A 72,089-nucleotide genomic window follows, 5' to 3' on the forward strand; every position below is an offset into this window, starting at 1 on the left:
GCAACTTTCAAAATATTTTTTAGTGAAGAAAAGTACATTTTACATGATGGTCTTCACCATGTAATCAGCTGTTTTGGAGTAAAGTTCCAGCAAACATTTCAGAAACACAGGCTTAGATCAAACGTTATGTGTAGCTTTTGTCTGTGAGTCGTACAGCTTTCTGTTGTTTTCATACTACTAAATGATGCCTCTCAGGGCTGTCAGCGTCTCAAGCAGAGGATGTCATTACAGCAGCCTTTTCCCTCTGATCTTCCCCTGTCTTTACTTGTTATCCAATAGCTCCTTTATCACTTAAACAGCACCATCAACACTGTATGGAGTGGCTGCAGAGGAGCGCAGCAGGCCATGAAGACTGGGCTTATGTCTCTAATGTTGTGTGTTATGACGTTGTGGTGCTTATAGGGCGCGGTATGTACACTTCATCAATGGTCATGGTGAAAATGCAGCTCCTGCTTACAGAGGGTGACTAACTGGCCAGTAGGGACGATGATGTGATTACAGTGTGTGTGCATGCACAGCCGATCTGTTGTCATTAACATTTTACACTCCTCTTTGTAACATCAGTGTACCACAGTATTATTGCCTGTGGCCTTGGCCTGCCTGCAACCCTGCCAGCCTGGTTCAGGATCACTGCTGATGAGCATGTGGATGTTGGAAAACTCTGTTAATGGGCACAACGAGGAGGAAGCGTTTCATTTTCCCACAGCAGCTGTCTGCTTGACTTTGTAGGCTACACCATAACACATACACATACACATAGACATACACACACCTTTATAGTCTCTCCCCCACTAATTAAAGTTGGCGTTTACCTGCTGTCCTTGAAGATAAATTAATTCACAATCTGCGGTTCTTGATTTTCAAATGGTTTATTCTTCGTCTATTCAAAACAACAAATGGTTGCATAAGTATTGAAACATCATCATTATATCATTATATACGATGAGGATTTATTTATCCTCAGAGGGGAGATTCAGGTGCTAAAGAAGCGCAAAGACAGAAATAGTACAGTTAAATTTCAAAGTCTTAAGAAATAAATAAATAATAAATGAAATAAGAGGTATACACAACAAGTGTAGAATAGAAGTAAAAATATAAAAGTTACAAGGTAAAGTGAAACTTGGTTGCCAACACTGGTTAATATCAGCAAGTCTAATTTATTTGTAAACAATGTACACCGGAATAACGTAATACTATGATTAAGCAATTATACTTAGTGTTGTATTAATACAGCAAAATAGAAGTTTTATATAGTGTATACTGTGGTAAGACAGTATAACATATTAACATAGTGCAGTGTGATACAGTACATTATAGCACATAGCATATAAAATGTTATGGTGATATTAGAGTTTAATAAGGAGACTGTGCTATAGCCTATTATACCATATACACGTCACCATTTTTATATCATACATACCCAGAATACACACAACAGCGTGGGCTGGTATTGCTTTCACCTTGTTTGTTTGAGTGCGTGTGTGTGTGGGTGTTTGTGTGTGTTATCATCGTGAAATGTTGTCCTGGAGAAACCTATTATAGTTGCAACTAGTACAAAAGCTATTTTGAGTATTTTGCCAGGTATTTATGTCTAGATTTTGTTAATTTGATAACGTCACAGCTTTGCTCTCTTTTTGACTTTTTATGTTTCTAGCCAGCTTTTTCCTTTTTGCCCTTATGTATCTGATCAAGATTCTGGTAAATAAATACTGTTTTCCTTAAGTTCCCATTGCAGTTCCTATTCATGACAACAGGCAGACATTTCAGCAATCAGGTCCCAGAATACATCACAATCTCTCAAATTATATCTGATTAATAATTACGGGAAGACAAGACAAGAAGAAAAGTGTTGGGGTTAAACACACATTAGTAGTCAAGTGGGCTCTTACAGTCGCTTCATTGCAATTTGCAATAGAAAGACAGCCAAGAGATCTTTATCAGATGACTGTGTGTCTGTGGGAGCCACACTGGAGGGGCAAACTGAAATTCCTACAAACACATGGCTGGAACAAAGCAGAAATTAACATTAACACAGAGATCACCTCATTTCTTTAATCTGCCTTCAAATGGGAAGTTGAGAGATAGAGTGAGGGAGAAATGATCAGAAGAAATGACACATTTTGTCTCAAAATGAAGTGACTTCACCACATAACTTTGTGGTTATTGGATTGACATTGGACTCTCTAAACCAGAGGGCCTGCTGTCAGATCAAACTTTCTGCTCATGTTTATCCTCACATTGTTTAAGGGATTTGGGAAAGAGCGTGATAGATTAATCCCTCTTGAGCTGCACTTTTTGTATACTTGAATGAATTGCAAGAATTTGGTTTTACCAGGAGAAAGTGGATTTTTAAGTAGTGACGACAAACTGAAAGGATAGGGCTTGACCTGGTGTTTGATTTCACAGAGAAAATGTGGAATATGTGAGGCGGTATGTAGAGTGGGCCGCACCTGACAAAGGCTAATTGAGTTTTTATCCCCCTCATCTCGGATTGGCTCATGTACAGAGGGGTAACCGGAGAGATCCTAATTGCCCAAAGCGTTGGCTTGTGGATGGTAATAGAGGTATCGTCAAGTACTATCTGATATCTACATATGAAGCTCATGTTACACAGCACTTTAAGAATATTGCATTTCATCTGTCGGGAGGCTGTCTGAGCCTCCGCTGTCTCTGAAGCCTATTTCATTATTCTCCAGAGCTGCTGCCAGACTGCTTTGCTGGCGTGGAGACTCATCTCATTTCATACGGAGAATAGAAAATGACAAGATGGAACGCAAAGGGGCGGAACGACGTACTTGACAACTGGGGGCCGAGATTGTAACTGGAGAAATGTGAATGTAAGTATTTTCACATTCACTGGAGCTCCCAGGAGAGAGGGCTTTATTTGAGGTCTTGGATATTATGCACACATACAGAAAGCTGACAAACTGCAGAGCCCTGAAAGTGACAAAATGTTGTAGAAATATATCAGACAATCCACAGTATAACCGAATACATGAATAAATAACACTGTTGGATAAATAATTAAAATGGAGTGTAAAAATAAATATAAAGCTTTATCTAATATATAAAATGATTTTATTATTTTTCTTATCATCAAGCCGATGTCATTATTTTACCTCATTAGTTTTCCAGTTTTGGGGTCTATGTTTTTTTGGGAGGGGGTCACATTTAATCATTTATCTACTCCTAATTTCCCATTTTTGTTATCACATCTCAATTCATCTCCTCTTAATTGTATATATTATTTTATGTCGTCGAACAAAATGTGAAAGTCTCTTAAGCTACTGTTAACCACAGACCTTATTTCTAACCAAAAACCCATTCTAAAAAACTATTGACTTTGAGCGAGGAAACCGGAGGTGCTGAAGTGCTAATGGATTTCCAGGTTTTTGGTCTCTTTACTATAAAACTAAACAAACCAGTGCACATAATGTTAATCATCCAGTTTTGGCTATTGCATCCGCAGCATCACACATAGTTTTGCCAGCAAGCTAACCTGTATACGGTTATGGTTGGTTTTTATTTCAAAGTGCATGCCTCTCTTGTCTTCAGTGGTCTTGGATTTATGTTGTCCACAGAATTTAATACATGTGTATGATTATTGTCTTATTTCACTAAATTCAATAGTTTACTTGTAGCCAGTTATCGGGCTAAGTTTGTTATTGGTAGCTTAAACCATAGCTAAATAGATGATAGATGGGTTGGTTGCTTTTCATTCACTCCTATAATTGTGTTTATGTTAGAGATTCTACCAAGCAGCAAATGAAAGGTTACGGTCTCAGCTATAAATAAATAGGCTATGTTTAATGTACACAAATATTTTCTAAAATTAGGTGATACATGATTAAAATCATGGCGTCCTTTAATGCTAACGAGCCCCAACAAATTTGGTTTGCATACATTATGGGGTTAGTTGGCACAATGTTAAAACACTGTAGTTATTCAACAAAAATAAAGCAACCAGCACAAACAATTTTATTGAAACAAGATCCAGAAAACATAATCATTTGATAGAATATTTAGCAGTTCTTAAAACCAAACAACATTTTAAGCAATTCATCAGTAGAAATGCGTAATTGCTTTTGCCATTGTCAATACAAAGTAGTATTGTACTGACAATATAAAAATAAAACTGTTCATATTAGTTTTCATCTTTCAAAATACAGTCACATTTACAACTCTTACCTTTACTATGCACTCATCACAGACTTTCAAATCTTGTATCAAAATGTAGCTTATGCCCATGTCTATTAACTAGAAGTATTACATTTCCATTATCTCTATTAATCTTTTCTTTTTCTTTTTTCTTTAAATTTTCAATCATAAAACTGACTGTGACCCTCACCAAAAAGTCAGTGACTATTTTAACATAGAAGATGAGTGCAGATCAACATTTTGATGTTTGACCTTCATAGGACCAGAAAATATCTATGTTCCAATCAACCTGGTCTCCCCTGCACAGAATACTGACATCAAGAAAAAAAATTGGTGACACTGTGGGAAATGTTGGTAATGGAAAACATAGAATGGGATAAATGACTAAATGTTTGCAAAGTCCAAAGAAAAGTTTAAATTCAGAGTCAAAAAAATTATGAACCTAAAGAAGAAAAAAAACAGCTAGATTAAGGAAAAAAACATTTCTTACCAGCTATTTGGAGGTTGAAGGAAAAGCATCTTCATTTCTCTTCACACACCATTTAAACTGTTGAACAGCGGCCTATTTATTATGTATTAGTATTTGTTGATGTATTCAGATAACTTTAGACGCTACGTACATACTATATTTTGTCCATTGGGTACAGAGGCAACTACATTTTGTCATTTGGGGGGCCCCATAACAAAGTGGGCTTATGTTGAACCGTGCCTGTGAATAGCATAGCATATAGAATAAATCATGTAAGATCAGCTGTAATGTGAAGAGAAGAAATTGTTTTCATTTACTAAACATACATGTACAAGACCAGAGGTTTTCTGATCTGGCTGCCTTATGTAAAGAGCTGTGGAAAAATTGGATCATTTTAGGCAACACAACAAATTCTCATTTCCTCTGTAAGCGTTGTAGCCCGAGGAGTTGAACCAGTGTCCACTTTAACATTTCTTGTACCAACAGATTAATGGCAGGAACACAGTTTTCATATTCGGTGTGAACCATGTTACATTTCTCCAAGGCCTGCTGAGCATTCTTATTTGGTGTGGAAAAAAAGGAAATGTTTTTAAATAGGAGTTTTGCACCACATGACCTTGTAAAAGCATCGCAGGATGGCGTGATCGAGCTCCTCCTGGCTGTCTCTGCTCCCGGTGCCTTGCTGCTGTGTTGCCGAGGTCATTACTCACTGTGACACCCTCCGCTGATCTACATCATATTACCAAGTGTTTAATGTTGTTCCCCGCTGACCGCACGGCCTCGCAAAACAAACACCAAGAGGACTACCAGGCTGCACTAAATGCATCATCACGATTGTTAAAGTGCCTTCCTCAGCAGATCCCTTACACTGCTACTTCTTTTGAGAAACTTTTTAATTTTTGCTTTGCAACTTTGTTTGACATTCCAGTTGATTAATTATCGATCATGTCCTCTGAAGTACTTGGAGAAAATGCACACGCTATGCAAACAAAATCTTTTTATATCTCACCTCCTGAGGTGTAAAGTGCTCAGAACTCAGTGTGACAAACATTACTGGGTACAGTGTAGTCTTCAATTATTCTTTAGACCACACACAACAAAACTGTAACGACACTGCACATTAAGAACAGAAGCAGCCAAGATTATTTTCTGCACAGTCGTGAGGCTACTGTATTTTCCTACAGTTGTTCTCCTCTCTAAAATCAGTTTAATTTCTCTCTCTACAAAACCTGATTACTTAAGAACCACTTTAGCTTCACAAGATGGCCAAAATCTGTCATTATATGTCAGGATTTATTTGGACATGTGAGCAGGAGAAATTTATATGCTGTGATGGTCCTGCTGAAATGTTGAAAAAGTGGAGAAGACAGACACACATAGACACTTTAAGTGGTGTTTAGGTTTGAGTGTGTCCACATGGAAATCTCAACATATTAGAGTGTAAGCACCTGTTGCAAAGAAGCTTTTATTTTTAGCACGTTAGCTTGTGAAGTCTTCCTTAAAAGGAGACATAATGAAGAGTGCAGCATAAACACTAACATGAAAGGAACATTTTGACATTTTGGGGGAATAAGCCAGTTTGCTCTAAACAGTGAGCTTTCTCAGCTACAGTTCGGAGACCATTAGCTTGGCTTAACATAAAGACTGGAAACAAGACGGAAACAGCTAGCCTGTCTGTGAAAGAATCCATCTACCAGCACCTAAAGCTCATTAATGAATGTATTTCATCTTTAATCCGCACAAATACATGTGGTTTTACAGGCATGTGTATGTTGGACTCATGGATATTTAAAGAGACCTGGAAACAGTGTTGGAGGCAGGCCCCCATTCATTCCTACAACAGTTATTCAATGTTTCACAAAGCTAAAAAAACATGAAAACAAAGTATGAAATTGTAGGGCACTTGGAGCCAGCGCACTAGAGACTTAAAGAAGCTAACTTCCACCAGCTGAACCACTAACTTCTGCCAGTTACCGCCGGTTTAGCACTCTGCTAACTTAAATGGAGATAAAACAATTTAATTGTGCAGCTCTTGTTGACTTTTAAAATGTTATGGGACCAAATTAATAAAATTCCTATAGTCAAATGAATCATGTTGTGGGGGACTGTGATGTTTTAAAAAAATCCATCAACTGATTTACAGATACCTCAATGTAAGTCTACGTGAAAAAGTCTTTTTGGGCCCCATGCCGGCCAGTTTTTGAACAAGTAGTAGAATTGGCTTTAAAGCTGTTTCTGCACATTTGTTTGGGGTCATGGGGTCACCATGGTTGACAGTGAGCCAGCAGGGGGATCATTCCTTTTAAGAATTCAATCAACAACATACAATTGTAGCAACACATTCAAAGTCACCTTAAAGAAAGAATGAAGTTGAATAATTGAGAAAACAATCTCTCCAAGTCCATTTAGTAGCCATTCTGGTTTAAATGAGCTGTCATGGAACAGTAGCCGAGATGTTAAAATTTCTTATCACTGTAAGACCTTTACATCTATGTGGACTTAAAACCTGATCATGTGATTGAAAGCTCCAAAACACTTATTAAGTTGACTGAGTGTTGAGATTTTTTCCTTGACTGCTATTTCTAAAGAAAAAAAAAAGAAAAAAAATGAAGTGATAGTTGGCAAAAATGCCCCAAAGAAAGGCCCAAAATAGGACAAATCATTCAATGTCAAATTTCATTCTTCACACCAGGGACATTTCTCACTTTACCCAAAGTTGAAATAAACTCAATTTTACATTTCTCAGTTGAGACACTAGAGACAAGAAATAGACTAAATTCACTTAGTGAATAAGGCCTACACAATGCCAAAGAAACTTACATGCATAACTGTATATTCCTTTATATACATTTATACTTATAATACACGCATTACTTGTAAAGATAGTGAGTATGTAGCTCACTGAAGGGCTGTGCGCATCCTGGCTTCACAAGTTGAGTGTAAAAATGATAAAGTAATCTGTGCTCAGACACTGTAAACACCTGTTCAGTCAGGGCTGTTTGGATTGGATCAGTATGAGATGGTGTAACTGAGCAGTACAGTAACGTACGTCCATGAGCTGAAAAATATGGCCAAATCCAGATAGTAGCTATTTTAATGATTCAAATTTAGCTTCCTTTCTCCTTTACTTCATTGTTATGCACAATCAGTGAACTATTCTTCTTAATTGGCAGCCTATGATTCTGAGGACCAAGGGGTTGTTTGATCATTAACACTTCTCATTAGCCGTCAGTCTGTGAGGGTTATAAACACTAGACAGTCATCCTGAGAGTCTTCTGATCTTTTATTTCATAGTTACAGAATATTTTTGAAATAAACCACTGAGGCCAAAGACAAAGTGGGGAACAAAGACTGGCTGGCTGTAAAAGCTTAAGGCCAGCAATCTATTCAGCACATCTGTCAGGATATCAGCTCATTTATGCAACAAATGAGTGTAAAAACACCTCTCACTCTCTTTAAGAGCACTTGACGCATGAGCCAGGCATCACATGTACATGTCCACACATTAATCAGTCTCAAGTGGTTTTAAAATGCAATGGAAACACCACTCTCGTCCCTCACGTAACAGACATTACCAGAAGGGTTTCAAGTTTGAGTTCACAGAAAATGTGGTGAGGGAAAACAGGGGCTCCTGTTGAGACTGGCCCATTGATCAGTGATGCTATCGAGTGCTGAGAAATCAACACAAAAATCACCCATGTGTGTCTGATAGATTTGTAGCTGCAGCACTCAGGGGTAACATTTTCAACATTTGCTATGCTGAGTGAAGACTGACTCTTAAGACATGAAAGGTTGCAGGAGATGTATGGCACAGTCTGACCTCTACATGCATAAAACTGAAATATCATTAACTGTGTGTGCCTTTTTTTAGCTGGTGACTTTTAGCTCTAAACAGCTGAGATTATGTGTTATTTCAGATTAAATTTTATGCATTTTTTGTTTTTACAAATTAAAAAGATTTACTTTTTTTTTCAAATCTGTAATTTACAAATTACAAATCTCTTCTGAAACCTGGAGCAACGTCACTTTTCTGCATTCAAATGCCTTTTAAAGAAATTTAAATCCATGAACCCAACCCTGGGCTAATTGGTTTAATTTCTCTCAAAAGCATGGGGTAAAAAGGCAATAGGCAACATGGCAAGAAATGTCCTGTAAATTGCAAGAAATTAGTAGATGTTGATTTTTTTTTAAAGCTAGTGGGAAAAAACGGTATTCATAATTCTGATTTTTTTTTTTTTTTTTTTACAAAATTACTATAATTTCCAGGTAATTTCCTTGTTTTTTTGTTTGTTGTTTCATCTGTTTGTTTTTGTACTAATTTTCAGTTAATTTTCTTGTACTTTTTACTAATATCTTGACATCTTGATGTCTGGGTCATTACATCTTGAATTGCTCATTGCCTTCTAGCCATGTTTTGAAAGAAATCAGGGCAATTAGCCCAAGTTTGAAAGGATTAAAAAAATTTTCTTTTTTTTTCTTTACTAATCCCTTTACAAATGTAACTTTTTTATTATTCTTATTATGTTTAATATATGCAAAAAATCATTTTCTGATTTAGGTTTTAAGCTGCATTGGGCCAACATTTTCATTCTGTCAGTATAATGATTCTTGTCTACATCCAACACAAAGCATGTGATGGACCAGAAATAAAAAGATTTTAGTGGCTATCATTTAGATATGTTGATTATAACGACATACATTTTTATTCGTAGTGAAATCTTGTGCAAATCTTGTACCACAAAAAAAGAATCTTTTTGAAACAATTAAATCTATTCCCTCGTGTCTTCTAAGTATAAAGGTCACCCAGGAAAGGTCAGTATATTATTAACATTTTACATCCTCAGCTATCATGCAGTTACTCTACATTCTGTAAAAACAAACTAGGAGCCTCATCTGACCCATAGAGCTGACAATTTTACATGTAAAGGTCATTCTCAGTGTGTATTTTGACATTTTACCTGCATCAAATTGACTTCCGCCTTTGTAAAAGCCACCAGATATCTTAGATCCACAATGCTGCATTCGCCTCCTGATCTCCCCCATCCCTGCGTCTGTCCCTCAAGATGGCAGATGCTGCGCGGCAGAGCTGGCTCTGAGAGGCCGCAACGCTGTCAGCTCAGATCCGTCTTCGTTTAGGAGGCCACTTGTTCATTAAGCTCAACATGGCTCAACAGGAGGCAGGCTTTCACAACACACTCATGTGCGCCATCATAAATCCACATTAGAGAAGCAGAGGCATCTCATGTGGAGGGAGGTTACAGAGGTGGCAGCCGAGGGGGTTTATGACAAGTAGTCTCGGCCGTCAATGCACAAGGATCAGGAGCAATGGTGGCGCATCAGAGAGGGGATTTCTGTTGCTTTTGTTCACAAATCTTTATCATAACTTCAGTCTACTATGAGTGCCCCATATGACTGCCATTTACATAGCCTGTTGTTTTTTTTCTTCTTCGGGAAAGGTCAGTGGCTGGGGCAACTTGCCAGGTGTTTGTGGAGCAGCAGACCAGTGCGGTGCAGTGAATGTAATTACGGCACTCTGGCAATCTGATAACCTGCCAGTCTGTCTCTCAACACTGGGAAAGTGCACTGGCATATTAAATGTGGCTCAACAAACACAGTTGTAAGTGCAGGACAGTGTCTGTGAGTGAAGTGTTATGGTGTAGGGATATAGCGGTTGGACTGATAATCAGATTTTGAAGGACAGTATGTTTTTCAGCTGCAGGTGTGCAACTAATTGGTACTTTTGAATTTCACAAATTTGTACTGACAGTTTCAAACATTCAGTTTTGCTTGGAGGGGTCAGACCACTAAATGTCTTTATTAAAGAAGGGGTTCAGATTTCTAGCTAAATGTGATTCTGCCTCGCCATTATCATTAAAAGAACTATTTGCTGTGATTAAGAGTGAGCAACACCAGTGTATATACCATGTATAACAGTAGAAATGTAGATATTTGGGGCAGGCTGTTGCTGTATTCCATTTACCTCAGAAATCAGAGGTTGGAGATACAAACACTTGAGCATCATTGCCACAGATAGAAGTCGGACAGTACAGTGTATACTATTGTTTTAATGAAACACAAATAAGAGAGACGAGCAAATAAACAGTACCTTACTTCAGCTTTAACTACTGTTGATGCGCAGAGTAGCTGTTTTGGATCTTGAGGTCGGGGTTGATGAGGTTCCTCTGACTCTCCTAATGGGAAATCATATTTAAGGGGGCTTAGGACTTGAAATTTTCTGACTGGCAAAGCAGAAATTCTGAACCTAAATGTAGCAAATAAGGGCTTAGGCATGATCTTGTGAATCCAGCTTCCTCACTAGGTATCGTGATTTGGGAGGACATGAAGGAGGAGAGTAAAAGTGGTAAATACTGAAACCTGCAACACTTCAAATTATTGTTCTCAGGAACCTTAAAGCTTACATTCTGGACGAATTTTACTTTTACCGTTTTGAGTCTTGTTTTTAACTCAACCCATACAAAAATCTGATATGGCCATGTATGCATATATATTTTAAATACTGGGACAGTATTAAAATAACTTCATATATGTGGACATATTTGATTTTTATATATTTGTTTAATTTTCACATATATTTTAACTTGTATGCACACACATGCCTTAAAAATATTTAAAGTTTCTCAGATAAGGTGGCATGTATGTGCATATTTTAGATTTCATTGTTAGTTTTCCAGATATTGTAGAACTTTTAAGGGTGAATATATGGCAGAAATATTTGTTTTGCACCTATATGATGTAATGTATGTAAAGATATATGCATTTTATATCAATGATTAAAATAAGCTTTGCAATATATAGTCAATATTTAACTCAGAAATATGTAGTTTACATGCTGATGCAATATGTTGGGTTTTTTTTTTTACAACAAAAACTTTTTTTACACCTAAGTTGTTTCATGTGAGGCAGTTGTCTCTTTTTTTCTATGGAAGTTCCAGATATAAGTAGAAAATGATCAAATGTGATGAAGTATGGTATGATTTTTAACCATTTTTTAAATTGAATTTACAGAACAATTAGTGTGTTTCAAGAAATACCGTTCCTGTGATATAAAATTACATATACCATGAGATTTTGTCTGTATTGCTTACCGTTAGCTGTAATTATTCCTTCTGTTTGTACTGGCTGTTAAGTGATCCCTTTTGCAGTGTGATTCCAAAATATGAACCACAGTCCTTGCTCTTGGCTGTTATTGGTGTCGTTGTTGCATTTTTTCCTTCATGACTGAGTTTAATAACGCCTTTTGGTATATTTGCCTCATAGCTGTGGTATTGTTTTAACTACACTCATCGATTTCTTACCCCCGCACAAGGTCTGCAGGTCATGAAACAGCAGCAAGGGATGAGACTTTTGTTCTTCAAGTTCATCCTGAAAACAAGCTTCTCCTTAGGGAGTATGCCCATTGTCTGGCCCAAGGTACCGCCTTCAAGTCTATATCCTATGCGCAGTTAAAGTGTGCAGTTAAAGCCACAGATTACATGAAAGATTTTAACATAATTGGCCGCAGCCTTGCTCTGCAAGAGATTCCTATCTGGCTGGAGCCAAAATGAGGCTCTGGAAATGCAAGTTTCCAAAATCACAGTTTAAAGCTTTTTTTTGTATTAAATTCCCCTCAAGTGTTTCGACAGTGTTTGCTTGTTGAGCTGCAGGGAAGGATTGTAACAAAGGATTTAACTTTGCCCTTACATTAGCATTGCACAAGGAAGAGCTTACTTCTCAGATATTCAATAAATATGGGCATGTGAGTATTGTGTAAGATGGAATCGAAAAAACTCCTATCCTTTAAACCCAAGGTAAATAATGAAAAAGCGTGATTCAATTATTAGCGCCTCCAATTCACACCTACTGTAATATTTATCAGTTATGCAACAAAGACCTAAAGGTGAATGACAACCATTTAACACCCACACCAAGGTGACGCACTGTTCAAACAAAAGGGCAGCTGTGGGATAAAAGTAATGTTTCTGTCTGCAATCATGTCATAGTCGGGGCCTCTGTAGGCCAGATAAACAGCAAAGTGCAGCAGACCAAACATGGCTGACTGTGGTGTCTGAGACTTGGCCTGTGTTTAGTGACAAGAACAAACAGCAGACCTCCCCCTGCCCTAACAGACAGCTGAGAGAGTCCAGGGAGCTGCCCGAGACACACTGCTACTTCTCTGGATCTCCGTTGACACCATAAGTCAATGACCGGCTATTTAGACGTCAAAGCTGTTTGGAGACCTGTGTTAACAAGCACAAAGGGGCCACTGAGCGAGCCAGGGAAGGTATCGCTGGCTTTTAGAACAAAGAGCACTTTCAACACTCATCTGTTTCACTCTTCTTCCCCTTCAACCATTCACTGTCTCGCTTGCTTGCTTTTTTTCCTCGCTGTAATTACACCTGCTCTGCCAAGCGTAGCACAAGGTGTGGCTGGGCAGAATCACTCGTTAATATGAATCTGTGGAGTGTGTGAGGAGGAGGACTGCTCACCGACAGTCTCTGTGGAAACATTAGGTTATAAGCAGCCTGCACCTGTACGTCCCTCCTGGGACAGAGAGGTAGGGAAGCCTCACTTTGGGGAATTGTGTGTGTGTGTGTGTGTGTGTGTGTGTGTGTGTGTGTGTGTGTGTGATTAAGAGACTATCCATCTCCATGATGAACCTGCAACAATTACAAATCTGTAGTGAGAATACAATTGCTTCTAACTACCAACCTTTGGGCTTTGGATTCAAGGGCACAGGTATTGTTTTAACAGTGGGGGGACACATATAAAACCAGGGGTTTGTGTTCCTCCCTCAGGATGTTTCGAGTGCCTTCCCTTATTTTTCTACGTTCTGGTAATTTTTTTGTACTTTTTTTTTTTGTCTTTCAGTAAAGTTTTGCTTTATTTACATCAGTTTTTGGTGAAAATGTCTTTAATTTCATCATAATAAAAGTCCTCTGCTAAAATTATTTTTACTGAAGGGCAAAAATGCACATTCTAAATATTCTACCCCAAATCTACATCTATGTTAGGATTGTTTGACCAACTTAAATCAACTTACAAAGTCCAGTTGTCCCCCAAAGGGGGGCTTTGACCCTCAACTCCCAGTGAAAATAATTGGATGCCATGTTAGTCTTTTAGGCCCCTTTACAACTGCACAAAAAACAGCAACAACAACAAAGCTAACATCTGCAAACATCTAGCTTTTTTTAAATTGTATAGCTTACATTTGGCATTCATACCTAAGTCAAATGAATCTGCAATAGTAAAAAGTATTTAGCAGCTTCAGCTGCAATCAGCAGTGATGGAAACACAAGATCCAGGTGGACGCGCTAATTTAAGCTCCTTTGTCTGAGCAATGACTGGATGCCACAGAATACCATCCATCTCCGTCCAAGCACCGCTCAAAACAACGTACACAATTTAGTTGGCACCAGGTTTGAGAGGGAGAGACAGTAAGAGATATATCTAAAAAAAAATGTCACATTTTTATTGGCCTTCATGCTGTTTTCTACTGTTTAGACTACTAACAAGTTTTTCAGCCTGTTGATGACATTGAATGTGACACACCATAGAGAAAACACACACACACTCGCACAAAAAGGCACTCTGGTCTACTGGCAACTTTTAGTGGGTTTTTACTGTGTTTAAAAAACCCACATACACACACTTATTTTGGTGGGTAAGAGGTTGGGTAAGAGCCTGTGATGCTCTAAATTTTTTCAAGCCAGCCAGTGGTATCTTGTGAAGCTAGACAACCAACAGCATCCATTTGTACCAACCATGTTGCCATAGGTTGTCGGGGAAGGGGCTAAGTAACGCTCTGAAATTAGGCTAAATTTTGGTGAGGGAAAAACAGGTGTGGCTAATTTCAAAGGGGTCCCTTGAACTCTCATCTCAAGATATCTGAATAAAAATGGGTTCTATGGGTACCCACAATTCTCCCCTAAACTAAAGGCTTGTTCCTGGTGAATGTTTTGGTCCTTATAATAAATGTACTCCTTCAAATTAAAGCTGTATATTTGTCTTCTTTAAGGAAAAGGACAACCAGCCAACTGAAGAACAATAAATTGCAGACATTAGACTATGCAAATCAGATAATTAGTAATGTTGACTGTAAAATGAGAAACCAAAGTATATCAGTATGCAACTCCTTAGTAACATAGTATTCGGTAGAGTATATACTTCAACAGCATAAAAGAATTCCTAAAATTTAGTTTAGCCCTACCAGCCACCTCTATGAAAAAATTCTAGGGGTTCCACCATCAAAATCATGATTGTACAAAATTGATAAAAACAAGAAATGAAGGTGTGATCATGAGAATCTAACAATCACACCTCAAAACCAATGGAGAATAATAATCCTATTACAAGAAATCTTGCAGCATATTGCATGCAGCTACACACTCATTCTCATCTCTAAGATTGGCAATGCTGCTTTTGAACAAAAGTCTCCCAGAAAAAGAAATTTCGAGGCAGGAAGTGTGAAGCTGAAGGTGTGTCAACACGTCTCCAGCCCACAGAGACAGTTGGAGTGGCTGCCGTGTTTGTCAGGAGACATATAGAGCAGTAACACCAGCCAGAGCAGCAGACCAGACAGATAGTGTTACACAGGCGTTGCTTCCCATCTTTGTGTTGAACAAACGTAATCAGACACATCCAGAGACATTCATAATTATTGCTGCTGCTGATGACAAAATGTTTTACATAATGAAACACAAATATGACGACACACGTTGCTGCTGCGACATTGAGGCTGGGGAATCTGCGCAAGCCATGCTGTTTTACCACAAATAATGACATATAGCTGCAGGCTATGTAAGGCCCAGTTGTTAGAGAGGATGTGTGTTTGTGCACGGAGGAGTGAGAGATAGGGGGGAGAGGGAAGTTATTATCTATCCAGGTGCTCTTCAAAAGGGCCAAGGAAGGTCATTCCTGTGTGCAGACACAACAAACATCTTCATTAATTTAGACTGCTAGACAGCAACATGCATGCTATACCCTTCAAACAAATACCACTCATTAAATATTCATCCATACTATACTGGCCGGCAAAAAAATAGCAATCGACAGTCGGGTATAAACGCTAATAGAGAGCACTTTTTCCAAGGATGCTAGTTCCCTTAAAACAGGGTTACATGAAAAGCCGCTTGAGCTCATTTCCATAATACCTCTGTGTGCCCCATGAGAATCTCGGGTTCAGTTTGCCTTCATTTGCATGTGCCACGAAACAGCATATACCATTTTTCCCCTGGTTTTTGCATCTGGAGTACATTGAAATGCTTTCAGCCAACAGGTACGGGCTGTTGGATGTAAAATGTGTCCACTGGCTGCAGCTCACACACATTATTTTGGGGAATTTGCAGCAGAGCCAGGGATCTTTATCAGATTCACAGCAGGAAGCAAATTGGATGGGAGATAAAAGTTTGCTCCTCTCATCACCTATAGACCTACAGATAGAAGCTCATTGAAATTCAGACAGCATGTGTCCTCTATTCAACTTCTTAATTTGACTTTATTCCCTTTTGCTGCAACTCACTTGTTAACGCAAAGAGCACTTAAAGTGAAAGTCCACCCAAATTAAAAAAAAAAAAAAAAAAAACCAACAGCACGTTTCCTCTTACCTGTAGTGCTATTTATAAATCTAGATTGTTTTGGTGTAAGTTGCTGAGTGTTCATGATGTCAGCCATAGAGATGTCTGCCTTCTCATAATATAATGGAACTAGATGGCACTTGGCTTGTGGTGTTTAAAGTGCCAAAATAATACATTTGATAAACTGAACAGCAATGTCTGTTTTTAGAAATCATGACCCTGTTACTCAAGATAATCCACAAATCTTGTGAGAAGTTTCATGTAAGGCTTGTGTTCGTGGCAGTGTGAGATGTAAGCATGTTTACATGCTTGGCTGAGCTTTAACATTAGCTAGCTCAGCTAGGTGAACTAGCAGTAGATGCACACTTCCTTCTGCAGTTGTCAGGCCGACCTCTTAAGTTTCATGTTGGGACCATTTTCTTTCTATCAAACTACACCCAGCAACCGCATCACTGTGCAGAAGAAAGTGTGCACCTACTGCTAACTCACCTAGCACCACTGAACTAATATTTCAGTTCAGCCAAGGAGAACACTGTTAATGTTTAGGTCTTACACCGTCACAAGCACTAGCCATGAGCAGATGCTCTCTTCCTTCTGCATGGTCATATGCTTGGCGGGTGTAGTTAGGTAGAGAGAAAATAGGTCCCACATGAAATTGCTCACTACAAAATCTGTGGATTGTCTTCAGTAACAGGGTTGTGATTTCTAGACAAACACTGCTGTTGAGTTTTTCCAAAGTTGTTGTTTTTTGGGGGTTTTTGGCACTTTGAGCATCACAAGCCGAATGCAATCTAGTTCCATTATATGCAAGAGAAGGCAGACATATCTACGACTGATATCTCCAGCACTTAGAAACTCATAATTAATTAATCTACACTGATAAATAGCACTACAGGTAAGAGGAACAATATACATTTTGATTTGGGGGTGAACTGTCCCTTTAAACTGTTGCAGCAGACATACTTCGGTATATATAAATTGAAACATTCTTCAACTGGTTGACAAATGTTTAAAATTTTGCATTTGTCATGCTTTTATGCTAGCTGTGGCACTGCCTGAGGAATGAGAGTCTCCCCTGTGGATCACACTCTGAGTCTAAAGATTAAAAAGGGTCCTTAGTCAAGACAGATACCAGCAATCCAGAGGCATTTTATTTTGCCGAATATCTTCACAGAATAAAAGAGCAATTACATCCACCTACTAAAATCCAAAAATCTATGCAATGTGCACTAGTCATTCAAGAGGCATACTGTATATCACAAAATTCACATGGTAAAAAGAACAAACTCATAAACAAGCAGCAGAGGCATAATGAGAAGGATGCAATGACCAGTATGTTTTCTTTCACTTAAAAGTCACTCCGTACATTTATCCTTTAGGAAAAGTAAAAATAGAATATAGCACTCTTTGCAACTCTCCAGAATAAAAAAAAAAAAACCTTCGCCACAATTCATTGTCCATGCAATGTTACACGGAGGAAATGCAGTTGACATCACAGCTGCCAGGTACTTGTATAGGACATGCGGCAGTGCTTGAATGGAGGTCGTGAGGGGGGTTAATTAGGAGCTATGACAGATCTGAATAGCATCATGTGGGGAAAGGAGGGAAGGGGAGGAAGACTTTCATGCAAATTTTAACAGTACAAGTCATTTCATATCTCACTATGGGGTCCCCAGACAGTGTCCCGTCTTCGCTCACACATCCGAATTGATGCTCAGGTTGGCCAAACGTGGGTCAGAGTTTATCTCGTACCTGTAATGGTACCCCTCCATGTGGTCCCTACAAGCATCCCGGATGTTGTACATCCATCGCTTGATGCCTTTTCTGTTTAGGTAAAGCACCAGCAGGAATATGACGCCAATGAGGGCCAGCACCAGCCCCAGAAAGACATAAGAAGTCTCCAGCACGCCCTCCATATTGCCTGCACACTTCAGCTGTGACTGCTCTAACTGCAGCAGCGGCTGGCGTCTCAGGGCCTTGGGGTCCGCGCAGGTTAGGTTCTGCATGTCAATGACCTGAGTGGAGTTTTTCAGCCACAGCAGCATTTCGTCGATGAAGCAGTTGCAGTGCCAGGGGTTCCCCGACAGTCGAATCTGGAGAGCGGGCTTGAGGCTGAACTCTGCCAGCGTGGTGGTGGGCAGGTCCCTAAAGCTGTTGTCTCTCAGGTCAAGGTCACGCAGCGGTGGCACCCTCAGCGTCCCGTTCTGAATGGAGATGATGGAGCTGTTCTGCAGGCTGAGGTTCACCAGGTTGGAGAGGCTGACGAATACATTGTCTGAGAGAATCACAAGGTCATTGTTGGACAAGTCCAAGGCTGTGAGCTGGAGGAGGTTTCCACTCTGTAGAAAGCTTAGAACCTCATCAGCATAGGAATAATTGTGCAAAGACCTACTGAGATTCAAGAACTGCACTTTATTATCAGCAGGGAAAGCTCTTTCACTAAAATTCTGGATGCTGTTGTTGCTCAGGTCCAGCCGCACAAGGTTTGGCAAGTTATCAAATACCATTGCATCCACCGACTCCATCTCATTCCCACTGAGATAGAGATCTGTTAACTGTTCCAGGCGGGTTGGGAAAGAGTCCATACTGATCCGGGAAATGTTGTTTCCAGTGACGAACAAGAATTTGGTATCGGCCGGTAAAGAATGCGGAATCGCGTCCAAGTTCTTGTTTTGGCATTTCACAGTTTGTGAGTCGCACTTACACATGTCCGGACAGCCCTGACAGGACAGCACGGCCGCGAGGACAAAAAGCAAATGAATCATTCCGGTCATGTGTGTTCCCTCTCGGTCACATCCGCGCGACGTGCTCAACAGGCGCATCTTGCACTATACAAATCTGTCTGCGCAGAGCGTGCGTAAAGATTACTTTACAACAATCCAACCCACTCACCGCCGTGACTCACCGGGGGAAAGTTTTTCGACTGTGTCTCCCGCCTTTGTCCTTTCCAAAACTGCTACTAGTCCCCACTCAGACTCCATATAACTACCCCCAAACCATCCTGGCGTAGGGTAGCCTAAGTCTACGTTTCCATGAGGATGAAGGTGATGCGGGCGGAGCTCGCAAACTTACAGGCTTTCTCCTTCGTTTGTCTTCCAAACCTCAGGTTTTTATGGTATCTTTCCAATCGTGGCAAAACAATAAAGTCCGATGTAAAAATGTCAAATAACTCACTCGGGCTGCTGGTTTCGAAACAAACAATGCTCCCTGTCTCCTAATGGTGCCATGTATTACTACATGCGTACTTCAGGCTCGCTGCTTTCCTAAACGTTGTGAGTCTAGAGGGAGAGACTAAACACAGCAGCACAGTGCAGACCATTGGAAGGAGGGAGCGTACCATTTTCCAGCAACAAGGGGGTGAATAGAAAAGTCTGACAAGTTTCATTCACATTTTTATTAAAATTTTGCACTTGTGATGAAGCCACACGTTATTTTTAATTGGCTTTTAACACGACAGCAAAACATCTAATTATGAAAATCACGACCAGTTTTTCTAAAATAACGTGTAGCTTTCTAGTGCTGCTACTGAAATTGAGCCCTGTGTCTTGGGGTCCAGGGACCTCTAGGGGTTCCTGAGGGAGCTCCAGTGACGTCCCAAGCCATGTGAAAACAGTGCGAAGAACAATTCTGCTTCACTGTTACACTCTAGGATGAGGCTGCAGTCCATATAAAACAATATGGTCAAATTCATAAGGGACCGTTCGTTATTTAATATATTGGAGGGGGTGGTACAAAAAAGGAGGAAGCACGTCAAAAAACAATTTACGCACTTGGGAGGCACTAACTAACCCGTATGCATGACAAGAGTGGATTTTTTTTTTTAAATCAGGGCTTTTGTCTACAACGTTTCAAGGTACATTTTTAAAATATAGCAATTAATTTATGGTGGAAGGAAGGTCATGCATTTACAGGGAGGGAAGCTCAAGTGAAAATATTTGTAATTTAAGGACAGTTCAAAAGAAAAGAAAACAAAACAAAAAAGTCATATCCCAGGCACCTGTCTGCATAGATATTTAAAAAAAAAAATATCCATAATACAATGTAGTTAAATATATATGCCTGATTATCTGATCCAAATTTTAGCCTACACAAAAAATGCTAATTTTTTTTGCAATCCCATACTAAATCATTGCCAAACACAAACATATGTTCAGATGGCATTTTTGGAATACATTATCTTTACATAATGCTGTATTAAATAGGCAATGACTCCACATACAGGGGAAAAATAAACTTTTTGATTCAGGAAAGCCAGTTTGATCCATTAGGCATATCATAATATCTGCGAATCCAGTTCAATACAAAGCCCATTTAATAAGTTATAGTCTCCGTGGGAAACAGCCTGAAGGTATTGAGAAGCAGAAAGAAAAGTGATAAAGGAAATATATGAATCATTTGATCCACTGACAATGTCACATTACTCCTGTTCATCATAGTAAGTCTCCTTTTAGGATCCATGAGGATTATTTTGGCATCTAGACCCAATGAAGGCAGGGGATAAACATTGTCAAGATATGCGAACTTAATACAGAACCACATATAACAAATCCCAATTAAGAGCAAAGACAAGATGACTTGTAATGATTTGGATGAAGGTGCCTTCGTCTTGACGTCTTTTTGAAGTTTTGCGGTAAAGTTTTAAACAAATTCTTAAAAAAAATGTTTAAATATCATCATGCTTCAATTCAAATGGTCATTTGAAACACCACATTTTGGTGAAATAAACGCTCCTATTTCCAGGGGGAAAAAAAATCTCTCCACTGTGACGTCTGATCCATGGAATGGGATAAAAGTTTAGATTGGGCTCCAGTTCAATCATATTTGATCTGAGTGTTAGTGACGCAAAGAGCTCTTGGATCTTACAAATGTGAGAGGAATGCAAGATTTCCTCAATGCTGTATATAAAACAGCTTTTTGGAAGTGGTTTAATTTCCCTCAACCAAACGATGATGGAAAAAGTCAAACATCTGACTGCATCACAGGTTCAAAAAAGTGATATTATTCTAGAAATTAATTGAAAGCTGTTGAGCTATTGAGCTAATTTATTTCTTTCTTCTTGCACTACCATATACATTTGCACTACTACAACTTTGCCTTGTCTATTTTTTTAATGTGTCATTGTTTGTATTGTACAGTTTTTATTTATCTCTTTTTAAATATATATATATTTATGTCTACTCTCTGTCACAGAGAGTTGAGAGTAACGCAATTTCAATCCTCTGTTTGTCTTGTACATACTGCAGAATTGACAATAAAGCTGACTTTGACTTTGACTTTGACTTTGAAAGGTCAATTTCTTTATCTCTTTATGTGGTCTTTATCTCCAGATCTCCTTCTGGGAAGTGACTCGAGTAGTGACCTTGTAGTTGTCTGCTCAATTGTGCAAGATTGTACTGCTGAAAAGCGAAACTGAAGTGTCCATGCATGAATTGTGGGGGAGGGCTTGCTCATCAATATGATATTTGGAAGCCCCTGTGTTGATCCTGGTGTAACCTTAGCTTTACCCTCCTTTGACCCCTTCCTATTCTTAGCCTGGTCAGTGTGACCAATTATCCGAGTACTTCGATGACACCTGGATCAAGGCTGAAAGTAATACTCCACCTGAAGTCTATCTGTCAACTATGAAACTATTGTTACTAATATGATGTTATTGTGGAGGATCTACAAGCTACTTACATCCTGTCATGTCTCCTAAAGGTGTGGTGCTCAAAAGATAGTTGTGGTGTGGAACTCAAAATTATCTTTATTCTCTGTTAAAGGACCAAACCATTATTTTGTCACATTATGTACAGAAATAATTCTAAACCAACCTTCAAACATTTTCTCTGCTTCTCTTGCTCCTAATTGCATCCAGTTGGAAGTATAGGCAAATTTAGTGAGAAATTAAAAAATTCATTGTTGCTCAGTGGATAGAGCAGCACCCCATATACAGGGGTTGTATACTCACCACAGCGGCCACGGGCTTGCTGCATGTCGCCCCCCGCCCCCAACTCCTTTCACACTTAAACTGTCCTGTCCATTAAAGGCAATAAAAGCCCCCCCCAAAAATAATCTTTAAAATAAAAAATAAAAAACAGAAAAAAAAAAATCATTAAAGAGTCATTATCACAAACACTTTGTAAACTAATTGTAACTAAATCTTAAATGAAACAAAAACTGTCTTCTTGTATCATTTAAAATACATTTACAAAGTAGCCTATATACTAATTTTGAGGTATGCTTTTTTAAGTAAATGTAATTTTATCACGTTTTTTCACATATATTTTTATTTCTGTATATATGTTTTGAAATAAACCCTAAAAATAAAAAAGTCAAATTTCCTATGACATCATCGATGCAGCAACAGCACATTTTGAGCACGACTAACGCCCCCAAAAATCAATCAATAGCATTCTGGGATGTACACGCCCTGACCAATCAGAAGTCTCGACACTGGCGAGGTTTTTACATACCCTGCAGGGTTCAGGCATCCAGTCCTGTCAACATTTGCACCAGTGAAAGAGCCACCAGCGTCTCTGTCTTAGTAGTTATGACACAGTGGATTTACGCCGTTGACGCTACTTTCGCCATGTCTTCTTTTTTCTTTATCTAGCGGAAGGTAAGAAATGATACGACGTTAGCAAACCAACTCGCTAACGCTAAGCTAGGGGATGATGTGTCAGTTAAGCTAAGTTAGCTGCTAAGGTAGCATCAGCTAAATATAGCTAACAGTGCTTGACAAACCTCTTCTTTCATGGCTGTTTTTGAAAAGTCTTTAATTAGTTGTCAGTTTTGAAAATACATAACAAATTATACTGTGGCTTGAAGTAACGTTATCCGGTTTGGGCACTATGACCTAATACTTGTGTGGGCTAACGTTGACGGTTAGTTAGTTGCTGGTGCTTTTGCACAACTTGCTAGGAAGTTGGTTAGCTATGTGAGAAACATTATAGGTTTGTCTTATCTTAGTAAAGAAATATGTGCCCAGTTGCTTCAACAAAACAGGGCTATTACACAGAATTCATCGGAGTTTAATGGGGGGCAGCCAACATGGAAAATTAACAACCTAATGGAATTCGGCTAACTTAGCATGTTACATAATCCTGCTGTTTTGTCAATATTAAGAACCACTTTACCAACGCTCGTGCACTATCTTCACTATCACTATCACAAAAACATTATCCGTAATGCAGACTTAATTAACTTTAATCTTATTTGCACAACGTTGTCAAATAGCTTTCTTGCAAACCTGCCGGCTCAGCTGATTTGTGCTCTGTGGGTCTGTTATTAGGCTAGACTTGCTCTGACCTTTGAACTAGCAGGTTTGGATCCCATTTCACTTCTCCATCTTGCACTCAAAGCTGTTGTTGCAGTTTGCAAGTACACAAAGTGTGAATGTACGCCATTGTTTTTCATTAATTCTCACATTTTCTTCTTTAGGTGCACTCTACAATTATGGAGTTGTGAAAAGGAAAGAGAGAATTTTGGGGGGAAAGGGGGCCTTTCCCCTCAAGTTTGATGGTTGGACTGCTTGGCGAGAAGGTCAGAGGGTTGTTGAGATTTTTGCCTTTTGTAAATTATTAAAAGAATATATAGAGGATATACTATTTTTGCAAACACTGATGTACAATTTTGTATGAAACGCACAAGAGGTTTTGTATGTATTGAATTCTTGATGCCATTTCATGCTGCAAGCACCTTAGTTTGTGTTCAATTCTTGGTTGAAATGGTCGACTGAAGCAAGTCACAGAAACCCTCTGGGGTTGCTAGGGTGCGGTGGAACCTCAACACAAGCACAATTCTAGCACTCCAAACCATCTCGACCTTTTGTTGACACATTTTTCCTTTTTGTAATTTTTCTTCTTTGAGAGCAGCTTTGTTTTTGAGCAAAATTTTGGTGACAGTCTTTTTGATTTGTTACCTTGCATTGTATTGTTTTTAATTTTTTTTCTGCCATTGTGGGTGGTGGGCTGTCAAGGAATTTTATACACAAGGGAGGTGGGTTCACTGTGAAGATTTGGCTGAGGTCAGGATGAGTCTGGCAGTGCCGGACTGCGGCCCCAAATGCCGCTCAGAGCAGCATGCAGATGAGGTGATAGCGGCACTAACAAGCGGCTCTGAGGGGCAGCTGCGGGCTTTCTTGACCTCGCACTGTCACAATGCGTGCACCTTGCGGGATGCCTTTGGTCGCACAGCCCTGCACCTGGCATCCTCACTGGGGAAGAAGGCCATAATGGAGTGGCTGCTGGAAAATAAGAGTGCTGACATGATGGTGAAAGATAAGGAGTCCAGCTGGACCGCTCTGCATCGCAGCGCTTTCTATGGACATATCCACTGTCTCATATCACTGGTCAAGGTATGAATTTAAAGTAAATCACCCAACTGGTCAGATAATATAACATTTAAAAGAACCTGTGGTGCCATAAAAGTAGAAAATAAAATGATCCCTTGCTAATTTTCAAGATTTTTTTCAGTCATTTTCTTTCTTGGCATTGTTTCAGCATGGAGGACTTCTCTCCACTCTAGACAAGGAGGGCCTCTCTGTCCTGGACCTTACAATGAAGGACCGACCAGTGCATGTTGTGTTCAAAAACACAGGTACGAAAAGCTTCTGTGCTTAAATTAAGTTGCATTTTCTGGCACAGTGTCACCTGCTTCCTAGGTGCATGAAGACAGGAAAAAGTCTAAAGAGGTCAAAATTTCAGTCACACTCACAATGAAAACGAACAGCATTATTGTGAGACTTGTGGCCTTCACCAGGATCATCATATGCCACATTATTAAGAAAATTGTTCGTTGACATTATGGTGCATTAATATGACGTTGATGGTGAAGCTATTGACTCTAGTTTTGTTTTTGTACTGAGTCACCAGGCTTCTTAGCATCATGGTGACTCATTCTGATTTAATGATGCACTTGACACCTGTACATGCATGGGATTTAACTCTCCCTGTGCTCCATCATACGTCTTTCTAGCCATCAAGATTTGTGATTTTCACATGACATAGAAAATGATGTAGTGCCCACTTTGGATGACCAGGACATCCTTCTGTTCGATCCATTTTATTTTATTGTAGCTTATTTTCTATCTTTTATTTATTTGGCCATTTAAAATCTTGTCTAAATGTGTCTTTTTATATTGTCTTGTGTTTGAAATGCCTTGTTGATGAAAAGTGCAATACGAATAAACTTGCCTCGCCTTTTTCTAATTGTGGAAAAGACCAGTGGTTAAATCAACCTTCAGGTGGAGGCAGTCAATGTTGTGAATGTGCTCGTAATTGTGTGTTCTTCCTCATTACAGACCCAACTGAAGTATACACATGGGGAAACAATACTAATTTCAGTCTCGGGCATGGTAATCAGGAGAGTCGACAGCACCCTGAGCTCGTGGATGTGTTTGCCAGGACCGGGGTTTACATCAAGCAGGTAGGCTAACAACACACTGTTGTTGCACCCAGCTCTTCAGGGAGTAAGGTGTATTTTCCTACAGCATAGGGCTTCCCTACCCTGGTACCCTACTTGCATGTATCACACCAGTAATGGCATCATGCTTCAGCTCTGTGCCAACATGTGTTGCATTAGAAAAAAAATGCCAATGCACATGGGTACTCCAGATAAGGCACACCACCTGGGTAAACCAGCAAAACACTCCCTCCCCAGAGTCCTGTATTACCTACCAGTGTTTGTTTATGGATGGACTGAAACTAAAATCTTTGTCTTGATCTTTTGTCATTTATTGCTGACCTTATTGTATATTGCTTATATTAACATACTGTAATTTATTGTATTACTTGCAAATTATTGTATTACCTTCGGAGAGGTATCTCTATAAGTCCATTTGGGTTTCTACCTCTCCGGCACGTGTTTTTCTATATTCTTTTTGACCTGTTTTCTGTTACTATTTTTAATGGTGCGAATAAATAAATGAAAATGAAATTAAAATTACCACTTGACAATTTCACAGTTAATTTCTTATCTGCTCTCTTTTTTGAGCACTGGTCCAATTTGGCAACAGATTGATTATATTTACTGGCCTGACGTAACTTTTTACTTTATTGTTACTCCCTGCTAAGAGAGTAAACAGCAGGGTGTGTATCAGACAATATAGCACCTAGAGACAGAATGTAATTTAATATGTTTTCACTATAATCAAAGTGCAATATCAAAGCCTATTTTAATTTGTTTATAGTGCAAGTTGACATCTCAATGACAGTTTAAGAAAACAATATACATTGCAGCCCTAGTTACAGCCTTAGAACATTAACAGGAAAAAAACTAACTGTGACGTTGTTTGACTAAGTCAAAAAGAGGGCATAGTCTGTGTGTCAGGTGTGGACTGATTAGCTATGTCTTCTCCTCTATATGACTTTTGTTAAGCTGGTCTGAGCATGGTTAAGCCATGCTGCCACACTGTGCCAGCCTAGCTACAGTTTCATGCATTTGTTATGTGGGTGCTCTTAGTGTGATTAATAGAGCCACTGGCAGCGGTGAAACCACCCCCAGTGGTGTGTACACACACCAGATGCTAGTTGTAGTAGATTAAGTAATGACTGTGTTAGACATCTTGTCGTCAGTCCATTCCTAATACTTTGTAATTGTGTGTGGTTTGTGTATTTAAGATATGATGAATTGGGATTCTTGTCACTGTTTTATTGGTGTTTACGGAAGAAACAATATGTTTTGGGGTCTTCTTTCTGACATGCAGGACTTGTCATGCAGAGTAATTTCATAAAGCCTAGTGGGGGACAGATGGCTCTTATTTCATGACCACACAATGACCCAGTGGCACTGAGTATTCTCTTTGTCTTCCTGGCCCAAGCCAGCAGGTGCCAGAGGTTAAATATTAATTCCACAATGACATGTTTTTAATTAAATGAACTACACTGGTGTGTATGCATGTGTGTGAATGTCCACATCAATGTGATACTTTGGGGAACATCCCTATGCTCTATTGAAAGCCTGAGGGTAGCAATGTATTAGTAATGATGTTTGCTTTTCCACTTGTGCAAGGGCCTTTATTGGTATAGTGTTTTACTATCACTACAAGAGGGCTTTGGCTAAAGGACATGGAAAGAGTTGCATCGCAGCCTCTGCTATGAGGTCAAAATTATAATGACAAGAGCCTCAATCAGCGCAAACTCTAGACTCAATTTTTTACCCTGGAATAATATATTTAGTACTTCAGATTAGAGTAATTTAAATAATCATGATCTCAATATTGACCAGTATAATCGTGATTATGACTTTTACCATAATCAAGCAGCCCTAATTTTAAAATACAAAATAAACAAACAAAACAAACAAACAAACAAACAAACAAAAAAACTTGCAATAATGTTGAAGATTAATCTCCTCTTCTCCCTGTAGGTGGTCCTGTGTAAGTTCCACTCTGTGTTCCTGTCTCAAAAAGGCCAGGTCTTCACCTGTGGACATGGACTTGGAGGACGACTTGGCCATGGGGATGAACAGACTTATCTGGTGAGACTTGTTAAAGGGCATTATATGCCATTGAGTTTTTGTGTTTACAGTAATGTTTATAGATGTAAGGAATACAAAACAGGTACAGTGTTTTGTGAACTGGTGTCTCTGCTCCAGTTTTAAAATACACGGTGCAGTGCGTTGGATTATACACTTGAGATGACCATCAACAGTCTTTCTTAAACTGAAAAAGGAATTACTTTAAAGGGATGTTAAGTTTAAGTTGTGTTTGCTTACATGGCGTGGCTTTAAGACCCTGCTGGTGAATATCAATTAATCAGTTTCAGCCTTTCATTTTGTCCACCACTGATAAAAGTGCCGCTTCCTCCCAGATCACAGCCACACACTGTAAACACAGATTTCTGTCTGAAAATGTATTTGTTTGTTGTTTTGTCTCCATTGTTAAATGCCTGAGGCTGCTGATACTGGAGACTAACTTCCTCAGATTCTGTGTCAAAATACTATTTCTAAATTGTCTCCACTCTGAACAGAAATATCCCCAGTGATCACTTTATTAAGTGCATCTGTAAAAATCTAATGCAGTGTGATATAGCAACTCAGCCTTAAATTCTACTTTTACAAAGATAATAAAGTTCAGTATTGATTAACCCTGTCAGCAGGATGTTAATAACTACATGCTTATTATTGAGGCTGTACTTTGTCATGACGTTGAACTGGCCTGTATTATATTGAGAGGTGTTTCTAATTTTTTGCCAACCTCATTTACAAACATGCTGGGGAACATTAATTAGAAACATGTTTCAGTATTATGCAGTGCAGTACAACAGTTCAAACTGCAAGGATCTCAGTCATAAACATACAACCAACTTAACACATCTTGAGAATTTAGAACAAAAATTGGCTATTATAAGGTTTGTAAAATATATGGCACAGCTGTTGTGCTGGATTGGACTGACTTTTACAGTTGCATAAATGTACCTAACAAAGGATTCAAAGAGTGTATTTTCTTTGGGAAACAATATGATTCTTTTGAAAATACAATTACAAAGTGAAATGAGTTTTGAGTCTCTGGTCCTTTAAAGGTGTTTCCGCTACAATTTTTTATATCATCACACATTAATTGTGTGTAAATTGTCTTCATCAGTTAAGGTGGAGCAGGCACTGTAATCCCCTCTGCCATGAATAAATGAACATCATTGCCTATGTTGATGCTAATGAAGGAACATGTCACTCAGTGTAACAGTATGGCTCACTGGTTTGTTTCTAATCTTTTTGGGCAACACTGGGGCTCAATGGCAGGGAGGGAGAATATCAGACTGTGGATACAGAGACAGTACTTGTTAGCAGGATCAATTCATTGTTGATTTTGGTCTTTTTATGGGATTTGTTGACAACAAGAAAAATACAGACTGTCAGCAGACTTGTCCTTTTACATTAGCTTTTGCAGCAAATGAGTTGAGCAGAGCAGAAAACAACAGGGCTCCCGCTGTGACAGTGCTATTTGAGTTGCGGAATGACTGGCAAATATTTATAAATAAAGCAGTGTAATACACAGAAATGCCCTGGTGCAAAAATTTCAAGCAGAGATACTGTCATCAGTAGAATAAGGGGAAATTCTGCAGTCTTTTTATTGGTCCAACCCAAATGTAACGCTGAACATTGAGCTCGGGCAGTTTAAGTTTTGAACACTCAGTTTGTTTTTTCTAATCTTTCTCTTACCGTCTCTGTACTGCCTTCAGTTAAATACAAATAAGACTGAGGCTCGTGTTATTGCTCCAGAGAGGTATATACCTGATATCAAGCAGCACATGGGATTTCTCAGTGTTTGTGTTCAGCAAAAACCTTAGTAATTTAGGTGTTTTCCTCGACATGTCCCTCAATAATCATGTCAGTCAGCTCATGCATTCATATTTTTTTCCAATTAAGGAACATAACTAAATAAAAATTTGTTGTGACCAAGGTTGAAATGGAGATGATTATTTGTGTGTTTGCATCTTCTCGTTAAGATTATTGTAATGCCATTTTTACCTGTTTAAATCAAACTTCTTAAAACTGTCTCCAAACTGTTCAAAATGCAGCTGCTCAGCTTTTAAAGAGAAACTTTTAACAAGAGATCACATATTACACCAATTTCATCCTCTCCTCACTGGCTTCCCATTAGATTTTGCAAACATTTTAAAATACTTGTGCTGACTTTTAGAGCCTTGCACGGTCAAACACCACAGTACATCACTGACCTCCTCCTGTATTTGTCTAATAAGCCACTTAGGTCATCAGAACCACAGTTTCTGGCTGTCCCTCAGAACCGCTATATAACCTCAGGTGACAACGTCTCTCAAGGCGTTGCACCCAAATGATGTTGTGCTCTCCCCTTATGCTGCGATCCCTCGATTAATGTGATAACTTAGTGAAGCACCTGAAGACATTTCTATTCAGACAGGCTTTTGTTTGAATGCATAATACACATAATTTATTAAGTTTTATATGTTTTATTCCTTGTTATATATGCATGTCTCTGCCCTCATGACTTGTTGCTGTGATTTTATTTTTAGCTTTGTGCTGATTATCACTGCTATTTTATTTTGTATTCATATTTTACTTTATTGTGTATCGGTTTATAATGTAAAGCACTGTAATTTTTATCTGTGGAAAGTGCTATATAAATAAACTTTACTGACTTACTTACTCACTTCTTTTTCTCGTTCCTCTCCACAGGTTCCTCGGATGGTGGAGGGTCTGATGTCCCACCACTGCACCCAGGTGGCGGCAGCTAAAGACCACACAGTGGTGCTGACAGAAGAAGGCTATGTTTACACTTTTGGCCTCAACAGCTTCCACCAGCTTGGTCTGGCTCCTCCACCTGCCTCAGCTCATGTCCCTAAACAGGTGAGAGATAGCAGGGAGGGGAATGGAAGGGGGGCCGATGACATTTTGCACTGCATGTAGTGAGCATTATTTATATGCCAGTTGGCTTTGGTTACATATAGACTTTTGTGGCACTGCTTTTTTACTTGCACTTTATTGCATTTTGATTGTGTGACACCTCAGAGACTTTTGAACAAGTGCTCTCCCGCAGGAACATTATTTTTTACTTGTAAATGTTAACTACTGCAAGTTTCTGTTTTAAAATGATTTATTATTTTATTCAAATAGTACATTAATAATTGCCTTTGATGTTAAGTCTAGAAAATCGGAACCTTTGTATGCGTATGTATGTAGGTGTTCTCCAAGACGCTGAAAGGCAGGACAGTGATCGGAGTTGCAGCAGGAAGGTTCCACACAGTGCTTTGGACCAGAGAGGCTGTCTACACAATGGGGCTCAATGGAGGCCAGCTGGGTAAGTCTCAACGCTGAAATGTCAGCAGAACGAGTGTTATGAAAGAAAATGGCTGCTTTTCAGATACCGAATGGTAAATTTGAGCAGATAAAGATGAGACCCACAGCCCCGTGGCACACCATGCCGGCATAAAAGATAAAGCTAAAGTTAGTAATTTTAGCATGCAAGCATGAATAATGATCGTGTTGAAATAGTAGAATGGTACAATTGTTCATTTACTTCTGTAGGAGTTTTGGTGAGGAGGGAAGACCCTCCATCATATCAGAGGTGGATGACACAAAAGGCTATTATGTGATATATTTTTTATTTGTAAAATTAAACAGGTATATGAAACACACAAACACGCTGTATATTGTTTACATGATATGTTAATGAACAGTATGTTATTGTGTGTTCATCTGAAGGGTATCTGCTGGATCCTAATGGAGAGAAGTGTGTGACAGCCCCTCGGCAGGTGTCAGCCCTGCACCACAAGGATGTCACCATAGCTATGGCAGCAGCGAGTGATGGAGCAACAGTTGTTGTGACAGAGAAGGGGGACGTCTACCTTTTGGCTGATTACCAGTGCAAAAAAATGGCGTCAAGGTGACACAGAAACAATAATTAAGTCTCATTTATTCTTGAATTTTCTTTTCTTAAAAGACTGAGGATTGATTGGAGATTCCATTTAATTATAAAACTTTTACCGTTACAGCAAACAAAATTGACATGACCTTAATTTACACGTTTTATATTTCTTTGCCATAGCAGTATATCCCAAATGTAATCAGAGCAATGAATAAAGCAAACTGGTCCTTAGTACCACCATCTTAAAAACTGCCACACACACAAAATTAGAAAACACACATACAACACTAATTTTAACAATTTTGTCTCCAATATCCAACATCCCATTGCTAAAATAGCAGGGAAATGTCTTATTTAGGTCCAGTATATCATTCTGGACCAACAAAAGACTGGATCTTTTGATGTCATACAGAGTCCAGGGATGCAGGTATTTGGTGGGCAAAATGTAAAGATGTAATCTCTGTAAAAAAAAAAAAAAAAAATAATACATACTTAATATTTTGCCATGCTCATTCATGGGATTAATGTGTGCAGCTTTTTCAAACCACCAGAGGCACTTTCTGTTCTGTATTACCTCTGGTATTGTAATCAGACCTAATTTGAATGGCAGCTGTTAATCACCCACTAAACTGAAAGCTGTTATATTATCTTTTTTCTTATTTGCATGGTATAGTTATGCAAAAATGTGCTTGTTGGAAAGTAGGTCTAAGTGCATGCCTTTCTGTTAAAGAGCAAGAACACAATACAGGATTTACTGGAATGCAAATTTTCTAGAAATAAGCAGTGATAATTAAATAAGCTTAATCCACCAAGAAATGTAGGTCACGATGAATTATGCTTTAATTGTGACACAGTTTTTTTCTTTTTTGTTTCCTAATGATCCATTTTGATTTATGTCTTTCAGGCAGCTAAACATCAAGAAGGTTCTTGTCAGCGGTGGTAGTCTGGACCACCGTGTGGTTCCACAGATCCTGAATGAGGGAGGGGGGCAAAAGGTGACCGTCTTGGCATTGGATGAAGCTGGACGGGTAAGTGCATTTATAAAGTATGAGACAAAATGCTTTTCATGCTGTTATTTGTGCTAAAGGTGAAGGAAATGGTACTAAAGAATATGGCCTAAATCAAATATAGAACAATAAAACTAAACTTAAAAGGGTTAACTTAAAACGTTTTTGAGGTGAAGTGGGGTGACTTTATTTGTACCTGTAAGTAGATTTGTTTTGCAGCATAGCAGAGAGAGCATCCTGGGCCCTATTTTCCCATGTTTTTCTGTCTAAGTGACTATAGGGAATAACAGTTTTTGAAATTGGCCAAGTATTGAGTGAAGGGGCTGCAGCCAGCAGCAGCAAAACTGGCTGCAGTGTTAACACTCTGGGCATGTTCACACAGCCAATTTATGTTGACAAAAAATGCTTGTTTTTGCCACTGGCAGGCTCAGATTGATCTGAGTGTCGTACAACATTATGGAAAGGATCCCAACAGAGACAGACTTTTTTAAAGAATAACGTCTTTTTTTGTATAATCAAAAAGAGCCATAAAATCACTATCGTCAAACCTGCCAGACTCCATTTAAAAACAAAATAATTTGATTATTGTAAAACACACTTCATTTAAAGTCCACAGAAACTAAATAGAGCTCCCCAAAACGGTTTGTATTCCTCTTTTCACGGTTCCAACAATCACCAACTCTGATTTGGTTAAAATAAACCATTAATTCACTGACATAGGTGTGAAAATGTGCTGGCTGTGTTTAGCCTTATATTACTATTTATTTAAATGGAGTGATGGCTTTGGCAGTGGTGATTTTAAGGCTCTTTCTGGTTTAATAAAAAGGGCCTTACTCTTCAACAAAAGGTCTATCTCTGGAGGGATCCTTTCCATAAATTATCAGATCCTTTGAATAATAATGTAAGCCTGTCTGTGGCAAAAACACACACTTTTAGTGTAAATAAACAGACGGTGTGAACATGCCCTGAGTGTTTATATTGCCATCTGTTTTGCCTCTGTTGGTTGTAGCAGTCTTGTTCAATACTTGACCAATTTCAAAAATTGCCGTTCCCATTTGTCATTTAGACACAAAAATCTGGGAAAATAGTGTCCAGATAAAAAAAAAAAACTTACCCTGTAAATCTTACTTCTTTCACAGTGCTAACATTTAGAAACTGAAGAAGAATGTATAACATTGTTATTTTTACTTACCCCTATTGTTATGTAACCTATGGTGCAGTGTAGCTGGTTATACAATAGAGCCTGGCCTATATGGGGTTCTATAGATGAAAATGGTGACTAAGACTTGTCTGTGTAACCTTCCTTAAATTTTCTCCCTCCTCCATTTCCCTTTCTCTGTCAGGTGTTTTGCTGGCGTTCCTCCGGCAGCTCGGTGAGACAGTGCCGGTGGGCGTACGGGCGTCAGGTTTTCATGTCGGACATAGCACTCAGCAAGAATGGCATGATGTTTGTGACTCAGGAGGGGGAAGGCTTCAGTGGCGTGTGGGCTGGAGAATATAAAAAGTATGGGGAGAAGAAAGGTGAGGAATTTAGGAACGTTAGAAAGTTTTGCAAAGTTTTGCAATTGTCAGTTTGAAATTATTTAAATATTTGTCATATATATATATATTTATATATACATACACACACACACACACACACACACACACATATATGTATGTATGGATAAATGTGTATATATATATATATATATATATATATATATATGTGCTTAAATACATAAATAAATAAAAGGACTGAGCTAGAGTTTAATAGAAAAAAAAGCAGCACAAGTGTCCAAGGATAAAAATAGAGAGGACAAACAACTCAAAAGTAAATGGAGTTGACTAAAAGACATCATTAAAATAAGTTTTTGAATATGTTTTCATGAATTAATTAAGGAAACTGTTGATTTTAAATCTTACTTGTGTGCTTCTTGTAATCTTAGAGGGCAATGTGGAGGTATGTAGCCATTCAGATGCAGTGACAATGTATGAGCGAATCCGCCTGGAGAAACTCCCGTACGTCCACAGAGCTGTCAGAGTCACCATGGACTCAAAAGGACGAAATTTTGGAGTGCTTCAGTCTGACCCCAAAACAAGGTAGGGGCATCTCACCTGAAGCATAGAAAAAAAAGCTGTGCTTAATAGTGTGTTTATGTTCATAAGTTAGTAGAAAGCACTCTTGAAGCCTTAAAAGAGCCTTTGGGACCAGTTACACGTGAACTGTGAGAAAGCTGTTTCGCAGCCAAGCATTTCTCTTCTGCCAGGCAGAGATGAGACAGACGATTGAAATAAGAAGTTAAAATGCTTCTTGTGTAAACAGGGTATTAAAACTCTTCATGAGCTGGAGGAAATAAATCCATGAATTTATCATAAGTTGACTTTTAAAGAACAGACGGAAGGTATGAAATCCAAACTTGACCAAAGAGGTTATTTCAATCAGTGCAAAGAGGAGGTGAGATATCTTAAATGAAGGATGGATCCTTTGATGAAAACAACAATATCATCATCAATAGTCTTTTTGTAGTAATTGTGATGATTGTGTGCAGTGTAACGCCGTTAAAACATGCTTTTTATTATCCACAATCCGATAAACCTCTTTTTTGAGAATGTTATAAATGCAAGAGGTTGTGTTAAACTATCCCGTTGTCATTTTGACAGACAGGGTCTAAAAAGTCTTTTTATTTTAACTTTGTTATAATAATAAGAAATATTTAATCTCATTGAGTTTCCATTCATTCATTTTCATTTCTCAATATACAAAACATTAGATCATTATGCATTTACAAAGGTATGGAGAAAAAAGATAAATGAAGACACCGACCATGCAAAGAAACTTTGGATGCTCAGCTGCAGTGACATTTTGCAATGGTATGCAGCGATGGCCTAAGCCAGCTGCATAACAAAATCATGTACATGAACTCACAAACAGAACTTCAGTTGCTAAAAAATAATAAAAATATGCACATGCCATAAACTGTACATGGGTGTGAATTACTTAAAGTCACAGTGGATCACCCTCAGTGTTCAGATCTGTGAAAATAATGGATAGCCTTCAGATTTTTTTTTTTTTTTGGTCATTGTTTAAAATATTCAATCAATGACGGAAAATATGCGATTGACGAAACCTCTGACTGCTAGTACTTTTGAGTTTGACAGTGTTTTGTATCGTTGTGGTTAACTATATTGTATGTTGGTAAAACATTAAAGAAGTGCCAGCTAAATAGTAAATGGATAAAAAATAGTTATAAAACATACTCCTATTTTACGGTCTATCAGCATTTAGAAGCTGATGGGACACAAAAAAAAAAGACTGACTTTAAAAGCATCATCTTTCAATAGACTCAATAATAATTTACCACTGAATGTTACTTTGGTCAGTTAGGCATAATGCAAAAATAGTGGACTGTCAGTCTAATGGGGTCTAAATAATTATTATTTTAGATCTCTTCCCTGCTGATAATTTTCTTTTTAACTATACAACTTTACTCTGATTGACATATGGCTTGGTCATTTTTATGCATTTGCTGTCCGATAGACGTTGTTATCTTGTTAATGAAAAGGTCTGTGCTCTATTTACATTTGTCATTTCTATTGAGGTGAGCACCTGAGCTTTTTAAAGATGTATTACCTCATTTCTTATTATCACTCAGTTGTCACAGATGATACTCTCTGTGTTTGTGTTTTGGAAGTTTATGTTCTAAATGGTCTTTTTTTTTCATTGCCCTGTGTCTTAAATCCAGCTTGTATGAGATTCCCAGCATCTCTCCATCCTCCTTCTCCCAACACTTCCGGAGCCTTCTTGACGATGCGGATGAAATGGACAGCATCCACGATGTGACCCTTCAGGCCGGTGATCGCACCTTCCCCGCCCACAAGTACATTCTGTCCATGAGGTCCGAGTTCTTCAGGAAGCAGTTCATGTCTGAGTCTTGCGGGGTTGACGAGGAGCTTGACGGAGAAGTGAAGAAGAGTGAAGATGCTGTGGGCTGTGATTTAATCATTTTGGAGAAGATCCCAGCAGACATGTTAGAGTATGCTCTGCACTTCCTCTACACTGACTCCTGTGAGCTGCTGGTGCACGGTGCCCGGCCGAGAGTCTCAGGGGCTCAGATGGGACAAAACCAGGTGAGGAAAAGAAAACAATCCCCAAAGTGTTATTCACCTAAACTCCCAGCAACAAAATCTGGATATATTAGACTTCAAAATATACAACTGTGGGGCACCCAGTAGCTCAGCTGTTAGTGCGGACACTGCATGTACAGAGGCTATATCCTTGCCGCAGCGGCCACCAGTTTGATTCTGGATTGTTTGGTGCATGTCATTCCCCCTCTCTCCCCCTTTCATACTTAAGATGTCCTGTCAAAAAAGGCAAAAAGCCAAAAAAAAGATCTTAAAAAATATGTACAATTGCTTCAATGAATACAAAATGTTTGCATTAGCTTTCTAGAACTGAGCCTCTGACTCAGCTGCGGTTATTTCATGAAGACCATGGTCTACTTTCTCTTTTGCTATGGCCAGGACTCGGAGCAGGACAGGCTTATCAGCAGCCTGCAGGACTTGGGCCTGAGAGGTTGTTCAGCTCTTGAGGTGTACCGCTCCCTCCCCCCTGCTACCAAAGGTGATGGCGACAAGGCCAAGAGCAAATGTGCCAAGCCTGGCAAGAAGGGGAAAGGAGGCAAAGGTGATAAGGCCGGGGCCAACGAGGGAGGGGCCAACCCTGTGAAAACCTTACAGGGTGTTGCAAAAAAGCTGGGCCTGGGAAGCCTGTCTGCACGGTGAGAGATGCAGTGAGCTCTTAACCCTGAGGCAAAATCAGATGTGGTATCAATTTCTGTCAATCATGCTGTCTTAATTCCCTCACAGACTGGATGGAGTCAAATATGAAAGTGGGAAGATCAATGTTATAAACAAGAAAACTGGCAGCAAACCCAAATTCTACCAGAAAAAATGGTATGTAAATGGGTATGTTTTATGAGTTTTAGGTGTAGATTAGATGGATAGATGACAATTTTTATATCTCTCTTTTTGTGCCTGTACAGCACCTACCTTTGTGATGTTACTCTAAAATCTGAAGATGGGAAAGAGTTTCCATGTCACAAAAGCGTGCTTTGTGCAAGACTAGGTAAGGTCAGCAAATCAACAAAAAACACAGATGTTGTCATTAATTCAGTCTGATGAATAATGCATGGTTGTTATTTTACAATACTATGTGTGTCATACATTAGCATGTGTGTCTTGTGGTGAAGAGTACATAATCCCCAGTAAAAATATGGTTTGTCTGTAGATATAATTGGCTGTTATAAATGTATTCAATGGTTTGATGATATTTTAAGTAAGTCAGTATTTTTCTTATTACATTTCTGCAGAATACTTCAATAGTATGCTTGGAAATCCCTGGATTGAGGTATGCCATGTTTGTTTTTTATACTGCCTCATTCATTATTCAGCCAATCCCTTTTTTTGTGAACCCTTTCAATTTTGTCCAATCCACACAACTTTACAGCAAATTTGAGTATTTAAAATGGGTAAAATCTCATACCATTGTGGAACTGCGTACAGTGAATTGATTTACTCAGCCCCTCCTTGCCCCTCTCTCTGTTTACCATAAGACTACTGCTGCGGGAGTGTGAGCTCTCTGCCTGGGAGGGATTCTCACAAACACACAGGGACAATGCTAACTGTGAGCTTCACACAGCTAAGGTTTTCCTAATGGTTAATAAGAGAATTTAGGTGTCAGTGTGAGATTGTTGTGATTCTTAACGGCTTGGTGTCGGATGTTAGCAACTGCTTCTGTTAGCTCTTGCTAACCGCGCAGAGAAAGCAGGAGGAGAGTGCCTAACAGAGGTGGTCTTATGCTGCTGCTTTGAATAGCAGCAACAGCTGAACATCGCTGATAAACTCTGCTCCCCTCGACCACCACCACCATGACAAATAAATTCTAATGCTGTGGGACACACTGAATACTCATAATAGACACATATTCTGGTCTCAACTCTCTTTGCATATTTTTTCCACTTGCTCCCACAATGTTGGACCCCCCCCCCCCAAAAAAAAAAAAAAACACAACTAAAAACACTTACCTAAAACAGCCTGCAAAATCCTTGAGGGACAAACCAGTGTTTCAATGCAAATTCCTACACATAACTGTCCTGGTCCTGATGATGATGTTGTCTTGTGCCTCCTCAGGCCACATCCTGCACTGCACTGGAGATGCCTACCAGCTCAGAGGTCCTGCAGGTCATTCTCGAGTATATTTACACAGATGAGTCTCCAACTATTAAAGGTACCTTGTTGACAGAACATTATGACTTAAATTTCTTTTTTAAAAAAGACGTAAATGAATAGGACTTAGTGTTCTCTCTCTTTGCTTGACAGATTCTTTGAATGTAGAGTTTGTCTGCAACGTATTGGTTGTGGCCGACCAGCTGCTCATCACACGACTGAAGGAGATGTGCGAGGTCGTCATCACTGAGAACTGTATGCTTTGTTTGACTTTTACTCTATCCCTGACATTTACTTTGCCCTTAGCATCTTCATGCTTCTTTTATCTTGATATAATGCTGCATTCATGATGTGAAAATTATAATTTTATGGTTAGAAACAAAAAATAGTAATAGTTCAGTCATCATGCATTCCAGGGGTTATATATAGACTGCTTTCACTCATGTTATTCAGTTTCCTGAGCTATTTGATGAGGTGTTCTAAATGAATATCAACTTTTACTTAATTTCAGTGTGATTCATCAGCATGTATATCCACGAGGAGTACATGAGATTATAAGTATGTAACACAGTGGGCTCAGAATTCAGCTGTTTTTGACTGTTTCACGTCAGATTTATCCATTTTGATGGTTGAAAATTTCACATTATGTGATAGAGCATAGTTTTAAAAATGGAAGTTTTGGAATATATCTAATTTTTTGCAATAATTTCCTGTGAAGTGTCAATGAAGTGACTTGTTTTGCTCTTCTCAGTGACTCTGAAGAATGCTGCAGAGCTGCTGGAGTTTGCCACAATGTACAACGCAGACCAGCTTAAACTTTCATGTCTTCAGTTCATTGTGCTCAACATGGCCGCCCTGCTGGAGTCAAAGTGAGAAAAAACAATAAATAACCTTGAATGGACTTGTAGAGATCTTTTATTAATTGTTTCACACTAAAGACAAGGGCAAAATCAACACATTACAAAAAAATGTCATTAAGTATTCATTATATTTTCAAAAGTATACATTGTACCATACAGGATTGTCTCAAGCATGTATTCAGTAAAGTTGTGGATATTCTGATATTCTGTGCACAGCAGGACCAATACCTGTCCCAGCAGGAGACGGCTAAAAATAACTTTCTCATCTATATATGTTTGACTGTCTGCCCCTTTGGGTTTTTTTTTGTGTTACCCTCAGAGCGCTGGATATTCTTAGTGATGAAGTGCTCGTGGAGCTCTCTGCAGCCTACAGAAGGATGGTGAGTCAGCCCACCACCCCACCCTGAAAAAATCCCTATCTGCATAATTTTTTCCATTTCTTCAGCATTTGCTTATTGTTTTCTTTTGTCTTTAAAGAAATGTCTTTAATAATATACAGTGTTGCTACACAGCTTTTTGGAAGTCAAAGAAAATAATCTAATACAACAGTAGTAACCGTTTGATTTTGGTCTCAGTCTGTTTATAGAGTAAAGGCTCTCTGGACTCATCATTTTTCTCTGACTTTAAAAAACTCCATCTCACCAACAGTAGTTGCTTTAGCAGAATTTATATTCATGAGTAGTAAGCAATTCATCACTTTTTTGTTTCTTCTATAACTCACAGCTAACTGCAGCAACCTCCAGTATATAATACTTATGTGTCTTTGACAATGCAATATTTTTGTGTTATATAATATAGTCAAATTAATTATAACTGATTGCAGTAACTATTTAAAAAAAGATATGTCAATATTTTCTGTTTGCACAGTGTATTACACTGATATTCTCATCTTATACAAATGTGTACAGAGTTGGGGTATAATAATCAGTTTTGTTTTGTTTTTTAAAATTTTCAGATCCCAGCCATGCAGAAGAGAATTATCACTCCATATCATGGTGCCCCAGACCTTAGTGTGTATGAGGATGAGGATTTGGACTCAGCGTTCAGTCCAAAACCAGAAGCAGAACTGGATCACTCTTGCAGGTACACAAACAGAAATGTTTCCTATCTCCATATTGGCACTCTGACATAGTGAAATCATTTAACCCTAGATTTTAGACAAATATTTTTATTGCAGCACAGATGGGACGCATTTTTATTTTAAAAAATGTGAACGTTCTTTTGAATGAAAAACAATCAACCTTATAAAGCCAGGCTTTTCAACTATTTAAAATACTGTTACATCTTTCAACAAAAATATGCCCATGGTAAATTAATCTGTATTGCATTTGAAGTTGGTATGCATGCAGCCTGTCCGTTTTATTGTTGCTGGCCCAGCAGACTCATTTGGTGCTACTGGACACGATATTCACAATTATCCCGATAATGTACAATCACCATGATCAACTTTTTGTGAGTGCTTTTTATTGTGAGCCGCAATCAAATCGCATATCATCTCACTCTGATCCGTGGTGCAGATCATAAAAAGCCTTCACATGGGACTACTTAGTGTATAGCATTAAAGTTAAAAGAAGCAGGCGCTAACCAGGCTATCTGCAAGTCCTTGCAATCCCCTTTACACATCTTAAATGTGGAGCTCCAAATAGATATCTGCTGAAGATTGTACCACTTTATCCCCCCCAGGGAAATCCTGTTAAAGAAGGCCAAGATGAAGGCTAAAAAGAAACGGCGACGCTCTGACAGCTCAGGAGGCTACACTCTCTCTGATATCATTCAAAGCCCCCCTGCTGCAGGTATACTTAAACACACGAGGCTATACTACTTTTAAATGTGTTTTTCATTAAATACCATCATTACATATTACTTTTATGTACACGCTTCTGTCACTGGCCCCATGTCTTTACAAACCACATAATTTTTTCATTTTATTTACATCACATCCACATCTATTAGCTTTTTTTCGATAGCATCAGATTGTTGTTGGGTAATATGCACAGATTCCACTTACACTCTCTCTTCTCTCAGTGGTCTCCCCGTGTCTGGTGAAGTCAGGCAGAGCAAACTCAACAGAGTCCCTGCAGGAGCTGCTCACATCAGACTCTGAGGGCAGCTACATGGGGGTCGGCAGTCCCCGAGACATACAGTCGCCCGTCTTCCATGACAGAGCCGAGGTTAATGTCAGACCACCACACTAATCACATGCAGTAATTGTGTTAAAAATCTAAAAACAACAAAATTTTACATCTGTCCAGGTAGTACTATGCTGGTAAGTTTGCTGCTGACTGTGGTTCCATTGTAAAATAGTTAAACAAAGTAAAACTTGACTTGTGTTGTTATTTTTGGTGAAGTTATCCATTTGCCATTGCGTGGTCATGTTAGATAATTCAAGAAATGTGGCAACATGACATGCAGGAGTGGATGTAATACTCAAAAAATACAACAGATGATGGATATAATTGTAATTTTCATCTGCAGGATGAGAAGACTCTGAGTCAGAGGTTAAAGACTCCACCCAGCACCCCAACGTCCATGAAGGACTGTCTCCCAACTCCGCCCAACTCTGCTCCTCAGACCATCCCCAAGGTCCTTTCCAGGTAAGATATACTTAAGGATCCTGTATTTAAAGGTTTTTTATGCTCACAGTCTTGCTGGTTTTCTGTCCCTCTAAAAATACTGTAGATAGAACATTCAGAAGAAGGAGATCATTGTTTTACATTGGTTGAAAAGCAGGTTTGAGATTTGATACAAGGTACCCTACCTTTAACGGCAGGCCTGATATCCTCATACTTCATTTTGAGGAGGAGGTTTAGGAGAGAGGAGGAAATGCTTTAATCCCTGGTCAATTATTAAATTTGAGTTGTATGTCCGAAGTAGTATGTGTAACTGTGTTAATAAAATCTGCAGTCCTGCTCGTCCGCCCCCAGTCTTGGATCTGAGAACCATCATGGACATGGAGGCCAACTCTCAGCAGACCCTTGGAGCAACTCCTAAAAGCCCTGGAAGGTAGTTATCTTAACTGAGGAGATTACTCAAAAACAAATTCTTTGCGGTTTTATTTTTTATTTATTTAACCTTTATTTATACAGGTAATCTTATGGAGACACGGGCTCTCATTCTCAAAAGAAACCTGTTTCTGAACATACAATATAAAAACAATTAGTTATGGATACACAGATTTATCAGCACAGTACATGCAACATTTGAGTGAAAGTGTGAAGTGGAAGCAGAGTGAAAATACTAAAAACAAGAACAACATTCCAAAGATTCCTTTTCCAGGGCAATTAAAATAAGTTTTAAGATCACCTAGTAGGATCAAGCTGGGCAGCTTCAGATCCTGCGGTAGCATGTTCCAGGTTGAAATCAGAAAATACGTTTTTGCCGAGCTCTTTGCATACTTAGGAAACACTGAAGGTATAAAGGCCTGGGAGCATAGGCTATGACTGCACTGTTTGAGTGACATGTTGGAGGATAAATACATAGGCAGCAGTCCAAGGATGGATTTTTAAATGAAGTTTTACCAATGCAAAAGTTTTCGTATGGATAATTAAAACCTGTGTACTCCTAGACTAGTTGATTGGGCTCAGTAATTGCGACCTATTAATGTCCATTGCTGTGAAATTACAGTTGAGCTGTTGCTTTATTTATGAAAATGGGATGCTTCATTTTGTCCTATTGCTGTATCTGAACGAAAGCTCCACTGCCACTCAAGTGAACATAATTTCTTTACTGTTATTCGCTTCAGCTAATGCTACATATTTTTCCTCCTGCCTGCAGTGTCAGCACCAGCATTAAGCACTCCCCTGTTCCAGCTAAACTGTCCCAAAAGCAGAGGAAGATGTTGGCTATGGCCAACAAGGAGGCCAGTGTGGAGTCCACTGCATCCAAACCAACCCCCACAGTCACCCCATCCAAAAGCAGTGGGAAGGCCTGGTAAGTGAGCCCAGAAATGAAGACCACTACTGTCCGCTTTTCTCAACTTTCAAGAAAGAACTTCTTCGTTCCTGTTGATTGGTTCATAGCCCGTCACTGGTGTGGCAGTTTTTAAATACTCTAAGTAAATATTATTTTATAATAAAAGGATAGTTTGCATTGTTGGTGTTTCAAAGGGTTAGTTCAGATTCACCACAGTCACACAATAACACAAATCATGTTCAGGGCAGCAGTATGGACAACAGCTCCTCTGTTCTACATGGTAAAATTAGAGTTTTTGCAGAGGATGTCTGGTGGCTTTTAACAGAACATAGATGGATGTGACAGCTTCAGTTCCCTTTTGGAAAAGACTGTGGCAGTAAGGTAAAGTGGTGAAAATATTGTAAGTATAAATGTAACACTCAAGTTGATACTGATTTCTTTTTCTAGGTAGAACTCTTTTTAGGTTGCTAAACTATGTTTTGTTGCAGCCCCTGTCCAAAGCAGTGCATTATTAAGCTTTTGTATCAGTATTTCTACCTGTTGCTCTAAACTAGGGGTGTGCCAACTGCTATCTACTGTAGGCATTACATTGACTATGTATAAATACCTAATACAACCCCACTTAAAAAATCCAAACTATCTCTTTCATAACAGATGACTTTGTGTTTTGTGGATAGGGTCACTCAGTCACAAACTCTCTGAGAATTGTCAGCCAACTGCAGTTCCTCTTAGCTCAACAGAGGGTTTTAATGTCTTTGAGCCAATTTTTTTTTTTATGTTAAATTGCCCGTAACTCTTGCTGCTCTCACCAGTGTTGTTTTTTTGTTGTAGCAGGCAGCTGTTTTCTGAGAAGCCCAACATACACCACTGGGCCAGCATCAAATGGCAGACAGACAAAGTTTGCATCTAGCTTGTGAACATATAAGAGAGGGATATGTCCCTCAGGTGGTGGTGGAGACCAAAGCAGAGCTAAAAAGAGAGTAAATAGTGAACTTTTGTTCATCAGGTGGCCAGAAACAGGACTCCAAATAAATGCCAATGGTCTTTATTGTCTAGATGTGTAAATAGGCAACTGTTTGCTAACACATTTGTTAAAAAAATTAGTCAAGTCACCCATAAATCAATGACCTACAATTTAGAAACGGATAGATGCTAAACAGAAAATGGGCCAAACACAAGTCAACTTTTAAGCTTTATAGTCTTAATGTGAAGTTAACATTATCTGACAGCACACACACAAATGGGAAATGCATTTAAAAACGCATTTTAGATTTCACAGAGCACAAGCTGCAGTCAGAATGTCATGTGGTCAGTGACAGGATTCCTCGGTCCATACATAATTTTTTTATTAGTGCCAAAGTTTTGCATGTACCAAGTAGTCATTGCGTGGTTTGCTGCTCTCATTGTGGGTAGAAACATCTGCACATCCACTTGAGAAAGTTATAAAGCATGATTCTCTCTGTATGAGACAAAATAATGGTTTCTGTTGACAGTACATCCTCCCACTCACCTGCTTAGCATTGTAGATTTATAAGAGAGATCTTAACAATATATCCAGGTGTAGATGCATTTTTAAGATTTTTCACACTAAGTGTATACGCTTTCTAGGCATACAGAACTTAACAAAATGAGAAGAAAACATAACAGATTACTTAGAGCAGCAACCAAAGTGCAACTGTTTTTTACTTTTATTGTGAATTGAATAAATCATACATAATCTTTCACTCTCTGTCATTTGTTTCCATCTGCAGGGCAACAGCAATCCAGTCCCCATCTTCCTCATGCTCATTTCGAGCGCTCCTGGAAGAGGAGGAGAACCGTTTGATCAGAGCGGGACAAACGGGAGGCCAGAGGGTCCAAGGTGCCCAATTATCCCCAGTTACTGCTACTCCTGCAGCCAGGAGGGTCACGTTCAAATGTGCCGAAAGCAGCGAGACAGAGAGACCCAGTGGGTGAGCATCTGTAACACACACTGGATTACAAACATGCAAGACATTCTTTACTGCTCTATTCCACTTGGTGGCACTGTTGAGGCATCTTCATGAAACTGCTGTTAGGTTTGTTTTTTTATTTAAATCAGCAGCCCACACACACACACACACACGCACACACACACACACACACACACACACACACACACACAGAATTTACACAAGAATCAAGATATCGCATTAATTTAATAGTCATTCCCCAGTTCTTCAATGCTAACTAACCTCATTACAATGCCTAATGTAAGCCTTAATTAAAAAACTTAAATCATCCATCCCTAATTATTTTCTCATCACATCATATCAAGAAAACTTTTTTTTTATTTTGTGGGGCCACTTGGAGATTTAAAATATATCTGACACAAACACACACTGGCTTTGGATAAAGAAACCAAAAGGGGAAGTAACGCTGAGTGTTTATCTGAGACTGAGTCTCAGTGTCGGCACAAAAAAAGATAAAATATTGAGCTGTGAGTCTGACAGAACAACTTGTTGAATATAAGTGCTGACTGACAGGATCTCGTATAGTCGGACAGATTGAGAGAGGTGTAACACTGGTCAGAGTGAGGTGAACAGCTCTAAATGACCCGGTACAACTGGGTTGACCTGACCACTGACACTGAGTCACAGAGACTTTTACAACATCTGCCGACAGCTGGACAAACACAGACGCACACACGCACAGCAGTGTGAGCTCCAGTCTGTAAATATTTATTTCTAGTTTAAACACATAAAAGTGTCCATGGAGGCAAATTATCTTTTATTATGTTTTTTTCTGATGTAGGCCTGTGTATGAGAGGGTTAAAAAAAAAGTTGGATGGTGGAAGTGTTGGGCCATTTCAGGCCTTAAAAGTGAATACCCAGCTTTTTTGTAAGCGCGTCTCTTTTATCTGATATCATACTTCCTCTGCTGTATCACTGCAGCATGAAGGTAATCTTTAAAGCAGACCTCTAGATATTAAACAGCTGTGTGAGTCACTCTAGTGAAGCTGGTGATGTTAATCAGTGTTGATAAGGGCAGCCCTCATGTCACATCAGATCATACAGAACAGGGAGCAGGTTTCAGGTTCCTCTTGGTATTTGGATGAGCAGAGAGATGGATGAGTTCAAGGCTCAGGAAGCAGCGGCAACCTCGTATATTCTCATCTCTGCCTTCTGGGACACTTTTTCCACATCCCAAGTCAGAATTAATAGAGATGCCTTTATAATCTTGTCAGGCTCTTTTTTTTCCCCCTCCCTCTCTTTATTTATTCTATGAGTGTTTCCAGAGGTGTCTCTTGGCCAGATTAGCATGCACTTTCCATATAGTTTTAACATGCATCATAGTGAGCGATTTGGAATGGTTTTGGCTGCATTAATAACAAACTATTAATGCAGCGTGTCTCCAAACCCTCACATAGCAGCTATGAAAAAGAGATCACTTGAAGCACACACAAATCAGACTGCAGGGAGCTCATGTCATCTATGTGACATGTCATATTTTACATGTCATGTTGAATAGATTTTCAGGAACCTTGTGGAATAGGAAAAAGTAAGACGGGTTGTGCACTGTCACATTCGAAGAATATAAATATTCAGAAAGGAAATAATGTCTTCTTCAATCTTTTTTTTGTAGGAATATACTTTTTTGTGTGTGTAAAAGCACATTAATCTATACAGCACAAGTCATGTACAAGGTAGCTTTAATTTGCTGCACAAACATTTAAACTTGAAAACAACTTTTAAAGATTAATTTGTACACAAGTTGTTTTTTTAATTTCAGAGACAATCTTGGTTAAAAAAGACACAAGACAAAAAAGGAAAGAAGCAGTAAATGCTTGCAGAAACTGTTCGATCATCTGACGATTTGTTACACGTGTGTTTCATTGTAACTGAAAGCAGCTTCTCTGATCTTTGTTGTAACTCTGCACACACCACGCTAATGTTTTGCAGAGGATCTTAGAGATCTGGCTTTTTCATAATGCACAAGCAGGTCATATTTTGAGGCTAGACAGTTTAGTTACTGATGTATAAGCAAATGCTTTGTATTCTGTTTTCTGCACAAGATTTTTGGGAGATAAACCAGGACTCAGACTATTATAGTTTCCTACCTAGTAATGACAGCATGTAATTCTTCCCCATAAGCTCACACTGGGTCTCTTATTTTGTAGCCACTATAATCAGTATTTTTAAAATAACAATGGATCTTATGCCTGAAAATGTGAAATGTGAAAGGGGTCTGTGGTCGAGATGAATCCACAGAGAACTATCACGTAACTCTACAGTTCCAATCACATCTATGAATCTGCTCTTTTAAGTTTTGATTTTCCAGTCGCAACTTTTTTGAAAAGTTTCGCTTCACTCTCACTTGGTCTTGTAGTAGTCTTTCAGTCACAGCAGGCAGCTGTTAATTTTTAGAGAAAAAAGTTACAAAGACCCTTTCCATGCCAAATGGGCTCATCCCAAACCAAGCTGGACTTACATTCTTTTGGTGGCCAGAAACATATCATAAAGTGAATATTAATGTTGCTCTGTATCTGCTCAATGTGTAAATAAGGCAAACAGCTGTTTGCTAACCTATTAGCCACATAAACTTTAAATTATGTCATTGTTGTGTTCATGGCTTGCTTCTGCTGTCCCCAGATACTGCCAAAGAAAAGTCTATGACATCACTCAGATTCTTTGTTTAGAGGGCTTTAGAGACCTTTTGAGGGGCAGGTGCTCAAAGTTAAAAAGGGGCAAAAGGAATAATAATTTAAAACACCAAACACGTACCTAACCTACAGCATAGCCTGTTGAATTGCAGCAACCTATATTCAGACAGAATGTATCATGTATCCAAACCACACAACTCTATTGTCATTGTCCCCTACCTGATGAAATCAGAGGATGATTATGATAAATTAATATGAGGTAATTATGAATTTTATGTCAGTTGAGCTGTTTCCCTGAAAATTTCCCTGAAACTCTTGGGAAATGAAAACACATGAAATTTGACATGGACATAGTCAAGGTCTTCCTAAATAGGAATCCTTTGAAAATTTTACATAACCTGTGAAGTTTTTTTGTTGTATTTTTTAAATAAAATTTCTATCATGAAGGATAGGTTGTGACTTTGCCTTTATATTTCCCAGTAGTCATAGTCAGGGTCGGCCTTTCAGTTAATCCATAAAGGAAAAGTTTTTGCGACTGGTCAAAGATTATTAGGCTATTGGATGATGTTTAAGTTTAGAGCTTCATTTTAAAAAATAAAAACAGTACAGTAGAATTTCAGATTTCGTTATAATTGGATTTTATATAATGTGCCATATAATGATGTTCTACTTGGTTTATTAAATGTGAGAAATTATTGCTGAAATGCAGTTTTTTCTTTTTGCTTTTTGGCCACTCCAAGCACCTGCACCATAACAAACAAGCATCAAAATCCAAGCGGTTACTGCCTTCACTGGGTATTCTCAAACAAGATGGCACTGTGTGATACTAATGCTATTAAAATAACAATAATCAAAACTCTCATTGCACATTTCACAGGTGAAAGGTCATTATGTGACGTAATGGGACTGAAGGAGCCAGGTCATTCTATGTACAGCTAAATTATTATTAACTGTAAGGTGTTTTTCTTGATAAAAAAGCCTTGACTAGGGCTCGTAGTAGCTCTGTGGATAGAGCGGTTGCCCCATGTACAAAGGCAGTGTCGTTGCCACAGTGGCCGCGGGTTCACTTCCACCTCATGGCCATTTGCTGCATGTCATCCCCTTTCTTTCCCCCGTTCATGCTTACATTCTGTCCTGTCATATAAAGCGAATAAAAAAAAAAAAAGCCTTGACCAAAGGGCACTTTGGACATCAAGGGGCAGGTGCTAAGGCATGCTTAGCTTTCCCCTCTGCACGTGCCTGCTTATTCATATTACTTCAGTTTTGTCTCTGTTGATTTAGAGAATGCTCATGGAAATCAAGGTTTTAATAGTATCAATGTACTGCAACAGGATGGAAGTCATTAGAAGCAAGTGATAGGTGTAGATTTAAGGATCTTTTGCATAATTCTGACAGGAAATATTGTTTTTGTAAATAAATTGTCCTGTACATGACTGGACGCATTAACACATTAAATAGAACAGGACCAAGATTTGGACCATGTGGAACCCCATATCAGCCCCAAAAATTCTGTACTCCAGATTAGGGGTAGGCTATGTGGCCGTAAAGTAAAACCACAATATTTCAGGGTATTTTTGTGATAAAGGCATTCTTGACGATATGACAAAATCACTGGGAATGTTTTATTAATAATTTTAAGAACATATAATTGTGTATATATATATATAACCATAAATAAGGTCTTTGGTTAACACTTAAAAAAAAAATCTATGACATAAAATACGTCACTAAATACCCCACTTGCAAACTTTGGAGCTTTTATGTGTACTTAAAAAGATGAATGCTAAATGAGACTAAAGATCATAATTTTGCCGAACCGAGCCGAACATGGCTTTACAATTTCGTAGTGGTGGCGATGCGACTGTTGTTTAGTTTGATCTGGCCTAACGATAGCTTTTTACTTATGGAAATTGCCAGAAGTAAAGATTATCTTGCTAAATGTAACATTCAGGCACCATAAACTTTTGTTTACCACAGAGCTAATTTTTTTAAATGATCCAAAGTCCAATGTGAAATCCCCATAGGCTTTTTGGCGAGGGAACCAGTGAAATGTTAGCTTCCGGGTTGGCCCACAGAAAAACGTTATTTTTGGGGCACTCTATTAGGACAGCCTTATGATAAAATCACTGATGAAACTGATTCCTGTTTGCACATGGCGAGAGAGGAGAGGGAGATAGTGACGATGTGCTGCTGTCACTGTGCTGCCTGGAGCTGCTGACAGTCTACTCTGAGAGATAAGTTGCACGAAGAGCCTGAAAAGTGCAGGGCTGTTCGTAAAGCATTCAGGATACTCAGCCCACTCATTCCATACTACTGAAATCACTCCTGGCCGGTAGAATTTAGCTTTTAGCCACACTTGTTGTTGCCTTATGTATCGGTATAATGCCGTTATGTTAAGTCAAAATTTTGCCATTATTGTGATATGAGTTTCTCTAATAATCTTAAAAATTATACCCCTGAAAAATAAGCAGTCTAAGCCAGTTTAGACTGCTTGTTTTTCCCCACAAAGTCCTAGTCTAACCAACAGTATTTTGAGATCCATTCTATCAAAAGTCTTCTGTGCATCTGTGCTTTTGCAAAGATTATTTAAAACTCTATTAAGACTTTCTCAGTGCTGTGATTCTGATGGAGTTCAGGCTGATTGATAGAGGTATATTTTAACTTGAGTCCTGTTAGGCAGTCATAGAAGAGGTTTGTTAAATCTAGGTGGACAGGTGACCGTTCACACACAGGAGCTTGTCAGTAGTAGTTGATTCAACCTTTGTCCACGCACTTAGACTCTTGTTGCTTTCACTATCGCAGCAACAGGCACTGATCCCCGTCCTCTCTCTCTCTTTCTCTCTCTCTGTCTCTCTGTCTGTGCCACCCGTCTCTCCCCTCAGGCCCTGGGTGCTCGGAGCAGTGGGCAGCCCTCCCCTCTCCTCCCTGGTGACCTTTGCCTCCATCGTGGAGGAGGAGAAGGAGCAGGAAGCTGCACTGATCCGCAGCCGGGAGAAGCCGCTGGCACTCATCCAGGTAACATGTCTGGGTGCATTAGTGCTCACACACTCAGCCACACATGCACCACACACTCTTGCCATGACTGAATGTATAGCTCTTGTGTTTGCAGCTTCCAAGTGGAAAATATAATGGTGGTGTTTAAGCGTGGTTAATGGCCACAGCGTGCATCTCCTTTCTATTCCTAGCTGGCAGGCGTGTATCTAATGAACATCATGCCGTGTGCAGTGCTGGTTAGAAATGAGGTGCCTCCAGTTTTGTCTTTCGACAGCACTCTCCGCACTTCTCCAGGCTTCTGTCAACCCCTTCTTAAAACGCTTTTCCCCCTATGGCTTTTCTGGTTGCCATTACGTAAAATACTCTTATTATCATTAAGCTCTCAGTGTCAGCGTTTTCTATTTCACCCCAAAAGAAGTGTGGTTTTTTTTGCCCACAATATCCCTTTTTCTTGTCTTTTTCTGTCCTTGTAGATTGAAGAACGGGCAATCCAAGACCTTCTGTTCCATTATAAAGCGCGCGACAACCCCGATGAGCTGATAGTGGTGGAGAGGTCCTCCAGAGGTCCCATTGCAGCCCCAACCTGGAACAAACACTAGTGTTTAACAGCACAGCCGCTTACATACCATCAAAGTGAGAACATCCCCTGCAGTTATCTGTACTGTTGGCAGCATCCCAGCTGCAGCTTCCCTGGAACATCCTCAGATTCATCAGTTCTTGTGAGATGTAGCTCAGACTCCAGCCCAGCGCGGGAGGAGTCTGATACAAGTTAATGCTCGTCTCTGCAGTGTTACTTTAATTTTATTGCTGCTCAACTTTTTGTTTGTATGATTGAGAGAGAGCGTGTTTTTCATAACTGAATGTGGTCCTGAAAAGAAGTTTTAGGTCTTTACTTGGCAAAGGGATGATGCAAAAAGTAAAGAACCAAATGATTATTTGAAGTTTAAGTTGCCAAAGAAATGCAAAAGCCACAAAATGGGTCCAAGCTACGTCACCTCGAGGGCTTATGCGTGTTTAATCCCTGGAAGCTCTCAATGTGATTGAGAAAGTAAGAGTGCCAATTATCAACCGTGGCAGAGCGTCATTTGCTCTTAAGAGGTATTCACCAAGGCAGCATGTTTAGTTTCTTTTTATGGTTCTTTTTTCTTCTTGGTACTTACATTGTCTGAGTGATTGCTTCAGCTGACATGCAGTGGCATGGTAACCTTGCTGGATGTGTATATTAAATATGAACAAAAACATGCATTCATATTTAAAATACATATTTTGATGCAGTTATAGTGAATGATTGTGTGAAACTGGCTTGCTAGTCTTTGAAGTCATCACTAGTGTTTTAGAGAAGGTGTTGTGCCTTTATCGAATAATACAGATACAGCAGCTAAAATACCATTTTTCTCCTCATTATTTAGTTGTTTTGCTCTCCAGTGTTTCTCCTGGAGCCAATAAGGTGTAAGTTTTCTCAGTGCCCCAGTTCTGCCGTTCTGGACCTTGTAATCTCATTTCAGGATGCCATTTGTGTGTGTGAGGTAAATGGATGTAAAGAGAAAATGGCATGTAATAAAATATCTCACCTGTGCAATGATCCCGTCTCCGTTTCAGTGTAGATTGCAGTGGACAGAATGAAAGGAGAGAGATTACATTTTCTTAATTACCTTCTTGCCTTTTTGTGTCTTTTAATATAGCAGAAACTTGGTCCTTTACTGAAAAGTGTGGCTCTCACTGTATCTAATAAAGATTTAATCTGCCCATCTCCTGACACTTCAGCTGCCCTGCATGAACAAAGCACCATTATGAAGTCTCAGCCTGTGATTAACTGTGATGACCCTGATCTGAACAGCAAGTGTGGCGATTTAGAGATTTTATTGGCTGTAATTACAGGTAGAGCATCACATCGGAAGTCAGGGAGAGACGGCTCATGGTGGAAATATTAATTACACATTAGGATCTATTAGCCAATGCGGAGATGACACATGAATCAAAGCCTTAGAGAAAAAAGTCTGCTGCTTTACATCACCCCACAATGAGCCAGGCTGATACCACAGGCCTGAAAACCAATGTGGAATTTTTCAAAAGGGACTGCTCATCCGAACCGTCCATGCTCTGAATAAAAATGTGATGTTTTTGTAGGTACAAAGCCACATTACATGTTTTAAAATTAGGCATGAAAGCAATCTACCTAATGTACTTGAACATGTGTGCTCTCCATGAGTGCCTTTACATATGCATAAGTACGCATGTTTTGATTTATTTCTGGATATGATGTTTATATGGAATATCACTCGCAACCTAGTCATCCATATCTCTGTATACATGATTCTAACAATATCCGGGTTTGCAATCTTTTGTGTGCAGTTGAATCTCGATATTTCCCCTTCAACATTGCCTGTCATGTTGCAAATGTCTTCATTTAAGCTGATTTTAAACTGGATGTTATTTAACTGTCAATGATATGAAAGTGGATATTTATGTTACAATTTTTTTAATTTTACCGAATTATAATGTTCATGTTACTTTGGTCAGCATACTACCACTTTGTAGAGGATACTGGATATTTGGATATTTATTTTATTTTTATTTTTTTTATGAACAAGCTGTATTTTTTTGCACTCCAGCAACTTATTGTCCCTTTAACTGGACCAATTGTGAATTTTGATGTTAAAAATATGAATAGTTATTAGTATTGGGTAAAATCAGAATACTTTACTACTACAATCGTTAAAAGAATATTAACTAAAAATGGAAAAATTGTTAAATGTATCTATTTATGTTAAATGGTGTAATGTAATCATACAAGTACAATTTTGACTGAATGACAGATTATCAGATCCAGGGCTTTTTATTACTGGTAGCTATCGGTTTATAACCATTTATCCAATAACAATTACTTTGTGCTATCTTTTTAACAGTTTGTCCTTTACTCTTAGCTATAACCACTGAGCTGTTTTAAAAATGTTTTTGTTTTGTTTTTTTTTTAGCTATTTCAAACATTTATCAGTTTAGCTAGAGCCATTTAGCTATTACTTTTAGCTGTAACAATTTAGCCAGCTGTTGTATGGAAATTTGAAAAAATGAAAATAATGCCATTAGTCCAATTCATCTTTAACTTTGTTTACTGTGTGTTTTATCTCTTTCTCTGGCTAGTAATTGACACTCAAAATGCAAGTGTAGGGAGGTGGAGAAAGAGTCTGTAACTATAAGTGTAGAAAAGCATACAAAAAGAGCAGTTACACTAAATAAACAGGGAAAGGCAACCAGGTGGCATTTTTTTAAAAATGTTTTAAAAGGTGGTGGATTCTTAACATGACATTATCATATGTGCACTTTAAGATGATATCACTACTTTTATTTAAAGTATTATGGTTAATATCAAGACCCATATATCATGCCACCTCTAATTTAAACTATGCATTTGTATAATTTATCAATTACATAACTACTTGTGTCATCTTGCTCCTGAGGTCACAGATTGAAACAAACTGAAACTTCTCTCATTTGTCTCTGTGCCAAGCATGTAGGAAAACTACAGCGGCTGATGCTGAAAAGCCAATGGGTTTCTCTTGAGTTAGTGTTTAAATTGTCCATCGTTGGCTACTGTAGAAACAACATGGTGGACTCCGTGGAGGAGGACCTGCTTTGTATGTTAACAGCTGATTCTAAGGTAACAAAAACACAACAATTGCTTTTTTATGGTGATTATACACTACGGCAAACATACTTATAATATTATGTTCAAGTTCTATCAGTATATCCTCCTAAATCTTACACACTGGACCTTTATCCATTCATCTAAATAAGCATTTAGTCATAACTTTGAGCAATTTTAATGATGTGTCCAGTAGTTTGAGCTTTCAATTTGAACCAATTATCAGTTGCCCTAGTTTTAGCTCTAATTTAGTTTCTTTAAGCTATATATTTAACCTTTTTGTTATGTATTTCAACTTGTCTGCCTGCCAGTTTTTAAGCACTTTATCACTATGGCAACATGACTTGTTCAGATTTTAAAACTGACTCAGTGTGTGGATACCTGTGTGTATGTGTGTTTTTAATGTAATTTTTTTTTTTGTACTTTTTCAGTTGACCTCCATCCATGGCCTCCCCCGGGAAACTGCAGAACCATCCCTGAGACAAGGACCCCTGGTCAGTCATCGCTGCTGCAGGGCTTTGCAGAGAAGGGCGGAGCCGTGGAGCATATTTGGGGAAGGTGCACTCTTCCTTTGGAGAGATGGTGGAGAACAGGCCCTGGCCATCGAGCCTTCCTGCCAGGCAGATGGGAAAGTCATAGGGCCGGCCTCCAGACGGTGAGGATAACTCCAGGATTAATTTGTTTATGGAGAAAAAGGTACGTTACTAGACACTCCACGGAATACTTCCTACATCCCCAAACCGCTTTAGTGCCAGTGCAAAATGAGCGAGGTCAAAACCCACATTTATCAGTGTCAGTCATCTATTAAGGTCTAATGATTGTAAATGACTCTTAAGTAGTTCTGCGAATTCTTTACCATGTATCAGTCCAGCATGCCTGGGAAGAACATGTTTTTCAATTTTTTATCCTTTTCTGAGTAGATTGGCTAATCTTGTTCTACAACTGAGCTAGCAAGTTGAAACTGTCTGATTTTTTTGTGTGATTAAGGGTGATGTTTTTTTTGGGTCACATTTTAATGAAACAGCAAACCTTGCAGCAACACTTTTTTCCACCAACTTCGGAAGTAGGTTAAAGTCATGGTCAAGATAAAAAAAACGAGATAATTGATAAAAAATGATGTCAACACTCTGCAGCACTTGTAATAACCCAGTGTCACATCAGTGAATGCAAAAAGAAGTTTATAATGACCTTTTTAAATTTATTTGTGCAATAGTAGTAAAAAAGGCGCCTGTAATTAGTAATTGTATTAACCTGTTAAATCTAGTCAGTAGTCTGCAGAGGAACCTGAGGAAATAGATACTGTATTTAGAGCCTATTTTCCTCCTCCATTGTGGTTCATTAGTGATCAAGCGTCATTTACACTTTCCTGGGCTGGAAAACAAATTCAAAATCGAAGCTTATTTGGAATTAAAAAATGGTTTCCACAGTATTTTCCCACCATGCAACACTGTGGGGACATTGACTAAATGGAAGTTTTAATTATATAGTTATTTTTCTTTGAGGCCATAACATAACAATTCCAAATTTAAATAATACATTTAATGTCTGAGTTATACTCTTTTTATCTATGCTAAAATAGTCATTCAAGAAAAGAAGAAATATAATGTGATTACAAACTTATAACAGCAGCGTATGTTGTGCTAATTTTTGTATTTGAAATGATGCACAACACATTTCCATTTGATGGAATGGTGAAACTCGGGAGGCATCAGAATAATAAAACCATATTTGTGCACATGATTTAATGATATGTGCTCACAATTGACTTCTTTAAACATCTTCCGGGCTCCATTTGAAATTTCAAGCTACCTTAGGTACTTAAAGGAAAAAGCAGAAGTTAAGAGTTTACTTACTTTATTTTTACAAATACAAATAAAGTATATGTCCTCATTAGTTATTCTAGATTGCATACAGTTGAATAAAATAACATCCAGTGTCTATCAAAATGCCCACATATCATTGGCCATTATCATGTGCATTTTACCTGCATAGGAACTAGAGATACTGTTATGTAATATGAATTTAAAGTCTAAATGACAAAAAAGTTTAATGTCAGCCTGAACACTTGCTTAGATTTATTTAGGAATTATTGTAACATGATTGAGATGGATTTGCATCAGTCAGTTTTAGATGACATCAAAAAGCACATATGTGGTGGTTCAGAGTGGGAACAGTAGGTCATTTAAGAACTTGATAGCTGGTCCTTCATAATACCTTTAGAGTTACTTAAGAGTTATTCATACTCCTCTTTGGCTTGACTGCTTACCTGTGGTTCAGTCAGAGAGCGGTAAAGGTTCGACTAGCCCTCTCAATCCTATTTGGTGGACATGGAGCCAGTTAGCCCTGGATTACCTGTCCTCTCCACAGCCGTCAATCTGCTGGCAGCTTTACAAAGATCATTAGGATCTCAGGAACTCTTAGTTTTACTCTGAGAGTGTGACGAGAACGTGCCATCTCTCCTGTCGTCCTGGCTGCCGTTCAGCTGATGTCTCTTGGCCTCCTCTCATTGTCAGTTTGACAGCCTCGGAGCCACGTGTCTCCTGGCAAACAGCGTGGTCTTGTGACTTTGTCTAAGCTTTGTCATAAAGTAGTGCCAAACCAGTGGATGTGATGACAGTCGTTGTGAATGTGTAGGAATGTGAGGGATTTTTTTTGTAAAGTTTTCAGATGCTGCTACCATCATAATCATAACTCTTTCTTTTCTCGTCTGCAGTTTTTTTTTTTGTCTAAAAGTTTTGCACTTTTGTACACACACACACCCTTCCGTATTTTTACTGATATTTCATGCAAAATATATTTGCACACATGGTTGACCTACCTGATTTTGAATACAGCCAAACAATGGTCCAATTCTAATTTTGCTCTGACTAACTAATCAGTCTTTTTAAAGTAAAGGTTCAGCATTTAGGGACAGACAGTTATGTGCTTTTGTGCCAGATGAGAACTTTAACATCACTGTCATGTCTCCACAGTGAAGTTGCATCCAATGGCCAGATAGCTTAGCTTAGCATAAAGACTGGCAACAGGGTAGTCTGAGTCACCAGATGTAGACTGTGTGGCTATAAACCTGCCACTGGTCAATTTAGGCTGGCATTCTCCTCCCCTACCCTATCTGCTTGTCACCGTTTCTCAACAGGAAACAACGACCTCTATAACCTACACGTAGAAAAAGGCAAGTTTAAAAAACGGACTGTGCAGTAAAGCATTCCTGCTTTGTTCTCTCTGTGACTTCGTCTCTCGGGACTTTTCTACCCCGTGTTGATCTGTTTTCTAATGAGGCTAGTTGGAGTTGATTTGCCAAATACTTTTACCCTGGAAGTGACATGTGCCATGCATCCATTCCTTTTCACACAACCTTGCTTGATGGTCTTTGTAAAAATATTCTGTGAATCATGTCTGGTTTCTGCAGGTCGAGTGAGCTCCTCCAGAGCTCAAGTATAGTTAGGCCCCACTTGGGCACAGATTATCAAATAATGTTTGTCTTTTTTGTCACTAAAAGTCGAATCACATCGTTGACGTATGTCTTTTAGGTCTACTGTTTTCCATGGCATTTTCTTTTGCGATGAATAACCATTGTAATGACAGTCTTTGCCTTTCTATGTGTAAATGTTCCACTGACACTGTTTCTCAAGGGCAAGGGTGAATTTTCATGCACCAATTTCATCAAAGTCTTGCATTGTAAAGTTAGATGCAATACAAGGATTGTTCAAGGACAAAGAAATCCACTTTTCAGCATCTTTAAAGCTCACTAATTAACACGATATATCTCGTCTGTTTCATCTGTAAAAAAACTGTGTGTAAAAACCATGAAAATGTTTTTGGCGTTTTATATTGATTTGTAGTTTTACCAAATGTTGCTGCTGGAAACCTTCGCGGTGTCGACAAGACTTTAAGAAGTTTCTGTGTCTGGCCAAAAAATAGTCCACCTCCATAAAGCACGAATTGTCATTTTTGGACAGAGCTAGGCTAACTGTTTTTTGTGTTACAGTCTTTGAGCTAAGTTAAGCTAAGCAGCTGCCTGCTGCAGCTTTATATTTGCTTTAAATATATGAGACAGGTATCTGTCTTTTCATCTCACTCTCTGCAAGGAAAAAAAAGCGTATTTTCACCAAAACGTCAAACTATTTCTCCACTAAATAACGATATGTTTGGTCCAAGACACCACTGATCCTTTTGACTTTTGTTTCATCCCTCTGCCTCGAATGATTGTGAAGACATGTTGTTACTGTAAGTGGACTCATCTGTAAAATGGACTGGGTGCAATTAAGCATGCACTTGCAGTGACACAGATTAGAAAACCACTCTTGAGGTGGGGTTGCTGGATGTGGATATTCTCCAGCATGCCTTCAGCACGGTATGGACATCCAGGTGGGGGAGAGGCTGTCATACTGTTGAATCCACTGAAAGCAAGTTAGCCAGAGACAGCACATACAGTACCGTGATCACAGCATGTCTGTAGCATCTATTAGTCTCTCAAGTGCTTCAGCAGCAGCATTTAGCTGCTTTACTGTCTCTGGACCTGCAGGCTGTGAGATCTCAAAGACCCTATAATAAGGCAGATGAGGTGAGATGTGTCTATCTTTCTGTGAAACACGATCTGCTCTGTAACCTCCAGCGTTAATCTGCCAGGTTAATTTGAAACCAAGCTCATCACACATGCCAGGATCAAAAAGAGCTGAAATAAAAAGGGTCCTCTGTGCTGAAGTGATTGCTTCTTCTCTCCACGAACCATGCATAACCCCCTACTTTTCCTTGATGGTGGAGTGGTTTTGCAGCTTTTTGTCACTGGGGGTCAAAAGCAGTTTGACTGAAAAGGGCTGGAAATCCCATTTTTGTCCTTGTGCCTCTGATCCACAACCAAAACTAACTCTGCCGTCAGCAGTGGGAATATCTCTCCGACAGGCGGGACAAACTAATGTAACCCTCCTGGAAATCCAGTTATCTCTGTGAAGGGTGGGTGAGGAGTCTCAGAGGCAATGACTGGATCTTTGTTTTTTTTAGTTATGTCGTCGCACACGTTTCCACAAGCAACGCTGGATCAGAAACTGCTCGCCTGCGTGTAAGGCCATCGTCACGCTGCATAGATTCTGAGGTCAAGTGTTTCAGATTAAATTTGACGCCGTGTTACTCCGTCTTCCTTACTTCTCTCACTCACACCAGCAGCAGGAAAAGGATTTCCACCTCTGTTGACAGTTTAAAATATGAAATGTCTATTGGCTGATACAACATTTAAATCGCCTGCTGTCATCACAACAGACTGTGCACGCAAGCCAGCAGAGCTTTTTTTGCACTTTGCATGCATTGTTTCATCACTCATCACTGCTTATTGGCTAATGCAACATCACCAGCAGCTCTGCTCTTTCCTCCTTCGCTAATGTTAGGTTGGTAGAAAAGGTCAGGTTTTCTCTGGATTTCTCTTAATGAGACAGAAATTCTAATAATTACCGTGGAGGAGCCTGAACCTCAGCTTTTCTTCTGGCTGACACTGTAAACAAACAAAATCCCACTCAGGTCATTCCTTATGGATTAATTAGAAGATAGGTAGAAAATCAAAATGAAACTGTGGAGACATTTTTCATAGGCTCTCCTTATGCAGCCCCATTTTAGAAGATAACCCTTAACCCTAACCCTACGCCTAACCCTGTCAATAGGCCTGTGGGTTTTTTTTGCTGATATGATATCGATAGTATTTTACATTGATGTCATTGATATTGATACTCATATTGAATTTGTCACAATGATGCAGGAATTCAGTGTTTCCAAAAAAAATGTTATTCTTGTAAAGGAGGAAACAAGAGTTGGACTTAATTTCTTCACAAAACCTTTAAAACAGAAAAGAAAACTCTGGATTACAGAGTCCCAAAGTGTTCAATATTAAATAAATAAACAGGGCAATATCAAAGAAGTAACTAAGCAAGTCAATAACTTGAGTAAAATACAGAATCAAAACAAATCATTTCAAGATATTTCATAATTAGTTAGTTAATAATTACAATTAAATGGTACTTTATCATTCTCATTGTAATAACAGTTTAATTTTATTTCAAATTGCCCCTTTTTGAAAGTCTGTTTATTATTTCATCACCTTTCATGACAGTGGAGTGGTGAGTTGCGTGATGTCAAGCGACTGTGCTGTAGTGTGTTTATATCCCCATGTTAGCTTTTTACTTTCTGGCGAGAGCATTAGGCTTAAAAAAATCCTAAAAGTAGTGTTCATTTGTAAAGATTATCTTGCTGAACAAAACATGCACGTATCATAAATGTGTTTGCCACAGAGTTTATTTTCTGCAATAATCCAGAAGCTATTGGAAAATCCCATAGGCTTTATGACAAGGGATCCAAGGCCATGCCAACTTTTGCGTAAACCTACAGAAAAACGTATCCCTGAGGCACTCCATAGCTACCAGAGAAAAAATGCGCTGTCCTTTTCCTACTTTGATGGCGCAATTGTTGACACACTACCTTTGTGCTGTCAATCAAGCCTTTTTCTTTTTGCGAGGGATCTCACCCATTGTCAGACAGTATTGAATTGTAAAAGTGAAGTCATAGGGAAGCAAATTAAATGCTGCTTGTGTTATTATCGAATAGCTGTTACATTGTGCAATCAACATTTACTTGATAATGACAAGTTAAAGCAAAAAACTTGTCCATGTCTACTCTTACACACTTTAATGCGAGAGCAATGTTGCATCATCATCATTTCTGTTGATATTAGACACTAAATCATGTCATCAAAGCTTCAAGAGAAGCTTTGATGGTCCATCCAGTCCTGACCTAAAGGAAAAAGCTCAAAGGCAGTGGGAATGTTACATTTCATGGTAGATAAATCCAACTCACGCAGTCAGATAAACAGCACTGGAAAAATTGGGCTGAACTGTCCAGAAGATGGTTCACAGACCCCAGAGACAAACACTGTGCTTGTAAAAAGCTGCTTTATGAGGAATAGAAGAAGAAGAACATGGCGCTCTGTTTTGGAAACATTTTTCATCACTCTCTATTTTTTAAGTTGCTGATGTTTTTGACTGAAAGAATACAAACCCATTAGAAGACAGGGAAAGACATCAACATCACTGCGGGGAAGAGGCGTGTGTTGCTTTTGAATTCTTACTTTCTTTTAATTTTCTGACAACATAATCTCGTTCATGTCTTTCAGTAACACAAGCCAATGAATCATGCATTTCACAGTGAGTAATGAGGTGTCAGGTTGTGTTTACACAAAACAACTCCTGAGACAGGCTGGACGTATGCTGTATGCATATACCTGCTGTTAGACTCTGACAGCCGCTTTGATTTAGCTTTGCACTGTGCATGGTGCAGGGACTCTGCCCAATCTTTATAGCAACCATCTCTCCACACCTGGGAAACACATTGACGAGGCAGCTCTCGGTCCATTGTAACCGACTAATAGTTCCATGTACATTTCCAGATGTGGGATTCAATTTCAGAGACCTGCGATCAACCTGTCTGACACGCGCCAAAGCAAAGCAAGAAAACAAAACAAAAGGTATATTTTACAAAATGAACCATAGATCCATTCTTCAAAGTGATTACACCACACACAATTTTCTTTCTTAGCTTAGCTTAGTTTTGGTGATTTAGGAGCTAATTTTACAGCTGTAATCAAGTAAGAGCTGCTGAATCAAACTGACTGTGGGTGTCCCGTCCTGCAGAGGGAGTGACACTGCGCAGAGGCAGAGCTCCTGTGAGGGAATTACGATACAGTAAATGGGATAATCAGGGTTTACAGATCTGGGTGGCTGCAGTGACGCAGGGCTTTGAGCATCAGCGACAGCTGCCCCGCCCTGACATGGCCACCCTGACATGGCCGCCCTTTAAGGCTTTCAGACTGTGGGCCTTGCTTCCAGTCATCTGACCCCTGATCCTGGCAGAAATGCTTTCTTAACTAGGGACTGTCTGGAGTTTAGAAAAGGATCAGAATATATTTCTGAATAGGCTCCTTGAAGAAAAACTGAGGCTATACAGAAGAGCAGGGTTGCAGCAGTCTATGAAAGAATGGAAAGACCCTCCAAACTGTGAACAGAAGTTCACAGTTTGGAGGGCAAAGTGATTGTCCATACATGTTGACAAAAGCCGAAGGTAATCTATCAGGGGGAGGCTGCAGCAGACCCTGACCTGGTAGGGTTAGTAGTCTGGGGTTAACAGGTTTACAGGATTACAAAGAAAATATTTCCTGTCTGTTTTGAACAGCAAAAGTCCAATTTCCTCCATGGCTATTTCAGATGCTACAAGTTCATGTGACGCTCAAAGGAAATCGTCTCTGTAAGGCACTGTATTAGTCAATGTCAAAACCTAAACCTGCCCACAGAGGGCGACATGGCAACACTAAGTGAACTTTATGTGCAGATCAGCAACAGTTGAATCTGACTGAGCAAAAAAAAATCATTTTACTTTTATTTTTTAAAATATTGTTGATATTGATTCATTTATAAAAACGATGACACCAGACTCTTGAATATCTGATTTATTTGTAATCATAAATGCAAGTGCATCAGTTATCATTTTGAGCACAGCGTATTTAGTGGAGTAATGCGCAAATGACCACATCACGGACTTGAAATGAAAAGTTTTATATCGTTTAAAGTATTCTGGAGAGCTGGTTCTTACAGTGCGATCATGTTGAGCAGGGTTTTCAGTAAGCAGCAGCCTGTCAGAGGGAGGCGGGGTGAAGCCCAGCTGAGATCCTCAGACTACAGAGCTGAGTGTTGCAGAAGGACGCTGCATGGCAAGTGGGCAGGTAACGGTTAACTTCGCCACAAGTGGGAAAAATATGTCGAACTAAAAAGAGTCGGAGAAAAGAAAAGGCTGGATTTCCTGCGCACATTCAAACCGCATTAACGGGATTATTATTTCTTGGCGTCGAGGGGAGAAAACTAAAAAATATGTAGGAGCTGTGCGTAAAAATCCACCAAGATTCCTGCGAGGGGTTGATCGTCTGGAGGGGAGGATTGTGCCAAACTTGAGGAGCAGCTTATTCATGCAAATTCATAAAATCATAGGCGTGCCTTTGGGCGATGGAGTCACAGCCGGAAAAGCAAACCCCCTCCTGGATCATCAGCGACCTTCAAAGACTGTGATGCGCAGCGCTCGGACGCATTGACAGTGGCACCGGGGGACAATGTTTTAAAAGCGCGGAGAAAGAGAGCAGAAAGTTAGGTCTCGGTTTCTACACGCTTCTAGACTCGGTGAACTTCTTTTTTCAGCACAAGCACCAGCTCAACTGCTGCGCCACTGGATCGCCAACCACGGGCTCATTTCGCAAACTGCTGCAAAACTCTTGCCTTTCGGTTTTTGCAACTATATTATTTTTATATGTTTACAGTCAATTCGGACGACTTCACAGACTAAGAATCCTGATGTGGATGAAGTTACAGCAACCCTATTTTACAAAATTCGTGCGTAAAGAGATCTGATTTGTTCCCACTTTGAGAAAACTATTTAAATTTTACATTTTTTATTTAAATCTCGGAGGACCTTTCCACTTTCCACCATGTCAGAGGACGACAGTAGCTCCACCACCAGCTACATGTCTGACACCGAAGGCAGCAACGTCAGCGTCCTCAACTGGGAGCAAGTGCAGCGGCTGGACGCCATCCTAACGGAGACCATCCCGATCCACGGCCGGGGGAACTTCCCCACTCTGGAGATGCAGCCGCGGCAGATCGTCAAAGTGGTGCGGAGTCGGATGGAGGAGAAACACATCCATGTCCGGGATGTTCGGTTAAATGGCTCCGCAGCCAGCCACATTCTGCACGGGGACAGCGGACTGGGCTATAAGGACCTTGACCTCATATTTTGCGCAGATATGAAAGGTGAAAGCGATTTCCAGATTGTGAAGGACATAGTTTTGGACTGTCTCCTGGATTTTCTACCCGACTGTGTGAATAAAGAGAAAATAACCCCGTTAACGTTAAAGGTAACTCCACTCTAACATTTGTGTTGTTTTTTCCTCTTCATTCACTTGTTTACTTTTAGATATCTGATAAGGATTGATTGCATTTGTGCCAATTTAGCTTAACGACCATTACGCGCAGCTTAATATGCAATTAGATTAGTTTAGTGATAGTAAAATGTTGGTTTTCTGTAGTTAAGAGGATTGAGTTAAACCAATCTAAAGAGATCCTGAGCTCAGCCAGCTAGATCCTATATCCCAGTACATTGTATGGTCTTTAATAATGAGGTCAGTGTAATAATAACACAAGACTTACACCACAAAGTCTTGTAGCTTTTACTTATGCATACAAAGAAGTGGTTATTAAATTTGAAACCTAACTGCACAATGCATAATAAGTCGAAACATCTGCTGAATTCTTAATATTGCACCTTTAAAGCTAGCTACTTATTATTAATGCTCTTTCTTTCTCCCTCACACACGTCACGCAGGAGGCCTATGTGCAGAAGATGGTGAAGGTGTGCAATGACTCAGACCGCTGGAGTCTAATCTCCCTCTCCAACAACAGGGGGAAGAACGTGGAGCTGAAGTTTGTGGACTCTCTTAGGCGGCAGTTTGAGTTCAGCGTGGACTCCTTTCAGATCAAACTGGACTCCCTCCTGCTGTTCTATGAGTGCTCAGAGAACCCCATGGCCGAGACCTTCCACCCCACCATCATGGGCGAGAGTGTGTATGGGGACTTCAGTGAGGCCCTGGACCACCTACGTCACAAGATCATCTGTACCCGCAACCCAGAGGAGATCCGAGGAGGGGGTCTTCTGAAGTACTGTCACCTGCTGGTGAGGGGCTTCCGGGCCGCCTCCGAGTCAGAGATGAAGTCCCTGCAGCGCTACATGTGCTCACGCTTCTTCATTGACTTCCCTGATATCGGTGAGCAGCAACGCAAGCTGGAGTCCTACCTACAAAACCACTTTGTGGGCCTGGAGGACCGCAAGTACGATTACCTGATGACCCTCCACGGGGTGGTCAACGAGAGTACGGTGTGCCTGATGGGACACGAGAGGCGGCAGACCTTAGGGCTCATAGCCATGCTGGCGGTGCGCGTTCTTGCAGAGCAGAACGTTATCCCAAATGTGGCTAATGTCACATGTTACTACCAACCTGCTCCTTATGTGGCAGACGGCAACTTCAGTAACTACTACATAGCCCAGGTTCAGCCGGTGTTTGCTTGCCAGCAGCCTGCGTACTCCACCTGGCTTCCGTGTAACTGAGTCAGCCCCGAGGAAAAGGTGGAGGGAGAGATTTGTTTAAACAGGAGTGAGCAGCATAGTCGCCGCCTCAAACCTGCCCAGTGTTTGACAGCTGACAGAAAAAAGGAGTCCTCTTTTTAATGTTTTGCATCAAAGCTTGTGTTTTCGTTCGTACGTTGAGTATGAACAGTTGGTTTTCACTTCAAGTACGTATCTCAATGTGAATATCTCACATTTCTTGAAATGCCAGCGTCATCCTGATCCTGCCCAGTCAGTTTTGGAAAAGACTAATTTGGGTAGCTTGGAAATAAAGGCTAAATGTGCGATGGCCTCAAAGGCAAGAAGCAGAACTGTCATTGAAAGACTGATTGAATCTGTCAAGAAGTGATTAGCCAGCACGTTCCTGCTGCAGATCAAACAGTTGCATCAGTGCCCTGAAGTTGACAGCTACTCCACACACACACACACACACACACACACACACACACACACACACACACACACACACACACACACAAGATAAATCAGAGGTGTGTGTGTGCAGGGCTCCAAAATGAGCCCCCTGGACTCTGCTTTAGGTGAGGTGAGTTTGGATAACAAACTGGCGTCTCCGCCTTGCATTTGGATATAATTATGGTTGTTTACAGACCAAAGATTTTTTTGATTGTTTCTAACATTAAAACCCAATTTTGATGGGGGAAAAAAACAAAAACAAAATATGAAGCTTTGTCTATTTGTATATGTGAACATCTGTGTGATTTTAAGTGCCTATAAAAGAATGAGCAGGCCATATGATTTTTGTGAATTAGCCCCACTCTTGTGTATAGTCAGGCACACAAGACAATAGCACCCCAGAGGCTCGTGAATGTATATGTGAAACCATGCAGTCAGTGTTTGTGTATGTTTAGATGAAAAACACCATGCGCCACTGTGGAATTTGCAGACAAATGTGCGATTGCTGCACGTTTTCTGTGCGGATATTTGGAAATTTATATCCAAACATGCTGTATTGCATGTCTGAAATTAACACACCGTTGTTACGAGAAAGGATGACAAGCATTTTCAGATCATCAGCAACAAACAAAACATTCACACACACAATTTCCTGTATATTTTGTACAGTGGTGCTTCTCTTTTTCTCACCTGAGGAAAAAAAAACCCATAAGAAGTAGATAAAAGACGGAGAGAGAGGAAAGACTGCATTCAGAGAGCTAGTGTCTGTCCGTTACGCTTCCTCCTACAGTAGAAGGATATTTGCAGAGACACCTCAGATGATGAGACACTATTTGCTGTAGCACCCTAGCAGGGAATTCCTCAGCTGCTGCTGAAGAGCTTGAACTTAGCTGGGGTTGGGTCTGCAGACACTCCGTTCAGGGTTCAGAAAATGTGCCAAACATTTTGTTGGCCCGGCTGATAGCCTCCTGAAGTTTAATAGGGCCATATGTTGATTGGAGAAAGATTTTGTTAGATGGGGACAAAAAAAGAGAGAAAAAAAGGAGAGAAAGGAAAATGTTAAAAATGCAGGAGGGGAGAGTGAGTCGGTCTGGAGAGATGGGTGCAGCTGGTGATGGGGTTTATCTCTCCGGGGCTACCATGCTTTACTGTACAAACTGTCTCTGTTGAGGTCAGACTACAACCTCACGGACAGTGCTGCAGCTCTCCCCTTTTTTCAGGGAGACCAGAACATTCTTTTATCAGCATTTGCTCTCTGTTTTAATCACGTGATTGAAGTGAGCATTCACAGCAGCTTCAAGAGACATTAAGTTGCAGTCTGTTTCATCTGTGAGGTTGGTTTAATGACGCTTATTAATGTTTTTTATGCTTCATTCCACATCATTTTAAAGAACTGTGTACATATATGATTACATGCTTCAGCTTTGCCAACTCACTTACTCCTTGCAAACTATACTGCAGCCTTTTCTGATGGCAGATAGAGGAAAAAAAGGTCATATTTAGCATAAAAACAATAGGTTAGGCCCAGAAGACCAGCATCAACTCAAGTTGAAAAGAGAAGTTCTCTCGCTAACAAATATTTTTTTTTCTCATCCTCTCATTCTGATAATTCATAACCGTTCAGTTGTTTCATTTTCTCAGCGACTGTCCAACATCGATGGTATCCTTTGGATTGTGCAGGCGATGTATTGTCATTTTATACTCAGTGAAGTCCTAACAGCTGACTATAGCTAGCTAGCTCCAGTCTGCCTGTCAGTTAGTGATCGTGCCTGTCAGTTAGAGATTGTGGGTTACTGCATTGTCTTGTATGCATTGTCTCAAATATCTGTTTCTGTCCATGCAGTCTTTTGCAAAATCACACTTTGAGAAAGACAGAAGAAAAAAAGATTTTTGTCTTGTATGTATATTTTTTATGATTGTTATTTTTATAAATGTATCAGACACTGCGGGTGTTGCAGTGCTTTTGAATCTGTGATCGGGCTTCAAAGGATATGTTCTCAATAGCTTTTTTGCTATGTTATGTTATGTGTCCAATGGGTCAAAAGGTTAAAGATGTTTTCATCAATAAAATATCTGAAAACCAGATATGTCACATCTCTTGTTTTTCATTTGTCTGAGTCTAAACCAAATTTACACTAGTTTGATCCAAAAATAAAAATGCTAATTTGCCGACAAACTTCAGATTAAAAAAAAAAGACAGTGACAGTGTGTCTTTTCACTGACGTTAGCCATTCAGTAGCTTTCAGATGGGTTTCCCTGCCCACTCACTCAGAGAGGCAAATCCCTGCCATGGCCTGCCCGGCCCAACAGGCCCAGCCAGAAACCCGTCCAGAACTGGCCCCGCTGCTGCCAGAAAGAGCTGTTGTTGAATGTGAGGGGATTTGCATCCACCCAAAAAAGAGACTTCGACGCTTTTGTAGAGAGAATATCTTTGCCTGCTCATCAAATTCTCTCTGTTAACAGCCCCCCCATACTCCGACAGCAATGCAGTGACGATCAGCGCTAAGGCCTGCAGAGACCAGAGTCCAACTGTCTCATGGTTGTCAGGCTCAAACAAAACTCCCCTTACAACAGAGCTGACACTGTGACACCGGTCACATGACAAGCTGTCCTAGATACACAGGGATATGGAGAAGAAAACAGAATGAGTAAGAGATGCTCTGTATGACAAAGTGCTATATATAGCAGACATGATAAGGACATTATCGCTTTCACTTAAGCGCATTTAAAGCTCATTAATCTGAGACACTGAGGGAATGATTGACAGGTTGAGGCTGGTTGGAAATGCCCACATAGACAGTTCGATTGGTTCAGCTAATAGCATAATTAATGCCTTAATAGCCTTTTTCATAAAGGCTAGGATCACATTTTTTTCTAGTCTACCCTAAAATAGCACTAGCTTGTCCATATGTGCATTGAAAGGGTGGAAATCTTGTATAAAAAAGACTTGATATGACTAACTAACTCAACTTTTGACTAACTAACTCAGATGAAGCCCCATATAATCTTCAGCTGAGCATTGGAATGTATTTTTGCACAGAGCGAGGTCTGTGGATTTTCTCGCCCATCACTTAAGGCAGATTCACATTATAAAGGGATCTTTTAATGGCCAGAATGAACACGAGGAACCGTTTTAGCAACCAGAATCACTTCCAATGTTCATATGGACATATGAGTATTGTTTAAAGACAGACCTGAAAAAATAAGAACTCATCCTTTAAAATATTCACAACGACCACTGTGTTGAACTTAAATATGCTGATGCGGTAATGTCATATCATTGGGTGGCTACTTGAGTCAGGCACCCATTTTCGGCATTTAAACATAGTTTTGCATCTTTGTTATCTTACATTATGTTGGATGAGTCATCAACTCCCACTTTCCATGTAGCAGCAAAAATACAATGTAAATTCTGCATCCTTCATATCGCACTATGACTTCAAGCCATTGGTGGCAGCACTGAGCAAACTAGAAGGCAATCACTAAAATTTTCTGATTTATTTGTTATGTTGGATATTATATACTTATATATATACTTTGAATTTCGGTTTAAGTACCCCGAGGTTTACTGATTTGATTCAGTCTCACTGTTCTCGTAAACTTGTTTTCAGTCGCAGAAGGCAGCTGTTTTCAGCGAATAAGCTCTAAAAAACTACCTCTGTACATGACCTGTTCACCATTAAAGTTAGTGACTAGCGGGTGAGGATAGTGGAGCATTTAGCTTCTCTCCATTCAGGAGTTGGTAGAGACAAAAAAAAAAACAGTAGAGTGAATATTGGACTTGACTCAAAATGAATGCTTAAGTTGCTCTGTGTCCACTCAGTGTGCAAAGAGGCAACCATTTGAAAACACATTCCCTACTTTAACTTTATAAGGTAATAATATGTCAATGTTTTGTTTACAGCTTGTTAGACTGCCCCCAAGTGGCGAGTTTAAATGCCAGAATGAATGCTTCTTTTGAGTATCCTTTTAGAACTACGATACAGTATTTAGTACTGCAATTGTAATAATTGCTTTTATAGACAGAATGTTTTTCAAGCCATAAGCACAGAATCAGAAATACTTAGTTAATCTCTGGGAGGAAACTGTGGTTCGTTACAGTTGCTCTGATGCCAAGCATAGAGTATTATAGTAAGTAGAAATAAGTACCAGCACAAAGTATGTACAAATATAAAACAGACACACAGTAATAATTAAAACAATTAGCACTAATATGTGAATAGTTAAAGAATTATTAACATGTTTAATGTGCTGAGTGTGTAAAATATAAAACTATATGCCTTAACTACAATACAACATGTAAAACCTATATGTTAGAACATATATGTATGATGTGTTTTTTAAGGTGAGGAAATACAAACAATTGCAATAGGTAAATAATGAAACATTTGCATATACATACATGTTCATATACATATCTATTAATACATATAAATGCATACACTGCTCATCAGGCCTAGACCCTGGCATTTCTCTGACTATATGAGTGAAGCATTAAATTCTTTTCACCAGAGGCTAGTACCACCAATACACAACCTAACCTACAAACACTGCAACATTAAAGTAATGCTAAATTTGACAACATCACAACATCATCTTTACCTTCAACCAGCAGGAATGCTTTTGCTTAAGGTGTCTCATACCTTGTGGTGCTTCTAGTCTCAGTCTTAATTTCAAGCATGACTTTACTTAATCTCTTCTTAAGAACCCTTCTCATTTGTGGTTTGCTGTAAAGAAGTCAGATTGATGTAACAACGGCGCCAAAGGGCCTAAATCTCAGGTCCTTAATTTGAGATGCAGCATCAAACGAAATAGCCCTCTTAATTTAAGGGAGCTTTGATTCTAAAGTTTAAAGAGTGAGTTGTGAAAGACTCTTACCGCAGTAGCCAGCTGGCAGAGGGTGATAGCTAAAGCCGACCGCAGAGTGAATCCACGCAGTATGTGCCAGTGAATGTCTTTATAATAACCTGTTTACCTTTGAATAAAAGCTTAGACACTTGTCATTCATCCTCCAGCTCCTCGTCCCTTCTGCTCGTCTGAACGCTCACCAGCTCTCTAATGGCTTTTCCACAGTAAGCTTCGGGATTTCTCTCCTTTTTCCTCCTCTGTTGAAGAATTTTTTCCAGACGAAAGTTTTATGGAATAAGCGGGAATCATTTGGAGGGTGGCTTGACCAAACTTGACCAAATTTCATCAGTATACTTTTTTCAGTTCTTTAAGGCATGTGGGATAACACTGAGCAGACAGCATGAGAGCAGGAACACCCCCCCCATCATCATGTCTGGCTTGTAAACAAATTCCAGAGGGGTGAGTTTGTACAAACAGTAAGAAATCATTCATCATGTGTTTTAAAAGCCAAGAGGAAGATAAAGAGTTTGAGTGAAAGTCAACTGCAGGTCACAGACAGCTGGACCTACAGCACACTACTGTTCTTAGAAAACATCAGAATGGGTCTGGGCCTCTGCTCTCACAACCACGCTTCAGAGCAACAACCTGTCTCACATGCTGAACTCACATCAGCAGACACATCACAGACTCTTCAAGCTGTGCTAGGCTGATATATCTGTCTGAGATTACTGGCTGGGTGATATTGGCCTATTGACAGTAAGGTTACACACACCATGCATGGATATTTATGGTGATCATGGTGAATTTCACTCATTGTAGCTATCATCTTCTTAGCTACATGCTTTCAGGCTGTTAAAACAAA

The 72,089-nt window shown here is 39.4% G+C and overlaps 3 protein-coding genes across 3 annotated transcripts; 2 read left to right on the forward strand and 1 right to left on the reverse strand.

The window, feature by feature from the left end:
- Positions 1-17,319: 17,319 nt before the first annotated feature.
- On the reverse strand, positions 17,320-19,471 carry tpbgb (trophoblast glycoprotein b). The gene has a single exon (XM_042490104.1). The coding sequence runs from the start codon at positions 19,020-19,022 to the stop codon at positions 17,895-17,897; it is 1,128 nt and encodes a 375-aa protein (XP_042346038.1). The 5' UTR covers positions 19,023-19,471; the 3' UTR covers positions 17,320-17,894.
- Positions 19,472-22,678: 3,207 nt separating this feature from the next.
- On the forward strand, positions 22,679-52,705 carry ibtk (inhibitor of Bruton agammaglobulinemia tyrosine kinase). The gene is made up of 30 exons (XM_042489806.1): positions 22,679-22,798; positions 23,620-23,721; positions 24,158-24,535; positions 24,681-24,777; positions 25,481-25,605; positions 27,547-27,657; positions 30,334-30,504; positions 30,838-30,955; positions 31,360-31,540; positions 32,427-32,550; positions 33,873-34,050; positions 34,458-34,611; positions 36,255-36,639; positions 37,033-37,289; positions 37,378-37,464; positions 37,554-37,636; positions 37,881-37,918; positions 38,701-38,797; positions 38,890-38,991; positions 39,488-39,605; positions 39,916-39,976; positions 40,552-40,679; positions 41,280-41,389; positions 41,622-41,767; positions 42,072-42,190; positions 42,501-42,599; positions 43,371-43,526; positions 45,260-45,460; positions 51,012-51,144; positions 51,597-52,705. Exons 2-30 carry the CDS (start codon positions 23,698-23,700, stop codon positions 51,720-51,722), a joined length of 4,107 nt encoding a protein of 1,368 aa, XP_042345740.1. The 5' UTR covers positions 22,679-22,798; positions 23,620-23,697; the 3' UTR covers positions 51,723-52,705.
- Positions 52,706-63,475: 10,770 nt separating this feature from the next.
- tent5aa (terminal nucleotidyltransferase 5Aa) lies at positions 63,476-68,464 on the forward strand. The gene is made up of 2 exons (XM_042490895.1): positions 63,476-64,700; positions 65,168-68,464. The coding sequence occupies exons 1-2, from the start codon at positions 64,275-64,277 to the stop codon at positions 65,945-65,947; spliced, it is 1,206 nt and encodes a 401-aa protein (XP_042346829.1). The 5' UTR covers positions 63,476-64,274; the 3' UTR covers positions 65,948-68,464.
- Positions 68,465-72,089: the final 3,625 nt, after the last annotated feature.

The sequence above is a fragment of the Plectropomus leopardus genome, chromosome 7 (assembly GCF_008729295.1).
Source record: "Plectropomus leopardus isolate mb chromosome 7, YSFRI_Pleo_2.0, whole genome shotgun sequence".
NCBI classification, from domain to species: domain Eukaryota; kingdom Metazoa; phylum Chordata; class Actinopteri; order Perciformes; family Serranidae; genus Plectropomus; species Plectropomus leopardus.

Bases quoted from the DNA above. Each gene is read 5' to 3' on its own strand.
- tent5aa (XM_042490895.1), top strand. From the start codon at position 64,275: ATGTCAGAGGACGACAGTAGCTCCACCACCAGCTACATGTCTGACACC. The intron at 64,701-65,167 runs GTAACTCCACTC...CACGTCACGCAG, and splicing joins TAACCCCGTTAACGTTAAAG to GAGGCCTATGTGCAGAAGAT.
- tpbgb (XM_042490104.1), bottom strand. From the start codon at position 19,022: ATGCGCCTGTTGAGCACGTCGCGCGGATGTGACCGAGAGGGAACACAC.
- ibtk (XM_042489806.1), top strand. From the start codon at position 23,698: ATGGTTGGACTGCTTGGCGAGAAG. The intron at 38,992-39,487 runs GTATGCTTTGTT...TGCTCTTCTCAG, and splicing joins GGTCGTCATCACTGAGAACT to TGACTCTGAAGAATGCTGCA. The intron at 51,145-51,596 runs GTAACATGTCTG...CTGTCCTTGTAG, and splicing joins AGCCGCTGGCACTCATCCAG to ATTGAAGAACGGGCAATCCA.